The sequence below is a fragment of the Halichoerus grypus genome, chromosome X (assembly GCF_964656455.1).
Source record: "Halichoerus grypus chromosome X, mHalGry1.hap1.1, whole genome shotgun sequence".
Classification (NCBI taxonomy): domain Eukaryota; kingdom Metazoa; phylum Chordata; class Mammalia; order Carnivora; family Phocidae; genus Halichoerus; species Halichoerus grypus.
In genome coordinates, this window is record NC_135727.1 from 55,983,137 (window position 1) to 56,055,225 (window position 72,089).

Genomic DNA, 72,089 nt, shown 5'->3' on the forward strand with positions numbered 1-72,089 from the left:
GATCATATGGTTCTCGTTCTTTCTTTCATTAATGTATTGTATAATTGATTGATTTGTGAATGTTGAACCAACCTTGCAGCCCAGGGATAAATCCCAACCCTGGTCGTGGTGAATAATCCTTTTAAGGTACTGTTGGATCCTTTTGGCTAGTATTTTGGTGAGAATTTTTGCACCCATGTTCATCAAGGATATTCATCTGTAATTCTCCTTTTTGATGGAGTCTTTGTCTGGTTTTGGGATCAAGGTAATGGTGGCCTCATAAAACGAGTTTGGAAGTTTTCCTTCCATTTCTACTTTTTAGAACAGTTTCAGAAGAATAGGTATTAATTCTTCTTTAAATATTTGATAGAATTCCCCTGGGAAGACTTCTGGCCCTGGGCTTTTGTTTGTTGGGAGATTTTTGATGACTGCTTCAATTTCCTTAGTGGTTATAGGTCTGTTCAGGTTTTCTATTTCTTCCTGGTTCAGTTTTGGTAGTTTATACATCTCTAGGAATGCACCCATCTCTTCCAGATTATCTAATTTGCTGGGATATAGTTGCTCATAATATGTACTTATAATTGTTTGTATTTCTTTGTTGTTGGTTGTGATCTCTCCTCTTTCATTCGTGATTTTGTTGATTTGGGTCATTTCTCTTTTCTTTTTGATAAGTCTGGCCAGGGGTTTATCAATCTTATTAATTCTTTCAGAGAACCAGCTCCTAGCATCATTGATCTGTTCTACTGTTCTTTTGGCTTCTATTTCATTGATTTCTGCTCTGATCTTTATTATTTCTCTTCTCTCTGTGCCTCCTGTATTTTGATGCCTGCTTCCTTAGGCTTTAGGCTTTATTTGCTGTTCTTTCTCCAGCTTCTTTAGGTGTGGGGTTAGGTTCTGTATTTGAGAACTTTCTTGTTTCTTGAGAAAGGCGTGTATTGCTATATACTTTCCTCTTAGGACTGCCTTTGCTGCATCAAAGATTTTGAACAGTTGTGTTTTCATTTTCATTTATTTCCATGAATTTTTTTAATTCTTCTTTAATTTTCTGGTTGACCCATTCATTCTTTAGTAGGATGCTCTTTAGCCTCCATGTATTTGAGTTTTTTCTGACTTGCCTCTTGTGATTGAGTTCTAGTTTCAAAGCATTGTGGTCTGAAAATATGCAGGGAATGATCCCAATCTTTTGGTACCAGTTGAGACCTGATTTGTGACCTAGGATGTGATCTATTCTGGAGAATGTTCCATGGGCACTAGAGAAGAATGTGTATTCTGTTGCCTTGGGGTGGAATGTTCTGAATATATCTGCGAAGTCCATTTGGTTTCTGTCTATGCTGTTATAAACTGCAGCATCCTGGGTTGTGCGCCCCTCTACAGCGCCCCTAGTCCTGCCTCCAGGTCAGGGAAGTCTCTGCACTTTGTGCTTCTAAAACCGCCAGCCGCTCCCAGTTCACTCGGGCAATCTGCCGCTCCGGGTTTCCATCCCGGGGACTGCCCTAAAGTCCTTTCCCAGCCACTACCGTTCTGAGTCTGTGCCCCGTCCCCAGCATGTGAGGCTGTCGCTCACCGGCAGTGTAGGATCCCCACGGCCAGGCTCCCTCCCGCTGTCGTTTATCCTCCGATATCTGCCCACGGAATCACGGTTCCCCCTTTGTACCTCAAAACCAACCACCTGCAATATTCTGTTTGTAGAGATCCAGATCTTCTTACATGTCAGGCTGATTTCATGGGTGCTCAGAATGGTCTGGTAGATATCCAGCTCAATTCTGGGGACCAGTTGGAATAGGGTCCCCTACTCCTCCACCATCTTTTTCCTCCCACCCCGATGTTTATCTGGATTATTAATTTTTAAATTGATGTATAATTGACATAATGTTATGTTAGTTTAAGGGGTACAACATAATGATTTTATATTTGTATAAATTACCAAATTATCGCCACAATAAATTTAGTTAACATCTATCACCATAGGTCATTACCAAAAAAGTTTTCTTGTGATGGAGACTTTTATGATTTACTTTCTTAGTAAAACTCAAATATGCAATAAAGTACAGTCAATATCCTACACATTATGTCCTTATCACTTATTTATATTATAACTGGAAGTTTATACTTTTTGCTTCATTTGCCCATTTCACCTAGCCCCCAGCCCCCACCTCTGGCAACTATTATTTTTTTCTCTGTAAATTATGAGCTTGTTTTTTTAATGTTTTGAAGTTTTGAACTATAAAAATTTTAATTTAATTAAATATTAATTTTACTTATATTAAATTATACTTATAGCTCATATATAAGTAAGATATAATGGTATTTGGTTTTTTTTTCTAACTTATTTTCTTAGCATAATGCTGTCACAATCCATTCAGGTTGTCAAAAAAATGGGAAGATTTCACCATTTTTATGACTGAATAGGATTCAATTTTATAATACATATATGCACACCTTTTTATCCATTTACCCAATCAGTCCAATCAGTGGACACCTAGATTGTTTTCATATTTTGGCTATTGTAAATAATACTGCAGTAAACATGAGGATGCATTTATCTTTTTGAATTAAAGATTTTGTTTTTCTTTTGGAAAATACCTAGGAGTAGTGTTGCTGGATCATATGCTTGTTCTATTTTTCATATTTTTAAGGAACCCCCATGCTGTTTTCCATACTGTCTGCACCAACATACATTCCCCGCTACAGTACAAAAGGATTCTTTTCTCTCCTGCCTTGTTAATACTTCTTTTTTTCACTATTCATTCTAACAGGAGTGAAGTGTTATCTCATTATGATTTTGTTTTGCATTTCCTTGATGATTAGCAATGTTGGGCATCATTTCCTGTACCTATTCACCATCTCTATGTCGACTATGGAAAAATGTCTATTCAGATCCTCTGCTTATTTTTTAAACTTCTATTTAAATTCTACTTAGTTACCACAGAGTAATATTAGTTTCAGGTGTACATTATAGTGATTCAGCAATTTCATACAATACCCAAAGCTCATCACAAGTACAGTCCGTAATCCCCCTCAGCTATTTCACCCATCACCCTACCCCCACCCCTCTTATAAACATCAATTTGTTCTGTTAGTTCAGAGTCTGTTTTGTGGTTTGCATCTCTTCTTTGTCCATTTGCTCATTTATTTTGATTCTTATGAGTGAAATCATATGAAATTTGCCTTTTCTGACTGACTTATTCACTTAGCATAACACTTTCTGGCTCCATCCACGTCATTGCAAATGCCAAGAATTCATTTTTTTAAGGCTGAGTAATATTTACAACTTTTTATCCATTCATCAGTTGGTGGACACTTGGGTTGTTTCCATAACTTAGCTATTATAGACAACACTGCTATGAAATCAGGGAACATTCAGTTGATATTGAATTAGTATTTTTGTATTGCTTGGGTAAATACCTAGTAGTGCAATTGCTGGATCATAGGGTAGTTCTACATTTTGAGGAAACCCCGTACTATTTTCAAGAGTGGCTGCACCAGTTTGCAATCCCACCAACAGTGTAAGATGGTTCCCATTTCTCTGTATCCTCACCTACATCTGCTGTTTCCTGCGTTGTTAATTTTAGCCATTCTGACAGGTGTGAAGTGATATCTCATTGTTTTGTTTTGTTTTGTTTTGTTTTGTTTTTGCATTTCCCTGAAGATGAATGATGTTGACCATCTTTTCATGTGTCTGTTGGCCATCTGGATGTCTTCTTGGGAAAAAATGTCTGTTCATATCTTCTACCCATTTTTAATTGCATTATTTGCTTTTTAGGTGTGTTTTATAAGTTCTTTATATATTTTGGATACTAACCCTTTATCAGATATGTCATTTGCAAATATCTTCTCCCATTCAATAGGTTGCCTTTTAGTTTTGCTCATTGTTTCCTTCACTGTACAAGAGTTTTTATTTTTATGTATTCTCAATAGTATATTTGTGTTTTTGTTTCCCTTGTCTCAGGAGACATATCTAGAAAGAAGTTGCTACAGGCAATGTCAAAGAAGTTAGTGCTTGTGTTCTCTTCTAGGATTTTTATGGTCTCATTCTCACATTTAGATCTTTAATACATTTTTAGTTTATTTGTGTGTATGGTGTAAGAAAGTGGTCTAGTTCATTCTTTTGCATGTTGCTGTCCAGTTTCCCCACACTATTTGTTGAAGACTGTCTATTATCCACTGGATATTCTTTACTGCTTTGTCAAAGATTAATTGACCATAGAGTTGTGGGTTCATTTCTGGGTTCTCTATTCTGTTCCACTGATCTGTGTGTCTGTTTTTGTGCCAGTACCATACTGTGTTGATCACTACAACTTTGTAATATAACTTGAAGTCTGCAACTGTGATGCATCCAGCTTTTGCTTTTACTTTCAAAAATGCTTTAGCTATTGGTGTCTGGGTGGCTCAGTTGGTTAAGCAACTGCCTTCGGCTCAGGTCATGATCCTGGAGTCCCGGGATCAAGTCCCACATTGGGCTCCCCGCTCAGCAAGGAGCCTGCTTCTCCCTCTAACCCTCCCCACTCTCATGTATTCTCTCTCTCTCTCTCTCATTCTCGCTCTCTCAAATAAATAAATCTTTAAAAAAATGCTTTAGCTATTCAGGGTCTTTTGTGGTTCTATACAAATTCTAAGATTGTTCCTTCTAGCTCTGTGAAAAATGCAGTTCTTATTTTAATAGGGATTGAATTAAATGTGCACAATGGGTGGCATAGTATACACATTTTAACAATATTTGCTCTTCCAATCCACAAGCATGGAATGTGTTTCCATTTCTTTGTGTCATCTTCAATTTCTCTAGTCAATGTTCTATAGTTTCCAGAGTATAGGTCTTTCACCTCTTTGGTTAGATTTGTTCCTAGGTATTTTATTTTTGGTGCAATTTTGTATTCATTAATCCCTTGATTTCTCTTTCTGCTGCTTCATTATTGGTGTATAGAAATGCAACAGATTTCTGTATGTTTACATTGTATCTTGTGACTTCACTGAATTCCTCCATCAGTTCTAGCAGTTTTTTGGTGGTCTTTCTTGTTTTCTATATAGAGTATCATGTCATCTGAAAACAGTATAAGATTACTTCTTCCTTTCTGATTTGGATGCCTTTTATTTCTTGTTGTTGTCTGATTGCTGTGGCTAGGACTTCCAGTATTATGTTGAATAAAAGTGGTGTGGGTATTTCATATATGGTCTTTATTATGTTGTGGGATGTTCCTTCTATCCCTACTTTGTTGATGGTTTTATCAAGAATGGATATTGTACTTTGTCAAATGCTTTTCATGCATCTATTAAAGTGATCATATCATTCTTATGCTTTCTTTTATTAATGAGATATATCATGTAGATTGATTTGTGAATGTTAATTCACCCTTGAAACCCAGGAATAAGTCCCACTTGATCATGGTTAGTGTTTTTTTTTTTTTTTTTTTATGTATTGTTGGTTATTGGTTGCTAGTATTTTATTGAGAATTTTTGCATCCATGTTCATCATAGATGTTGGCCAATAGTTCTCTTTGTTAGCGATGTCTTTATCTGGTTTTGGTTTCAGGGTAATGTTGGCCTCATAGAATGAATTTGGAAGTTTTCATTCCTTTTCTATTATTTGGAAGAGTTTGAGAATAGGTATTAACTCTTCTTTAAATATTTGGTAGAATTCTCCTGTGAAGCTGTCTGGTCCTGGACTTTTGTTTGTTGGGAGTTTTTAAACTTCTGATTCAATTTCCTTACAGGTTATTGATCTATTCAAGTTTTCTATTTCTTCCTGTTTCAGTTTTGTAGTTTATATTTTTTTTTGAGATTTATATATTTCTTCTATGTTGTCCAATTTTTTGGCTTATATTTTGTCATATTATTCTCTTCTTAATTATTATTATTTCTTTTTTTAAGATTTTTTATTTATTTGAGAGACAGAGAGAGCACAATTAGGGGAGGGGCAGATGGAGAGGAAGAGGCCAACTCCCCACTGAGCAGGGAGCCCAAAGCAGGGCTTGATTCCAGGACCCTTGCATCATGACCTGACCTGAAGGCAGACGCTTAACCAACTGAGCCATCCAGGTGCCCCTAATTATTATTATTTCTGCAGTGTTGGTGGTTATTTCTCTTCTCTCATTTGCGATTTTATTTGAGTCCTTTCTCATTTCTTTTTGATAAGTCTGGCTAGGGATTTATCAATTCTCTTAATATTTTTCAAATAACCAGGTCCTGGTTTCATTGATCTTTTTTGTTTCTTTATCATTTATTTCTTCTCTCTTCTTTATTATTTCCTTCCTTCTGCTGGCTTTAGGGTTAATTTGTATATATTTTTTTCTAGCTCCATTATCTGTAAGGTCAGGTTGTTTGAGATTTTACCTGCTTCTTGAAGTAGACCTGTATTGCTATGTACTTCCCTCCTAAGACCACTTTTGCCATATGTCAAAGGTTTTGGGCTATTGTGTTTTCTCTCTTTAAAAAAAAAAAAGAAAAAAAACATTTTCTTTACTCTTTCTAATATCATGTAGGTGAAGGATAGCAGAATATTCCTCCCCAAAATATGTCTTTTGGGCTTAAGGATTATTTTGAGTTGATTCTTTTGCAAATCAGCTGATACTGAAGCAGTTCTGGAAAAAGTGGAAGTTACTCTTTTGTAAGGAAAATTTACATCTGTAAAGGAAAGCCCCATTTGTAAGGGTGTCTCCTTCTCAATTCCTTGAAGAGAAGGATGACCAAATCACAAGAGAATCTTTTTTTTTTTTTTTTCTGAGTAACATTCTATATTCACAACCAGTTTAGAAAATTTTTGTTTGTTTGTTTCAGGAGTAGAATTTAGTGATTCCTCATATACATATACCACCCAGGGCTCATCACAAGTGCCCTCCTTAATACCCATTACCCATTTAGCCTATCCCACACAGACCTCCCCTCAACCAACCCTCAGATTGTTCTCTATAGTTTAGTGTCTCTTACGGTTTACCTCCCTCTCTTATATTTCCTCCTTCACTACGTTCATCTGTTCATGTTTTTCTGACTGACTTATTTCGCTTAGAATAATATATATATATATATATATATCTTTTATCCATTCATACTATATATATATATATATATATATATATATATATATATATATATAATCTCACATATATCCTTTCAGTTCTGTATAGATTTAGATACTAACCCTTCATCAGATATGTCATTTGCAAATATCTTCTCTCATTCCATAGGTTGCATTTTAGTGTTGCTGATTATTTTCTTCACTGTGCAGAAGCTTTTTATCTTGATGAAATCCCAATAGTTCATTTTGGCTCTTCTTTCCCTTGACTCCAGAAATGTGTCTAGTAAAAAGTTGCTACAACTGATGCTAAAGAGGTTGTTGCCTATATTCTCCTCCACAATTTTACTGGTTTCTTGTTTTACATTTAAATCTTCAATTCTGAATTTAATTTTTGTATGGTTCATGAAAGTGGTCCAGTTTCATTCTTCTGCAGCCTGCAGTCCATTTTTTCCCAACACCATGTGTTACAGAGACTATCTATTTTCCATTGAATTTTCCCTTATCGATGATTACTTAACCATACCATCATGGGTCCAATTCTAGGTTTTCTATTCTGTTCCGTTGATCTATTTGTCTGTTTTTGTGCCAGTACATTACTGTCTTCATAATAATAAAGCTTGAACTCTATAATTGTGATGCACCCAGCTTTGCTTTTCTTTTTCAAGATTGCTTTGACTACTCTGGGTCTTTAGTGATTTCATAAAAATTTTAGGATTGTTTGTTCTAGCTCAATTCAAAATTCTGGTGGTATTTTGAAAGGGAATACATTAAATGTGCAGATTGCTTTGGGCTCTATATATTTTTATTTATTTATTTATTTATTTATTTATTTATTTATTTATCTTTTTAAAAACTATATATTTTATTTTATTTTTTATTATGTTCAATTAGCCAACATATAATACATCATTAGTTATTGATGTAATGTTCAATGATTCATTAGTTGCATAAAACACCCGGCACTCATCACAATACATGCCCTCCTTAATACCCATCATGGGGTTACCCCATCTCCCCACCCCCTTCCCCTCTGTAACCCTCAGTTTGTTTCCCAGAGTCCAGAGTCTCTCATGGTTTGTCTCCCTCTCTGATGTCTTCCCATTCAGTTTTTCCTCCCTTCCCCTGTGGTCCTTGGCACTATTCCTTATGTTGCAAATATGAGTGATACATATGATAATTGTCTTTCTCTCATTGACTTATTTCACTTAGCATAATCCCCTCCAGTTCCCTCCATGTCAATGCAAATGGTAGGTATTCATTCTTTCTGATGGCTGAGTAATATTCCATTGTATATATGAACACATCTACTTTATCCATTCATCTATTGAAGGACATCTTGGCTCCTTCCACAGTTTGGTTATTGTGGCCATTGCTGCTATGAACATTGGGGTGCATGTGCCCCTTCTTTTCACTACATCTGTACATTTGGGGTAAATGCCTAGTAGTGCATTTGCTGGGTCATAGTGTAGCTCTATTTTTAATGTCTTGAGGAACCTCCATACTGTTTACCAGAGTGGCTGTACCAACTTGCATTCCCACCAACACTGTAAGAAGGTTCCCCCTTCTCCACATCCTCACCAACATTTGTTGTTTCCTGTCTTGTTAATTTTTGCCATTCTAACTGGTGTAAGGTGGTATCACATTGTGTTTTCGATTTATATTTCCCTGATGGCTAGTGATATTGAACATTTTTTTATGTGTCTGTTAGACATTTGTATATCTTCTTTGGAGAAGTGTCTGTTCATGTCTTCTGCCCATTTCTTGACTGGATTATTTGTTTTGGGGGGGTTTAGTTTGAGAAGTTCTTTATAGATCTTGGATACCAGCCCTTTATCTGTAATGTCATTTGCAAATATCATCTCCCATTCCGTGGGTTGCCTCTTAGATTAGTTGACTGTTCCCTTTGCTGTGCAGAAGCTTTTTATCTTGATGAAGTACCAAAGTTCATTTTTGCTTTTGTTTCCCTTCCCTTTAGAGACGTATCTTGAAAGAAGTCGCTGTGGCAGAAGTCAAAGAGGTTACTACCTCTGCTCTCTTCTATGATTTTGATGGATTCTTGTTTCACACTGAGGTCTTTCATCCATTTTGAGTTTATCTTTGTTTATGGTGTAAAAGAATATTCCAGGTTCATTCTTCTGGATGTGGCTGTGCAGTTTTTACCAGCACCATTTATAGAAGAGACTGTCTTTTTTTCCATTGGATGTTCTTTCCTGTTTTTTCGAAGATTAGTTGACCATAGAGTTGAGTGTGCATTTCTGGGTTCTCTATTCTGTTCCAATGGTCTATGTGTCTGTTTTTTGTGCCAATACCATGCTGTCTTGATGATCACAGCTTTGTAATATAGCTTGAAGTCAGGCATTGTGAAGCCACCAGCTTTGGTTTTCTTTTTCAACATTCCCTTAGTGATTCAGGGTCTTTTCTGATTCCATACAAATTTTAGGATTGCTTGTTCCAGCTCTTTGAAAAATGCCAATGGTATTTTAAGAGGGATGGCATTGAAAGTGTAAATTGCTCTGGGCAGCATAGACATTTTCACAATGTTTATTCTTCCAATCCCTAAGCATGGAATGTTTTTGCAACTTTTTGTATCTTCCTCAATTTCTTTCATAAGTGTTCTTTAGTTTCTAGAGTATAGATCCTTTACTTCTTTGGTTAGGTTTATTCCTAGGTATCATATGGGTTTTGGTGCTATTGTAAATGGAATCCGTTACTTAATTTCTCTTTCTTCAGTTACATTGTTAGTATATAGAAATGCCACTGATGTCTGTGCATTGATTCTGTGTCCTGCCACGTTGCTGAATTGCTGTATGAGTTCTAGTAACTTGGGGGTGGAGTCTTATGGGTTTTCCACATAATGTATCATGTCATCTGTGAAGAGAGAGAGTTTGACTTCTTTGCTGATTTGAATACTTTAATTTCTTTTTGTTGTCTGATTGCTGAGGCTAGGACTTCTAGTACTATGTTGGCAATAATGGTGAGAGTGGGCATACCTGTCATGTTCCTGTCCTTAGGGAAAAGTTCTCAGCATTTCCCCATTGAAAATAAAATTCACTGTGGGCTTTTCATAGATGGCTTTGATGATATTGTGGTATGTTCCCTCTTTCCCTATACTTGGAAGAGTTTTAATTAGGAAAGGATGCTGTATTTTGTTGAAAGCATTTTCTGCGTCAGTTGAAAGGATTACATGGTTCTTGTTTTGTCTTTTCTTTTTTTTAAATTTATTTATTCATGAGAGACACAGAGAGAGAGAGGGAGGCAGAGGCAGAGGGAGAAGCAGGCTCCCCATGGCGCAAGGAGCCTGATGCGGGACTTGATCCCAGGACCCTGGGATCATGACCTGAGCCAAAGGCAGACACTTAACCAATTCAGCAACTCAGATGCCCCTGTCTTTTCTTTTTTTAATGTGCTCTATCATGTTGATTGATTTGTGAATTTTGAACTACCCTTGAATTCCAGGAATAAGTCCCACCTGGTCGTGGTAAATAATCCTTTTAATGTATTGTTAGATCATATTGACTAGGATCTTGTTGAGTATTTTGGCATCCATGTTCATCAGGGATATTGCTCTGTAATTCTTCTTTTTGATGGGATCTTTGCCTGATTTTGAGATCAGGGTAATGCTGGCCTCATATAACGAGTTTGGTAATTTTCCTTCTATTTCTATTTTTTGAATCAGTTTCAGTAGAATAGGGATTATTTCTTTAAATGTTTGTTAGAAATCCCCTGGGAAGCCGTCTGGCCCTGGACTCCTTTGTTTTGTGAGATTTTTGATTACCGCTTCAATTTCCTTGCTGGTTATTGGTCTGTTGAGATTGTCTCTTTCTTCCTGTTTCAGTATTGGTAGTTTATAAGTTTCCAGGAAGGCGTCCATTTCTTCCAGGTTGCTTAATTTGTTGGCAAATAGTTGCTGGTAATAATTTCTAATAATTGTTTCTATTTCCTTGGTGTTAGTCATGATCTCTCCCCTTTCATTCATGATTTTATTAATTTGGGTCCTTTCCCTTTACTTTTGGATATATGTGGCCAGAGATTTATCGATTGTATTACTTCTTTCAAAGAAACAGCTTCTAATTTCATTGATCTGATCTACTGTGTTTCTGGTTTCTATTTCATTGATCTATGTTTTAATCTTTACTATTTCTCTTCTCCTGCTTGGTTTAAGTTTTACTTGCTGTTCTTTCTCCAGGTCTTATATGTGTAAGGTTAGCTTGTGCATTTGGGATTTTTCTAATTTTTTGAGAAAAGTTTGTATGGCTATGTATTTTCCTCTTAGGATCGCCTTTGCAGTAACCCGTACGTTTTAGACTGATGTGTTTTAGTCTCATTAGTTTCAATGAATTGTTTAAGTTCTTTAATTTCCTGGTTGACCCAGTCATTCTTTAGCAGGATGTTCTTTAATTTCCGAGAGTTTGAGTTCCTTCCAAATTTCTTCCATTGTTGAGTTCCAGTTTCACAACACTGTGGTCTGAAAATATGCAGGGGATAATCTCAATCTTTTGGATTGGTTGAGACCTGATTTGTGACCCAGTATGTAGCCTATTCTGGAGAAAGTTCCATGTGCATTCGAGAGAATGAGTATTCTGTTGTCTTAGGATGCAATGTTCTTTATATATCTATGAAGTCCATCTGGTCCAAAGCATCATTCAAAGCTCTTGTTTCTTTGTTGATCTTCTGCTTAGATAATCTGTCCATTGCTGTGAGTGGAGTGTTGAGGTTTCCTACTATTAATGTATTATTATCAATATGTTTCTTTATTTTGGTTATTAATTGGTTTATATAATTGGCCGTTCCCATGTTGGAGGCATAGATACTTACAATTGTTAGATTTCCTTGCTGGATGGACACATGTATGATATAATGTCCCTCCACATCTCTTACTATGGTCTTTGGCTTAAAATCTCATTTGTCTGATATGACGATTGCTACCCCAGCTTTCTTTTGAGGTCCATTAGAATGGTAAATTGTTCTCCATCCCCTCACTTTCAATATGGAGGTGTCTTTAGGTTCCAAATGAGTCTCTTGTAGGCAGCATATGGATGGGTCCTGCTTTTTTATCTGATCTGAAACCTTGTGTCTTTTCATGGAAGCATTCAGCCCCTTTACATTTATAGTAACTATTGAAAGATATGAATTAATGCAAAGTGTATTGCCTTTAAAGCCCCTGTTTCTGTAGTTTTTCTCTTTCTTTCTGATCTATGTGACTCTTGGGTTTTCTTTTATCTTACAGAATCCCCCTAATATTTCTTGCAGGGCTGGCTTGGTGGTCACATATTCTTTCAGTTTCTGCCTGTCCTGAAAGCTCTTTATCTCTCCATCCTTTCTGAATGATAGCCTTGCTGGTTAAAGTATTCTTGGCTGCATATTCTTTTCATTTAGTACCCTGAGTATGTCTTGCCAACTCTTTCTGGCTTGTCAGGTTTCAGTGGACAGATCTGATATCATTCTCTCTGAATATAAGAAATCTCTTCCCCCCATCTGCTCTCAGGATAGCTTCTTGGCTGTAAGATTTCAAGCTTCACTATTATATGTTGGGTTGTTGATCCATTTTTATTGATTTTGGGAGGGGTCTTCACTGCCTCTTAGACATGGATGCTTGTTTCCTTTCCCAGATTAGGGAAGTTCTCAGCTATGATTTGCTCACATACACCTTCTAGTCTTCTCTCTCTTTCCACCCCCTTGGGGATCCCAATAATTCTGACATTGGAACATTTCATGGCATCATTGATCTCTCTATTTTCATGGGCTACTAGCTGCCTATCCCTATTTTCCTCAGCTTCCTTCCTTTCTATCAGCTTATCTTGTGGATCACTGACCTGCTCTTCTGCCTCATTTACCTTGGCTGTTAGAGTATCCACTTTTTTTTTTTTTTTAAAGATTTTATTTATTTATTTGAGAGAGAGAGAATGAGAGAGAACACATGAGAGGGGATAGGGTCAGAGGGCAAAGCAGACTCCCCGCCGAGCAGGGAGCCCGATGCAGGACTCGATCCAGGGACTCCAGGATCATGACCTGAGCCGAAGGCAGTCGCTTAACCAACTGAGCCACCCAGGCGCCCTAGAGTATCCACTTTAGACTGCATCTCATTCATAGCATTTTTAAGTTTGACCTGATTCGATCTCATTTCTACCCTTACATGTTCTATATTGTCACTAATGCCTTTTCAAGCCCAGCTATTGACTTCTTGATTGCTATCTTGAATTTTATCTGTGACATCTTGCTTATATCCATATCCATTAGTTCTGTGGCAGAAGATATTGTCTCTGGTTCTTTTCTTTGTTGAGAGTTCCTCCTCCTAGTCATTCTGTCGAGGGATGGTTGAGGGAATGTACAGAGTCCAAAATATCAACCAAGACCCAAGCTGGATGCACGGTATCAAAATCCAGAATGGTCAGACACCACCACCGAAAAAACAAAGCCAAAATGAAACACAAGTATAAAAATAGAAATAAAAAAAATTTAAAAAGGGGACAAGGGGAAGGAGGGGCTATAATCTCTCAGTGTAGACAAAGCAGGGTGTTTCATTTGTTCTTGGGTGTATTTTGGTCTGTGTGTTAGAGGACACTATGTCCCAAAATTACAAGGAAAGTAAAACTTGTATATATAAAAAGGTAAAACTGAATAGAGTGAAAAAGGGGCTAAAATAAAGCATATATCTATAAAATATATAAGTGTATAAAAATACAAGTTAAATAGTGCCTATGAAAAATAAGCTGATATAATAGACATCTAGTTGAAATGAGTAGGTCAAAAGAAAAGTACAACAGACAAAAAGCATGAGAAAAAGGAAGAAAAGAAAAGAAAAGAAAAGGAGAAATATATCTGAAAAATAAATAAGTCGTGAGGACATACCTAGAGCTCAATATACAATTTTCCCCTTCTGTTGGGATTTTACAGTCTTATAGGATCTATTAGATTGTCATCCACCTGTTCTTCTGGCCTGTCTTCGGGGGGGGCGGGGGGTGGCTACCGTGATTTTTCTCAGGTAACCCTGCCTGTGCGGAGTTTCCCTGCTCCCTGTCAGGGGGATGGGCTCAGTGGAAACTGTTCTTCTGTGTGTCTTTTGTTCCCTGGGGGCTTTCTGTGCCTCTTCAGAGGATCAGAGCAAAACTGGCTGCAGCCAAACTTCTGGCCCAGAACAGAAAAATCTCAGTCTGCCCTCTTTAATAAACCCTCCAGAACAAACAGTCTCCACTGCTGCATGTGCTGGTGAAAACCACAGCCTCCCGAGGTGTGCACCCACAGCAACTCTCTCAGAGGTAGTCTCAGGGGCCCAGGAGTGCCTCTGCCATTTGTGATTCTAAAACTGCTAGTGGCTGCAGGCTCACGTGCGCACCTGAAGCTCCGGAATCAGGTCTGGGTTCTGCTCTAACGTCCTTTCCCAGCCACTACAGCTCTGTGAGTTTTTGCCCAGTCGTGGGTGCAGGTTCCAGAATTTTCAGGCTGTTCAAGGAAAGAGCGGTTATCGACTGGCCCTGCTCATGGTTTATGGTGATCCGAGCTGAGAGTCCCTTCCTGGACTTGCTGACCATAACCTGCTTCCTGGCTCCAATGCTCAGGCCCTCTAACATTTCAGGAATGTCCTTTTGCTCTTGGTCCCCTGTAGACTGAGACCACAATGCCCTACCTAGAATTCTGCCTTTTCATTTCCAGAACCCCCTTCAGAGAGGGATGTCTCTTACTAGAGCAGATTTCTAAGGGTTCTGATTTTGTGCTCCGGTGTTAAATCACTTTCCAAGAGCCAGCTTATGGAAGCTCCCTCCCCCTTCTGTTTATCTTCTAATATCTTCCCTCAGATTCACAACTCCACATGTCCTACCTTGTAAAAAGCAGTCACCTTTCTGCTTGTAGAGGTCCAGATATATATTCTTATATCTCAGGCTGATTTCATGGGTGTTCAAAATGTTTTGATAGATATCCAACTAAATTCAGGGGACCAGTTGAAACAGGGTACCCTACTCTTTTGCCATCTTGCCTCAATCAATATACACATTTTAATGATGTTTGTTCTTCTAATCCATGGGCATGGAATATTTTTCCATTCCTTTATTTCCTCTTCAATTTCTTTCATAAGTGTTCTATAGTTTTCAGAGTACAGATCTTTTACCTCTGGTTATGTTTATTCTAGGTATCTTATGGTTTTTGGTGCAATTGTAAATGGGATCTATTCTTTAATATCACTTTCTGTTCTTCATTCTTGCTGTATATAAATGCAACAGATTTCTGATATATTGATATTGTATTTTGTGACATTGCTGAATTCGTTTATCAGTTCTAGCAATTTCTTGCAGGATTCTTTCAGGTTTTCTGTATAGAATATCATGTCATCTGCAAACAGTTAAAGTTTGAATTATCCTTGCTGATTTGTATGCCTTTTTTCTTTTTGTTGTCTGATTGCTGTGGCTAGGACTTCCAGTACTATGTTAAGTAACAATGGTGGGAGTGGACATCTCTGTCTTGGTCCTGACATTAGGGGAAAAGCTCCTGGTTTTTCACCATTGAGGATAATATTTGCTGTAGATTTTTTCCATATATGGCTTTTATGATGTTATGGCCCATCTATACCTACTGTTGATTTTTTTTATCAATAATGGATGCTGTATTTTGCAAATGATTTTTCTGCATTTATTGAGAGGATCATATGTTCTTATCCTTTCTTTTATTAATGTAATCTATCACATTGATTGATTTGTGAATGTTGAATCACCCCTGCAGCCCAGGAATAAATCCCACTTGATCATGGTGAATAATTATTTTAATGTACTGTTGGATTTGATTTGCTGGTATTTTGAGAACTTTTGCATCCATGTTCATCAGGGATATTGGCCTGTAGTTCTCCTTTTTAGTGGATCTTTGCCTGGTTTTGGAATCAAGGTAATGCTGACCTTGTAGAATGATTTTGGAAATTTCCATTCCATTTCTATTTTTTGAAACTGCTTCAGAAGAATAGGTATTAATTCTTCTTTAAATGTTTGTAGAATTCCCCTGGGAAGCCATCTGGTCCTGGAGTTTTGTTTTTTGGGAAATTTTTGATTACTGATTCAATTTCTTTGTTGTTCATGGGTCTGTTCAAATTGTCTATATCTTCCTGTTTCAGTTTCAGTAGTTTGTATTTTTCTAGGTATTAATCCATTTGTTCTAGATTGCCCAATTTGTGGCATATAATTTTTCTTAATATGCTTTTATAATTGTTTGTATTTCTGTGATGTTGGTTGTGATCTCTCTTTTTTCATTCATGATTTTAGTTACTTGGGTCCTTTCTCTTTTCTTTTTGATAAGTCTGGCCAGGGTTTATCAATTTTATTAATTCTTTTAAAGAACCAGCCCCTAGTTTCATTGATCTGTTCTAGTGCTTTTATTTTTCTTTCTATATCATTTCTTTTTGCTCTAATCCTTATTATTTTCCTTCTTCTGCTGGCTTTAGGCTTTATTTGCTGTTAATTTTACAGCTCCTTTATGTGTAAGTGTAGGATGTGTATTTGAGAGTTTTCTTGCTTCTTGAGGAAGACCTGTATTGCTATACTTTCCTCTTATGACCACTTTGCTGCATCCCAAAGATTTTGGACAATTGTGTTTCTGTTTTCATTTACTACCATGTATTTCTTTATTTCTTCTTTAATTTCCTGGTTGACCCACTTATTCTTCAGTAGGATGTTTTTTAACCTCCATGTATTTGTGGCCTTTCCAATTTTTTTTTCTTCTGTTGGACTAAAAGTTTCATAGAATTGTGGTCTGAAAATATGCATGGTATGGTCTCAATCTTTTTGTACTTGTTGAGGCCTGATTTGTGAGCCAGTATGTGATCTATTCTGGAGAATGTTCCATGTGCACTTGAAAATAATGTATATTCTGCTGCTTTAGGATGAAATGTTCTGAATGTCTCTGTTAAGGTCTTCTGGTCCAGTGTGTCATTCAAAGCCATTGGTTTCTTGTTGATTTTCTGCTTGGGTATCAGTCCAAGTGGGGTGTTAAAGTCCTGTACTATTATTATATTTTTATCAATGAGTTTCTTTATGTTTGTGATCGTTTTATATAGTTGCACGCTCCCAAGTTTGAGGCATAAATATTTACAATTGTTATATCTTCTTGTTGGGTATACCTCTTTATTTTGATATAGTGCCCTTCTTCATCTCTGGTTAGTCTTTGGTTTAAAATCTAATCAGATATAAGTATGGCTATTCTGGCTTTCTTCTGACATCCATTTGCATGGTAAATATTTCTCCATCCCCTTGCTTCCAATCTACAGGTGTCTTTAGTTCTAAAATGAGTCTCTTGTAGGCTGAATATCAATGAGTCTTGTGTTATATCCATTCTGATACACTGTGTCTTTTGATTGTTGCATTTATTCCATTTGCATTCAGAGTGATTATTGATAGATATGGATATAGTGCCATTGTATTACCTTTAAAGTCAGTGTTTTTGGAGACTTTCTTTATTTTTAGTCTTTGTTTCTTTTGGTCTTTCCTTCCTACTCAAAGAGTCCCCTTTAATGTTTCCTGCAGGGTGGATTTAGTGGCCATGAAGTCCTTCAGTTTTTGTTTTGTTTTGTTTTACCTGGGAAACTCTTTACTTTCCTTCTACTCTGAATGACATCCTTGCTTGATAAGGTATTCTTAGCTGCATATTTTTCCCATTTAGCACTTTGAATATAACATGCCACTTTCTTCTGGCCTGCCGATGTTCTGTGGAGAGATTTCTCACTAATCAGATTTGTGTTCCCTTGTAGGTTAGGGATTTCTTTTCCCTGGCTGCTTTCAGGATTCCTTCCTTATTTCTGTATTTTGCAAATTTTACTATGACGTGTCTTGATGTTGGCCTGCTTTTGTTTATTTTGATGGAAGCTCTCTGTGCCTCATGGATTTGGATATCTGTTTCCTTCCCCAGAGTATAGAAGTTTTCAGCTAAAATTTGTTTAAGTAAACCTTCTGCCCCTTTTTCTTTTCTTCTTCTGGGACTCCTGGGTACAAATGATATTATACTTTATGGAGTTGCTGAGTTCCTAAAGTCTGTATTCTTGATCCAATATTTTTCTTTCCCTCTTCTATTCAGCTACATTATTTTCCATAATTCTATCTTCTATATCAGTTATTTGTTCCTCTGCTTCTATCTTTGTAGTTATTATATCCAGTCAGTTTTGCATCTTGGTTATAGCATTTTACCTTTCGAACTGACTTGTTTATAGGTTTTTTTATCTCTGTGTTAAGGGACTCCTTTTTGTCTTCTATGCTTTTCATAAGCCCAACTAGTATCTTTATGATTGTTGTTTTCAATTCTGGATCAGACATATTACTTGTATCTGTTTCAGTTAGATTTTTGGCTGTTAACTTTTCTTGTTCTTTCTTTTGGGACAAATTCCTCCATCTTGGCATTTTGTGTAGGTCTCTGTCTTTTTCTGTGTTAGGATACCCTGTCATGTTTTCTGCTCCTAAGAGTAATGTCTATATTAAGAAGAGGTCATATACTTCCAGGGCCAGATGCTTCAGGAAGTATTTCTACTGTATGCTGTGTCCACTCTGCTGTTGTGTTTTGGCTACTCTTTCTCTCAGATCAGTCCTCTGTAAAGTTTCTCCTTACTTGCAGTGTGGAGTGTTTGGACCATATCCACAGTGTGGCAAGTTTTAACTTGGTGTGTTTGGTCTATTTGTTAAAGAGGCTAGATATCATTTCACCTAGAGCTGAAGCTTTGCAACACTCTATCATCAGTAGAATTTGTAGGTGCATGGATTGTGCTGGTTCTGGGGGAGGTTCCCCCTGCTACTCTGACTCTCAGGTAACCTTGCCCTGGTAAAAAAGCACCTACAGAGCACAGGAGATGGGGCTTGGTGTAAGTGGCTCAAGCCTCCACTGTGGATGCTCTGCTCCTCGCTAAAATCTGTATTTGTTAATGGGCAGGAGTAAAAATGGCATCAGCCAACTCTCTTGTCCCTGGAAAGAGGAGTTCACACTTGCCTCTGTTTAGGAAGCCCTCACAGAAGAGTAAACAATCTCCCCTTGTTTGTTCCAGGCTTCCTTAGATTCCTGCCTTTACACTGTCTGTGTTTGAGCTGTCTGTCCACCTGGCACACAGTGCTCTTGTGTTTTATCTCAGGCACTCTGGCTGGGTTTCAAAACTCCCAGTTTTAGAGACCTGGCACAGCATGGACCCATGGTGATACTCTGGGGGAGGGTCGCCACATGCTGTGCCTGGTGCTGGTTTGTCCCAGAAGGGCAGTTGTAAGAATGTGCAGGGGGTTAGAGTTTATGGTAAAGCACAGCAAAAAGCCAGCATCCAGGTTAGCTGCTCTAAGCAGCTGCTTCTACTCCTATGCTAATGAATGCAATAGCTCAATGGTGTCTGCGGGCTCACTTGCCCCTGGAGAGGTAGTGCAGCCTCTCCCAAATGCACTCTAAGAAGGGGAACTGTCTCTCCCAGTATAACTCAGGGAATCCTCAGACCATCCCTGTCTGCTCTGGGGCCTCTCCCCTCCTTCTCCACAGGAGCACCTCTATGCCCACCAGGCTTCACCCCCATGATGGCACAGATTTCTAAAACTTCAGACTTGTGCTCTGCTGCTTGTAAAAATCTTGCAATTATCTGTCCCTCTTATTTTCCCAATCACTTGTTTTGGGGAAGTGTTTTTCTTGTGCAATGCCCTGTGCCCTGCTCTCTCTTTCTCTCTTCTCTCTCTCTGATATAGGCTTCCTCCCCTCCACAGCATCTGCAATTCTTTTCTCCCCCAAATCACATCTCTGCATTTCCTACCATCCACAATGTGGCCTCTTTTCTCCTTCTAGGTGTGTAGTTTGTTCTCTCAGTCCTCAGAATACCCCAGATTCCTGGGTGTTCAGAATGATTTGATATTTATCTAGCTGTAGTCAAGTGATGAGAAGGATAAGATTCTCCTACTTCTCTGCCATCTTAATTCCTCTCTCATGTTTTCATTTTCATTTGTCTCCATGTATTTTTTATTTCTTCTGTGATTTTCTGGTTGGATCCCATTGTTTAGTAAAATGTTGTTTACCCTCCATGTATTTGTGGTCTTTCAAGATTTTTTCTTGTGGTTGATTTCTAGTTTCATAGTGTTATGGTCAGAAAAGACGCATGATATGATATCAATCTTTTAGTATTTGTTGAACCCTTATTTATGACTTAATAGTGATCTATTCTGGAAGCTATCCCATGTGCACTTGAAAAGAATGTATATTTGCTCTTTTAGGGTGGATTGTTATGAATATGTCTGTTAAGTCCTTCTGGTCCAGTATATCATTCAAAGCCATTGTTTCCTTTTTTATATTCTGTGTAGATGATCTGTCCATTGATGTAAATGGTGTTTTAAAGTCCCCTATTATTGTATTATTATTAATTAGGTCCTTTATGTTTTTTTTATTAATTGTTTTATATATTTGGGTGTTCCCATGCTGGGTGCATAAATATTTACAATTGTTAGATATTCTTGTTCGATTTTCCCTTTTATTATATAGTGCCTTTTTTTGTTTTTTACAATCTTTGTGTAAAGTCTAGTTTGTCCAATATAATTGTTGCTACCCTGGCTTTCTTTTGGCATCCATTTCTGTGATAAATGGTTCTCTATCCCTTCTTTTTCAATCTGCATGTGTCTTTATTATTTTTTTATTTTATTTATTTATTTATTTTTAAAGATTTTATTTATTTATGTATTAGAGAGCGAGAGAGAGAGAAACAGCATGAGAGGGGAGAAGGTCAGAGGGAGAAGCAGGCTCGCCGCTGAGCTGGGAGCCCGATGTGGGACTCGATCCCAGGACTCCAGGATCATGACCTGAGCCGAAGGCAGTCGCTTAACCAACTGAGCCACCCAGGCGCCCTGCATGTGTCTTAAGATAAAAAATTCGTCTCTTGTCAGCAGCATATAGGTGGGTCTTTTTTTTTTTTTTTCCATTTTGTCACCCTATGTGTTTTGATTGGACTATTTAGTCCATTTACATTCAAAGCCATTATTGATAGATATATATTGATTGCCATTTTACTACTTGTGTTGTTGTTTCTGGAGATTTTCTCTGATCTTTTCTTGTTTTTTCACTTTTGGTCTCTCCCTTTCACTCCAAGTGTACCCTTTAATATTTCTTGCAGAGCTTGTTTAGTAGTCATGGACTCCTTTAGTTTTTGTTTGTCTGGGAAACACTATCTCTCCTTTTATTCTAAATGATAGCCTTGCTGGATAGAGTAATCATGACTGCAGATTTTTTCCATTCAGCATTTTGAGTATATCACTCCATTCCCTTCTGGCTTTCATCTCTCCATTTTTTATTTAGATTTTTTTTTTTTGTTTGTTTGCTTGTTTTTGCTATTGAATTGTATGAGCTCTCTCTCTCTCTCTCTCTATATATATATACACACACACACACACACACACGATTTCTCTAACCCCTTATCAGATATGTGATTTGCAAATATTTTCTTTCATTCAGTAGTTTGCCTTTTCATTTTGTTGATTATTTCTTTTGCTGTGCAGAGCTTTTTAGCTTGATGTATTCCCTCTTATTGATTATTTATTTTGTTGCTTGTGTTTTTGGTGTCATATCTTAAAAAAAATTACCAAGACCAATGCCAAGGAATTTTCCCCTGTTTTCTTCTAAGAGTTTTGTGATTTTAGATCTTGTCTTTAAGTCTTTAATTCATGTTAGGTTAATATTTATAAGTGTTGTAAAATAGATGTCCAATTTGAGTCTTCTGTATATGGTTATGCTGTTTCCCAGTACCATTCACTGAAGAGTTTTCCCTTTCCCTATTGAGTATTCTTAGCTCCTTTGCCAAATATTAGTTGGCTGTATATATGGGGATTTATTTTTGGCCTCTTCATTCTGTCCCATTGGTTTGTGTGTCTATTTTTATGCCACTATCATGTTTTTTAGATTATTATATCTTTGTAGTATAGTTTCAAATTAGAAAGTGTAATGCTTCCAGCTTTTATCCTCCCTCAGGATTGCTTTGGTCAACCAGGGTGTTTTGTGGATCCATACAAAATTTAGAATATTTTTCCTATTATTGTGAAAAAAATGCTATTGGAATTTTTTTTTTTAAAGATTTTATTTATTTGACAGAGAGAGACACAGTGAGAGAAGGAACACAAGCAGGGGGAGTGAGAGAGGGAGAAGCAGGCTTCCCGCTGAGTAGGGAGCCCAATGCGGGGCTCAATTCCAGGACCCCGGGATCAGGACCTAAGCCAAAGGCAGACGCTTAACGACTGACTGAGCCACCCAGGTGCCCCTGCCATTGAAAATTTCATAGTAATTATTTTGAATCTATAGATGCCTTTAGCTTCTATGGACATTTTTTTTTTCAGTATTAATTCTCCCAAACCAAGGACACAAGATATCTTCCCATTTGTTTGTGCCTTCTTCAATTCCTTTCATAAATGTCTTCTGGTTTTCAGAGAACAGATTTTTCATCTCCTAATAAATTTATATAATTTATAATTATTATATTTTCTTGCAGGATTAGCCTCCTTATCAGTATGTAATACCTTCTTATATTATGGCCTTTGTTTTAAAGTCTATTTTGTCTGATACAAGTATAGCTACACCAGTTTTCATTTCCATTTGCATGAAATATCTTTTTCCATCCCTTCACTGTAAGTCTGTGTGTGTCCTTAATTCTGAAGTGAGTTTCTTGTAGGTAGCATAAAAATGTTTTTTTTTTTTTTTAATTCATTTAGCCACTCTATGTTTTTCAATTGTTGAATTTAGTCCATTTACATTTAATTATTGATAGGTATGTTCTTACTGTCATTCTGTTAATTGCTTTCTGGATGTTTTTGTAGTTCCTCTTCATTCTTTTCTTTCTTTCCTTGTGGTTTGATGGTTTTCTTTAGTGTAATGTTTATTTTCATTTCTTTTTTTTTTCCCCTTTGGTTTATTTACTATAAATTTTTGCTTTGTAAGTTACCATGACCTTTGCATATAACATTCTATGTCTATAATGGTCCCTTTTAAGCTGATAGGAACTTAAATTTGTACACATTTTAAAACTATAATTTTTCTCCTCCCTTATGTTTTAGATTTTTAATATCACATTTTACATACTTTTATTTTAGTATTCCTTAACTAGTTATTGTAGTTTTAATTAATTTTACTACTAGTATTGACTTCTAATCTTCATACTGGCTTTGTAAGTGAGTGATCCACTATCTTTACTATGTAGTTACATTTTCTAGTTGGATTTCTAATTTTGTATGTTTTATTGATATTAATTAGTACCAACATTTTTCAGCTTAAAGAAGCCCCTTCAACATTTCTTGTAAGGCCAGTCTAGTAGTGATGAATTCCTTTAGGTTATGCTTCTCTGTAAAAATCTTAATCTCCCCTCCATTTCTGAATGATAACCTTGCTTGGTAAAATTCCTTAGTTGAAAGTTTTTTTGTTTTTTTTCCCCCTTTTTATCATTTTGCGTATATCATGCCATTCTTTTGTGGTCTTCAAAGTTTCTGCTGAAAAATCTGCTTATAGTATTATGGGGTTTTCATTGTATATAATAACTTGTTTTACTCTTGCTTTTAAGATTCTCTTTTTGTCTTTAATTTTTATCATTTTAATTATAATGTGTCTTGGTGTGAATTTCTTTGGGTTCACCTTATTTGGAAATCTCTGTATTTCTTGGACCTAGATGTGTGTTTTTCTCCTCAGATTAAGAATGTTTTTGGTTATTATTTTTTTGAATAATTTTTTTTCTGGCCCATTCTCTCCCTTTTTTCTCCTTCTTGGACCCCTATAACACATAATTATTTTGCTTGATGTTACTCCAAAGGTCCCTTAAGATATCTTCACATTTTCAATTCTTTATTTTTCCTGCTCTATCTGTATGAGTTTTATTGCTTTGTATTCCACCTCACTGATCCATTCTGCTTCATCCAGTCTGCTATTGATTACATCTAGTGTATTTTTCAGTTTAGTTTTTGTATTCTTCAGCTCTATAACTTCTGTTTGATACTTTCTTATATGTCTATCTCTTTCTTGAAATTCTTACTGTACTCATCTATGCTTCCCCTGACTTTGGTGAACATCTTTATGACCATTAATTTGTACTTTTTATCGGGTTGAAAGCTTATCTCTGTTTCATTAGGGTATTTTTCTGAGTTTTTTTCCTTATTCTTTTGTTTGGAACATATCCCTCAGTCCCATTATTTTGCTCGACTCTGTGTTTGTTTGTCTGTACTAGGCAAATCAGCTATCTCTCCCAGCCTTGAAGAAATTACCTTGTGTAGGGGATGTCCTGTGGGGCTCAGAATAGCTATCCCCTCAGGCTACCTGTGCCAGGTCCCAAGGGGTGTCCTCTTCCTGGACATAATCCCTGTGTGGTTTTCAAAGCCAGATATTTTGGGATCTCATATCTCCTGTGCAAGATCTGTGGATTTGGGTGACTGGTGAGTATACTCCCTTCACTTGTTTGGTTTCATTTTCTTGAGCTGCCTCCCAGTTTTAGACAGCTGCACCAAGGGTGCCTTTTTGTTATTGTTGTTGCAAAACTATTTCTCTGCCTCTACTACCCATTTCAGTCTTGCCCTTTCATTCTATTGTGGAAGCTCTATTCATTCTATTTTCAGGACTTCTTCAAAGGTTATTATTCCATATATAGTTGTAAATGTGTTCTGTCCATGGGAGAAACTAAGTTTAAGATCTTCTTCCACCATCACCTTGAATGCTTCCTCAAAAATTCTTTCCTCTCAATGCAGGTATTTTTTTTTTATTATTATGTTCAGTTAGCCACTGTATAGTACAACATTAGTTTTTGAAGTAGTTGTCAATGATTCATTAGTTAAGTATAACACCCAGTGCTCATCACAGCACATGCCCTCTTCAATACCCATCGCCCTGTTACCCCATCTTCCCACCCTCCTCCCCTCTGAATCCCTCATATTCTTTCCTGGGGTCCATAGTCTCTCATGGTTCATCTCCCTCTCTGATTTCTCCCAATTTGGATTTCCGTCCCTTCCCCTATGGTCCTCCATGCTATTGCTTATGTTCCACATATGAGTGAAACCATATGATAATTGTCTTTGCTTCACTTACTTCACTTAACATAATCCACTCCAGTTCCATCCAAGTCAATGCAAATGGTGGGCATTCATCGTTTCTCATGGCTGAATAATATTCCATTGTATATATTTACCATATTTTTATCCATTCATCTGTTGAAGGTCATATCGACTCCTTCTTCAGTTTGACTATTGTGGATATTGCTGCTATGAACATGGGGGGTGCATGTTCCCCTTCTTAGCACTATATCTGTATCTTTGGAGTAAATACCTAGTAGAGCAATTGTTGGGTCACAGGATAGCTCTATTTTTACCTTTTTGAGGAATCTCCATACTGTTTTCCAATGTGGGTTTACCAGCTTGCATTCTCACCAAAAGTGTTAGAGGGTTCCCCTTTCTCCACAAGCTCATCAGCATGTGTTGTTCCATGTTTTGTTAATTTTTGCCATTCTAACTGGTGTAAGGTGGTATCTATTGTGGTTTTGATTTGTATTTCCCTGATTTCTAATGATGTTGAACATTTTTTCATGTGCCTGTTAGCCATTCATATGTCTTCTTTGGAGAAGTGTCTATTCATGTCTTCTGCCCATTTCTTGACTGGATTGTTTGATTTTTGGGTGTTGATGTTGAGAAGTTCTTTATAGATCTTGGAATGCAGCCCTTTTTTTTTTTTTAAGATTTTATTTATTTGCAAGAGAGAGAATGAGAGACAGAGAGCATGAGAGGGAGGAGGGTCAGAGGGAGAAGCAGACTCCCTGCTGAGCAGGGAGCCCGATGTGGGACTCGATCCCGGGACTCCAGGATCATGACCTGAGCCGAAGGCAGTCGCTTAACCAACTGAGCCACCCAGGCGCCCAAGAATGCAGCCCTTTATCTGTAGTGTCATTTGCAAATATCTTCTCCCATTCTGTGGGTTGCCTCTTTGTTTTGTTGACTGTTTCCTTTGCTGTTCAGAATCTTTTTATCTTGATGAAGTCCCAAAAGTTCATTTTTGCTTTTGTTTCACTTGCCTTTGGAGACGTGTCTTGAAAGAAGTTACTGTGGCTAATGTCAAAGAGGTTACTGCCTATGTTCTTCTCTAGGATTTTGATGGATTCTTGTCTCACATTGAATTCTTTCATCCATTTTGAGTATATCTTTGTGTATGGTGTAAAGTAATAGTCCAGTTTCATTCTTTTATATGTAGCTGGCCAATTTTCCCAGCACGATTTACTGAAGAGACTATCATTTTTCATTGGATATTTATTCCTGATTTGTGAAAGATTAGTTAACCATAGAGTTCAGTGCGCATTTCTGGGTTCTCTATTCTGTTCCATTGGTCTATGTGTCTGTTTTGGTGCCAATATCATGCTGTCTTGATGATCACAGCTTTGTAATATAGCTTGAAGTCTGGCAACACGATGCCCCCAGCTTTGTTTTTCTTTTTAATCATTCCCTTGGCGATTCAGGGTCTTTTCTTGTTCTATAAAATTTTAGGACTGCTTGTTCCAGCTCTTGGAAAAATGCCAATGATATTTTAAAAGGAATGGATGAAAGTGTAAATTGCTCTGGCAGGATAGACATTTTCACAATGTTTATTTTTCCAATCCATGAGCATGGAATGTTTTTCCATCTTTTTATGTCTTCCTCAATTTCTTTCAAAGTGTTCTGTAGTTTCTAGAGTATAGATCCTTTACCTCTTTAGTTAGGTTTATTCCGAGGTATCTTATGGTTTTTGTTGCTATTGTGAATGGAATTGATTCCTTAATTTCTCTTTCTACAGTTACATTGTTAGCATGTAGAAAAGCAACTAATTTCTGTGCATTGATTTTGTATCTTGCCACTTTGCTGAATTGCTTTATGAGTTCTAGTAATTTGGGGGTGGAGTCTTTTGGGTTTTCCATGTAAAGTGTGATGTCATCTGGGAAGAGGGAGAGTTTGACTTCTTTGCCAATTTGGATGCTTTTTATTTCTTTTTGTTGTCTGATTGCTGAGGCTAAGACTTCTAACACTATGTTGAACACTAGTGGTGAGAGTGGTCATCCCTGTCATGTTCCTGATCTAAAGGGAAAAGCTCTCAGCTTTTCCCCATTGTTAATAATATTTGCTGTGGGCTTTTCATAGATGGATTTTATGATATTGAGGTATGTACCCTCTATCCTTACACTGTGAAGAGTTTTAATCAAGAAAGGTTGCTGTACTTTGTCAAATGCTTTTTGTGTATCTATTGAATCATATGGTTCTTGTTCTTTCTTTTATTAATGTATTGAATCATATTGATTGATTTGCGAGTGTTGAACCAAAGACACCTCCAGATTTAAAGTGAGGGGGTGGAAAATCATTTACCATGTTAATGGACATCAAAAGAAAGCTGAGGTGACAATCCTTATATCAGACAAATTAGATTTTATTTTATTTATTTATTTTTAAAGATTTTATTTATTTATTTGAGAGAGAGAGAATGAGAGAGAGCGAGTACATGGGGGGGGAGGGTCAGAGGGAGAAGCAGACTCCCTGCTGAGTAGGGAGCCTGATGCAGGACTCGATCCAGGGACTCCAGGATCATGACCTGAGCCGAAGGCAGTCGCTTAACCAACTGAGCCACCCAGGCGCCCAGACAAATTAGATTTTAAACCAAACACTATAATAAGAGATGAGGAAGGACATTACATCATACTTAAAGAGTCTATCCAACAAGAAGATCTAACAATTGTAAATATCTATGCCCCTAACATGGGAGCAGCCAATTAATAACAAAATCAAAGAAACAGATCGACAAGAATACAATAATAGTAGGGGACGTTAACAACCCCCTCACTGAAATGGACAGATCATCTAAGCAAAAGATCAACAAGGACATAAAGACTTTAAATGACACACTGGACCACATGGACTTCACAGATATATTCAGAACATTCCATTCCAAAGCAATAAAATACACATTCTTCTCTAGTGCCCATGGAACATTCTCCAGAATAGATCACACCCTAGGTCACAAATCAGGTCTCAACTGGTACCAAAAGATTGGGATCATTCCCTGCATTCTTTAGGACCACAATGCTTTGAAACTAGAATTCAATCACAAGAGGGAAGTCAGAAAGAACTCAAATACATGGAGGCTAAAGAGCATCCTACTAAAGAATGAATGGGTCAACCAGGAAATTAAAGAAGAATTTAAAAAAATCATGGAAACAAATGAAAATGAAAACACAAGTGTTCAAAATCTTTGGGATGCAGCAAAGGCAGTCCTAAGAGGAAAGTATATAGCAATACACACCTTTCTCAAGAAACAAGAAAGGTCTCAAATACACAATCTAACCCTACACCTAAAGGAGCTGGAGAAAGAACAGCCAATAAAGCCTAAACCCAGCAGGAGAAGAGAAACAGTAAAGATCAGAGCAGAAATCAATGAAATAAAAACCAAAAGAACAATAGAACAGATCAACAAAACTAGGAGCTGGTTCTTTGAAAGAATTAACAAGATTGATAAAGCCCTGGCCAGACTTATCAAAAGAAAAAGAGAAACAACACAAATAAATAAAATCATGAATGAAAGAGGAGAGATCACAACCAACACCAAAGAAATACAAACAACCATAAGAACATATTATGAGCAACTTATGCCAGCAAATTAGACAATCTGGAAGAAATGGATGCATTCCTAGAGATGTATCAACTACCAAAACTGAACCAGGAAGAAATAGAAAACCTGAACAGACCCAGCAGTAATCAAAAATCTCCCAACAAACAAGAACCCAGGGTGAGATGGTTTCCCAGGGGAATTCTACCAAATATTTAAAGAAGAATTAATACGTATTCTTCTGAAACTGTTCCAAAAAGTAGAAATGGAAGGAAAACTTCCAAACTCATTTTATGAGGCCAGCATTACCTTGATTCCCAAACCAGACAAAGACCCCATCAAAAAGGAGAACTACAGACCAATATTCCTGATGAACATGGATGCAAAAATACTCACCAAAATACTAGCCAATAGGATCCAACAGTACATTAAAAGGATTATTCACCATGACCAAGTGGGATTTATTCCTGGAGTGCAAGGTTGGTTAAACCCTAGTTATTTTATTTCTATAGTAAGGGATTCCCTAGTGTCTTCTATGCTTTTTTCAATCCCAGCTAGTAGCTTTATAATTGTTGTTTTGAATTCTCTTTCCAACATCTTATATCCATATTGATTAACTTCATGGCTGAGAGTACTACCTCTTGTCTTTCTTTGTGGTGAATTTTTCCTTCTAGTCATTGTATCCAAAAAAGAAAAGAGGAAAGAAAAAGAAAAAAAAAATGAAGCAGCAGCCAAGAACAGCAATCATAACAACTTCAGGAAGTGTTTCTGGTCTATGCTGTGTACACTCTGTTGTTGTGTTTTGGCTGCTGTTTACGACTTGTTCATCCTCTACAGAGTTCCTCTTTTCTTGTAGTGGGGAGTGTTTGGATCTTTAAGTAGGTGTGCTTTTATTTATTTGTGAAGTTAAGCCTCACATCTGCCACGTTCTCTCGCTCCAACTGTGCAAATTGTTTCCTTAATCCTCTGAACCTCTTCCTAGTTGTTCAAAATAGTTGAATGTTTATCAGGCTGTATTCAAAGGATGAGGCAAGTTCAGGGTCCCCCTACTACTCTGCCATCTTAACTCCTCCCCACCTCCTCTTTTTCCATTCATCTATCTATGGACATTGAGCTGCTTCCATAATTAAGCTATTGTAAATAATGCTACACTAAACATATTGGTGCATATATCTTTTCAAATTAGTATTTTTTTTGTATTTTTTTCAGTAAATATCCAGCAGTTTAAATACTAGATCATAGGGTAGTTCTGTTTTTCAATTTTTTGAAGAAACTTCATACTGTAATTCACAGAGCCTGCACCAGTTTGCATTCCCACCAACAGGGCAAGAGGGTTCATATTTCTCCACATCCTCACTAAAATTTGTTGTTTCTTGTGTTTTTCATTTATCCATTCTGACAGGTATGAGGTGATATCTCATTATGGTTTTGATTTGTGTTTCCCTGATGATGAGTTATGTTAAGCATCTTTTCATGTGTCTGTTGCCCACCTGTATGTCTTCTTTGGGGAATTGTCTGTTCATGTGTTCTGTCCATTTTTATTTAGATTGTTTGTTATTGGGTGCTTGGGTAGCTCAGTTGGTTAAGCGACTGCCTTTGGCTCAGGTCATGATCCTGAAGTCCAGGATCGAGTCCCACATCAGGCTCCCTGCTGAGCAGGGAGTCTGCTTCTCCCTCTGACCCTCCCCTCTCTCATGCTCTCTCTCTCTCTTTCATTCTCTCTCTCTAAATAAATAAAATCTTTTTAAAAAAACATTATTTGTTATTTTTGGTGTTGAATTGTATAAGTTCTTTATATATTTTGGATACTAATCCTTTATCAGAGATGTCATTTGCAATTATCTACTCCTATTCAGTTACTTTTCTTTTAGTTTTGTTGATAGTTTCCTTTTCTGTGCAGAAACTTTTTATTTTGATGTAGTTCCAATAGTTTATTTTTGCTTTTGTTTCCCTTGCATCAGAAGACATAGCTAGAAAAATGTTGGTATGGCTGATGTGAGAGAAATTACTGCCTGTGCTCTCTTCTAGATTTTTATTGTTTCAGATTTCACATTTAGGTCCTTCATCCATTTTGAGTTTATTTTTGTGTATGATGAAAGTGGTCAACTTTCATTTTTTTATATGTAGCTGTCCAGTTTTCCCACACTATTTGTTGAAAAGACTTTTTTCCATTGCATATTCTTGCCTACTTTGTTGCCAGTTAATTGACCAAACAATTGTGGGTTTATTTATGGACTTTCTATTCTGTTCCATTGATCTGCATGTCTATATTTGTGACAGAACCATACTGTTTTTTGTTTTGTTTTGTTTTTGTTTTTTTTGTTTTGTTTTGTTTTTGTTTGTTTTTTAAGATTTTATTTATTTATTTGACAGAGAGAGACACAGCGAGAGAGGGAACACAAGCAGGGGGAGTGGAGGAGGGAGAAGCAGTCTCCCCGCCGAGCAGGGAGCCCGATGCGGGGCTCGATCCCAGGACCCTGGGACCATGACCTGAGCCAAAGGCAGACGCTTAACAGACTGAGCCACCCAGGCACCCCAGAACCATACTGTTTTTAATAATACAGCTTTGTAGTGCATCTTAAAACCTGGAATTGTGATACCTTCATCTTTTTTTTTTTTTTTTTTTTTTTCTTTTTCAAGATTGTTTTAGCTGTTCAAGTTCTTTTCTGGTTCCATACAAATTTTAGGATTTTTTGTTCTACTTCTTTGAAAAATGTTCATTTTTTGATAGGGATCACATTAAATCTGTTGATTGCTTTGGGTACTATGAAATTTTTGACAGGGGCACCTGGGTGGCTCAGTCGTTCAGTGTCTGCCTTTAGATCAGGTCATGATCCCAAGGTCCTGGGATCGAGCCCTGCATCGGGGCTCCCTGCTCCATGGGAAGCCTGCTTCTCCCTCTCTCACTCCCCCTGCTTGTGTTCCCTCTCTCGCTGTGTCTCTCTCTGTCAAATAAATAAATAAAATCTTAAAAAAAGGAATTTTTGACAATATTTAATCTTCAAATCCATGAGTATCAAATATCCTTCCATTTGCTTGTTTCATATTCAATTTCTTTCATCACAGTTTTTTTTTTTTTTTCAGAGTACAGATCTTTCACTTCCTTGGTTAAGTTGATTTGTAGCTATATTATTATTTCTAGCTGTATTACAATTTTGAAATTGTAAATAGGATTGTTTTCTTAATTTTTCTCCTGCTTCATTATTACCTTACAGAAATGTGACAGATTTCTGTACATAGATTTTGTATCCTGTGACTTTACTGAATTGATTTATCAGTTCTAGTAGAATTTTAGTGGAGTCTTAGGATATATATATATATATATATAATGTCATCTGCAAATAATGAAAATTGTACTTCTTTAACAATTTGGATGCCTTTTATTGCTTTCTCATCTCATTGCATGGTTAGGACTTCCAGTACTGTGTTGAATAAAAATGTTGAGAATGGACATCCTTCTCTTGTTACAGAATTTAGGGGGGGGCCTGTTAGTTTTTCCCCACTGAGGATGATGTTAGCTGTGTGTTTTTCATATATGAACCTTATTATGTTGAGGTATGTTCCATCTAAACCTACCTTGTTGATAGTTTTTATTGTGAATGCATGATGTACTTTGTCTAGTGCTTTTTCTGCATCTACTGAAATGAAGCTATGTTTTTTATCTTTATTGATGTGATATATCACACTGATTGATTTGCAAATATTAAACCACATTGCATCCTTGGAATAAATCTCACTTGACCATGATGGATGATTCTGGGGCACCTGGCTGGCTTAGTTAGTAAAGTGTGTGACTCTTGATCATGATGAATGATGTTATTAATATATTGTTGGGTTTGCTTTGATAATTTTTAAAGGATTTTTACATCTATGTTCATCAGAGATATTGCCCTATAGTTCTTTTTTTTTTTTTTTTGGTGGTGTCTTTGGTTTTGGTATCAGGGTGATACCGGGCCTCTCAGAGTGAATTTGGAATTTTTCCTTCCTATTTCAATTTTTTTTGAATAGTTTGAGAATTATAGGTATTAACTGTTCTTTAAATGTTTGGTAGAATTCACTTGCAAAGCCTTATAGTCCTGGACTTTGGTTTGTTGAGAGTTTTTTGATTACTGATTTAATTTTATTTCTGGTAATTGGTCTTCAGAATTTCTATTTCCTCCTGATTTGTTTTTGGTATATGTTTCTAGGAATTTATCCATTACTTCCAGGTTGTCCAATATATATATTTTTACAATGTTCTCTCAGAATCCTTTTTATTTCTCTGATGTCAGTTGTTATTTCTCCCCTTTCATTTGATTTTGTTTATTTGAGTATGCCTTTTTTTTATTTTTCTAGGTAAAAGTTTATCTATTTTGTTGATCTTTTGAAAGAATCAGCTTTTAGTTTCATTGATTTTTTTTCTATTGTTTTTTCAGCTTCTATTTTATTTATTTATGCTCTAATGTTATTTATTTCCTTCCTTCTGCTGGTTTGGGGTTTTGTTTATTCTTCCTTTTCTAGCTCCATTAGTTATAAGGTTAGGTCGTTTATTTGAGATATTTCTTGCTTTTTAAGACAGGTTTGTATGTCAATAAACTTTTCTCCTAGAGCAGCTCTTCCAGCATCCTGAATTTTTCTGACAATTGTATCTTCATTTTCATTTGTCTCCATGTATTTTTTTTCATTTTCTTTTTGATTTTTTGATTGACTCATTTATTGTTTGGTAGCATGTTATTTAACCTCCAAGTATTTGTGCTCTTTCCAAATTTTTCTTGTGGTTGATTTCTAGTTTCATAACTTTGTGGTCAGAAAAGATGCATAGTATGACTTCAATCATTTTGAATTTGTTGAAATTTCTTTGGTGGCTCAATATGTGATCTATTCTTGACAACATTCCATATACACCTGAAAGGAATGTGTATTCTGTTCTGTTAGAATGGAATGTTCTGAATATATCTGTTAAATCTGCCTGGACTAGTGTGTCCTTCTAAGCCATTGTTTTCTTCTTTATTTTCTGATTGGATGGTCAATTCATCTATGTAAGTGGGGAGATAAAGTCCCATACTATTATTGCATTACTAGTGATTAGTTCCTCTTTGTGTGTTATTAACTATTTTATGTATTTGGGTGCTCCCATATTGGGTGCATATATATTTACAATTGTTATATCTTCTTGTTGGATTGTCCTCTTTATTATCATATAGTGCCCTTTTTTGTCCCTTATTACCATCTTTGTTTTAAAGTCTAGTTTTTCTGATATAAGTATTGCTACTCAGGCTTTCTTATGACATCCATTTGTATGATAAATGTTTCTCCATCCCTTCACTTTCAATCTGCAGGTGTCTTTCTATTGAAAATGAGTCTCCTATAGGCAGCATATAAATGGGTCTTATTTTGTTATCTATGCTGTCCCAATATGTTTTTTGATTGGGGCATTTAGTCCATTTACATTCAAAGTAATTATTGGTAGACACATATTTTTTTTGCCATGCCATTTCTTATTTTGTGGTTATTTCTGAAGTTTTTCTCTGATCCTTTTTTTTTTCTTTCTTTCATGGTTTGCTTTACTGATATATTTGAATTATTTTCTCTTTATTTTTGCATATCTATTAGTGGGTTTTGATTTGTGATTATAATTAGCATTGTATATAACAATTTTTGCATATAGCACTTTATATTACATTGATGATTGTTGAAGTTTGAACCCATTTTTTTCTCCTCTCCTCCCCCAATTTTAGGTATATGGTGTCATATTTTACATACTTTTATTTTGAGAATTCCTTCACTGATTGTTTACAAAAATATTCATTTGTACTGCTTTTATGTTTCCTACTTTCATATTGTCACTTTTGGTCTCTCTTTGCACTCAAAAATCCCCTTTAATATTTATTGAAGGGCTGGTTTAGTGGTCATGAACACCTATAGTTTTTGTTTGTCTGGGAAACTCTTTATCTCTCTTTCTATGCTGAGAGATAGCCTTGCTGGATAGAGTATTCTTGGATGAAGATTTTTCCCATTCAGCACTTTGAATATATCATTCCACTCTCTTCTAGCTTGGAATGTTTCTGCTGAAAAATCCCCTGATAGCCTTATGGTATTTTTCTTGTATTCAACTGTCTTCTTTTGTCTTGTTGCTTTAATATTTTTTTTCTTTATTACTATAATGTGTCATTTTATTTATAATGTGTCCTGGAGTGGATCTGCTTTTCTTGACTTTTTTGGGGGGGGTTCTCTGTGTCTTCTGGCTCTGTATATTTGTTTCTTCCCCAGATTAAGGACTCTTTTAGCTATTTTTTTTTCAAATAATTTCCCACCCTTTTCTCTCTCTTCTTTTCTTAGACTCTTATAATGCAAATATTATTACGTTTGATGGAACCACTGAGTTCCTTGTCTATTCTTGTTTTGCAAAATTCTTTTTCTCTCCTTCATTCATCTTAATTACTTTCCATTACTCTGTCTTCTAGGTCATTAATTTGTTTCTTTGTTTCTTCCATCCTGCTGTCCATTGAATTAATTTTTTTCTAATCTCATTTATTGCACTCTTCATCTCTGATTTGTTCTCTTTCTGTGTTAAGGTTTTCACTGATATCTTCCACTCTTTTCTCAAAGTCAGTGAGTATCTTCATTATTGCTTTAAATACTCCATCATGCATGTTACTTATATATTTTTCAGTTAAAATTCTGGCTTTGGCCTTGCATTATTCTTTCACTTGGGATGAATTTCTCTGTCTTCTCATTCTGTCTGTGTCTGTGTCTATGTGTGGCAGAATAGTTAGCTACATCTCCTGTTTTTGAGGGTAATGACCTTATGAAGTAGAGGTTCTGTAGTGCCCTGTGATGTAGTTTCCCCTATACCCTGGGTCCTGGCACTTCTGGGAGTGTCTCCAGTGTGTGTTGCATGTTCTTTGCTGATTTATCCTCTCTGCTTTATCCTCAGACCAGTAGTCTGGAGTCTTTTATTTATTTATTTATTTATTTTTGCCTAATTTGGGCAGTGCTGGTCCCTGGCCTGAATTTGGCAAATTTTAACTAGGTGTGGTTTGGTGTCCTTGTGAAATGAGACCTGTCACCACTGCCACCAGAACTGAGGGCCCCCAAAATCCCAGTGTTGGAAGACAGGCTGTGGGCAAGGGGTTTCAGCTGGTCATCTGGGGGAATGGGCCTATAGAGCTGGGACTGATGCGGGTGTGACTGGGAAGGACAGTTCCACTGAAGTGGGGGGAGCAGTGATGGTGTAAGCAACTTAGGAAGTTAGGTAGTGAGTGTTAGCACTGTGCTGGTTCCTGCAGTTGACCCTGTGCTTATGCTGAGGGGCAGAGGAGGGAAATGGCACCTGCCAGTTCCTTTGTTCCCACAGGGGTCTCTCCATGACTGCTGCTTCTCTGGGACATGCTGTGAAATGAGCAAATAACCTCCCCACTGTGTGCCCCAGGCACTCTTCAGATTGTTGTTTTCATGCTATATGTCTGTCTGTGGGATGTTTGTCCTCCTTTCTTTCCAAGAGCAGCTCCAGTGCCCTCCCTAAGCCATACCTGCTGACCTTTAATACTCTAGTCCTTAGGCCCTGCTTGTTACAATAACTCATGAAATTTGACCCCTCTCTCTTTCTAAGCCAATTGCTTTGGGTATCTGTCTTCTCTGTGTGGGCTTCCTTATGTGTTTGTCTTCCAGACTAGCCATGACTTCCTTCCCTCTATAGTGACCACAATCTATTTCTCTCCCAAACTGCAACTCTGCACTTCCTATCTTTTCCAATATGGCCTGTTCTCTACCTTTAGGTGTGGAGTTTGTTCTGTCAGTTATCAGGTCAATTTCTGGCATATGTAGGAGGATTTAATAGTTATTTAGTTGTATGTAGGATGAGGCAAGTCTATGGTCCTTCTATTCCACCTCCATCTTCCTGTCTCAATTATACTTTTGTTTCTTTTTTTCTTTAATTTTTAAACTAGAATTTTAATTGATTTACTCACCACCACTATCATATTATACTATTCTAAATTTAACTATATTTAATTTTACCAATGAGTTTTATAATGTCATAGGTTTTCCTGTTAGTAATTATTGTCATTTCATTTCAGCTTGAAGGACTCCCATTAACATTTGTTTTAATCCAGTTTACTGGTGATGAACTCTTTCATCTTCAATTTGTATGGAAAACTCTTTATCTCTCCTTCAATTCTGAAAGACAACTCTGCCAAGTAGAGTATTATTGGTTATCAGGTTTGTTTTTTGTTTGTTTGTTTTGTTTTGTTTTGTTTAATGTTCATTGAATACATTACCCCAGTCCCTCTGGTCTGAAAGGTTTCTGGTTAAAAATCCACTGGTAGTTACTTTTCTCTTGTTGCTTTTAACATCTCTCCTTGTCTTTATTTTTTTACTTTAATTATAATGTGTCTCAGTGTGGGTCTTTTGGCTTCACCTCTTTTGGTAGTCTTTGAGCTTCCTGGACCAAGATGTCTGTTTCTTTCTCCAGGTTAGGGAATTTTTCATCCAGTATTACTTTGCATAAGCTTTCTGCTCCTTTCTGTCTCTTTTCTCCTTCTTGGACCCCTATAATTCATATATTGGTCTCCTTATGGTGTTCCATAAATCTCCCAAACTATCTTTTTTTTTTCATTATTTATTTTTTCTTAGTGCTTCTGTGATTGGATGAATTCCACTACCCTATCTTAAAGTTTGTTGGTCTATTTTTTTTCACCTGATCTAGTCTGCTACTGAAACCCTCCCATTGGATTTCTATGTGAAGTTAATGTATTTTTTAGGTCTATAATTTCTGTTTGGTATTTTTTAAGAGTTTTCTATTTATTAGTGGAAATTCTCACTTTGTTCATGCCTTGATACTGACCTTGTGAGCATCTTTATAATGGTTATTTTGAAGTGCCTAGAAGATAAATCAGTTATTTCTGTTTCATTAAGATTGATTTCTAGATATTTTATTTTTATTTTGTTTAGAACATATTCTCCTGTGTCCTCATATTTCTTGTCTCTTTGTGTTAGTTTCTTTGCTTTAGATAAAACAACCAACACTTGCAGTCTATATTTAGTGGTTTTGTGCAAGAGTTGAACCTTTTTAATCAGCCTGACCCAAGCTCCTGGTTGTCCTTCAAACTTTTGTGATTTTTCTAAGCCACCATCTTTATTCTTAGTGTCTCTCAGTAGTTGAGGGTGTGCCAAGACTAATCAGTGTCCCAAAGGAGAAGATTACAGTCAGCACCTGGGTTCAGGCTTATTAGTACTTGCTCCTAAGTCAGCAACTGGGAAAGTATGTAATTTAGGCCCTTCCAATGAAAAAGTGTGAGATAGGCATTCTTTCGTGTTGCCTCTGCACTGAGCTCAGGTGTATAGTCATGGGAAGGTCCTCTTGTGCACATTTAGATACTGTTTTTTGTTTGTTTGTTTGTTTCCTGTGGTTCTATGGGATTTGAGAGTGCCAGTGCCACCTATTAGAGCTAGGTGATTTGGGGGCCCATTTCTTGTGTGAAAGCCATAACAGTTGGGAAACTAAATGTGTGGATGAGATCTTCTGGTGACTTGGTTTTCTTGTTGGAGCAAGCTGGAGGAAGAAGATGTGGTAAGTGTCCAGGCCTCCCTGGGCTCCAGGAAGAATTGCAACCAGCCCTTAAATGCATGCTAAAGTAGTCAGACCCTCAGGCAGCAGCTTATAAAGTATGCAGTCAAAATCCTTTCAGCAAATACTGAGCAGTGGGCATTTTTCCCTACTTTTTTGTGTTTAGTTTTAGGAGAATAACCATAATGAATGCTTTATGCCCTGTTTATATATATATATATATATATACCATATATATATATACCATATATATATATATATATATATATATATATATATATAATTTTTTTTTTTTTTTTTTTTTGCTATAATTCTGTGGGTCTCTTGAGTGCAAGACTCCTGCCTTTTCAGAGCTAGGTATTTCAGGGGCCCATCTCTTGGGTGGGAGTCTTCAAATTTGGGACAATAGATGTGTGGTCTAAATGCTTCAGTCCTCTGAGAAAAGTTGGAAGTTGGGAGTTCCCTCCCAATTGTATTGCATTCTGCTGGTAATGTGGTTTATGGTGAGAGTGTGTCTCAACCTTTCCTACCTGTTTTGATGAAGGTATTTTCTCATTCATATGGTGTGTAGGAGTCACCCAGCTATTTTCTGGATTTCTTTCAGAAGAAATTGTTCCATGTGTACTTGTAAATTCAGCACCTAATGGGAGATGAAAGTTTACGAGCCTGCATGCCACCATATTGGTCCCTAAAAAAATTATTATTCTTTCTTCATATAGAAATTATTCTAATCCCTCCATGAGCTGATTTTAAGATTTTTTTAATTTATATTTGATTTTCAGAAGTTTGACTGGCATGTTTCCAGATTAATCTTGAATTCTGCAGGGAGTTTTGCAGTTTTGAATATAATTTGGAAAAAATTTGCCATGATTTCCTCAACTTTTTCCTGCCCTATTTTTCTTTCCTCTCTTTTTGGGATTTTAATTACAGGCATTTTAGACCACTTGATATTGTTCCACAGATTATTTTGTTTTATTTGAACTTTCCACATCTATTTTTAATTATCCTTCAGTTTGGCTAATTTATGATCTGTCTTCATGTACACAGAATATTTCTTGTGTGGCATCCAAACAGTCTTAAGCCTACCAAATGATTTTTTTTTTAATTTCACATATTATATTTTTCAATTCTGAGGTTTCCATTGCAATGTGTATTTATCTCTTCTAAAAGTTCCCATCTCTTTTGTTTTATAGTTACCTTTTCCTGTAATCATTAAACTTAGTTATAATAGCTATTTTAAAGTCTTCACCAATCCCAACATCTATCTTATCTTGATTACTTCTATTGTTAATTTCTCTTGATTATAAGTCACATTTTATGAAGACTAACATGTTTCTCAATTTATATTATATAATGGACATCGTGGATGAACAAATGTGGAGATTCTGATGTCTGTCATCTTACTCTGAAGAGTATTGAATTTTTCTCCTTCCATATTTTGTTGTTAGTTTTGTTACTTCCTTTTTCTTTCATTTTATATTTTCAGGGCTTAAACAATTTCCTATTCATTCCTTCCCCTTGGAATTTGTAGTATTTTTTATACCATTAATATTATTGCATCTTTCCATGAACTCATAATCAGACAAATATTTCTCAACGATTTAACTACTGTTTCCTCCACTAATATGTATTTTTCTGTGTCAACTTGATATATTTTTTTTATCTACTTCTTGCACTCTTAGGGGAAGCAACTTCTGGGCCACTCCTTCCATTTCATAAGAAAAGCTTAACCTTTATTGATTTCATACATTGTGCTGGTGTATAGGATATTCATTGGAAGATTTAATGAGTGAAAAAATAAAAAAAGTTGGAAAGCCAATCATTCACTCTATCATCTTCCTTTTGGAAATGCAAAAATAGGCTCAGGGTAATTAAATCATTTTATATTTTCATATAGAAGCTAAAGTCTAGAACCTAGGTCTTGTGACTTTCTAATTCTATACCATATTTCTTTATATAGAGCACATTGACTTCCATTAAAGTAAAACAAATTCAGGTGAAATATAACAAAGAGCTTCCTCATGCATTATATAGTGAACACAGGTCAGCAACAATCCAAAAACTACCAATGCAGCACAAGTGATCATCTGTGACTGGCAAACACTGTTAACAGTTAACTGCCACTTCCTCTACATATTTTGGATCATTGGATTTTCAAATAAGTCAAAAATGTGGTTACATTACATTTGACGTTTAACAGCTTTTGAAGTACCCATACTACCTCCTTTTAAATATGTGAATGTCAGTACTAAGCAAGTATTGCAAACCTTGTTTTATAAAATATTAACATTTCTTTTACTCTTCAGGCACAGATGGATAAAGAAAATCTCTTTAGTAAAATCAAGAGTACTTTTTATGTAAAAATTTTTAAAAAATCAGTTGTTGCAGTTGAGCAGTTGCAGATCAAAACTGCTCATGTAGCCATCAAACACTGTCATGGTTTTAAACTTTTTTTTTTTTTTTTTTTTACTTTAGATGCCAGCACTGTAAAACTCAATTTCCTGCTTATTTGCCTTTCTTTCTTCTCCTGTAAACATATTCCCAGTTTCCCAGCAGATTCAAACACAGATGGCTGCTTTATTGTGGCAGAAGCAAAAATGCTACATTAGTGTTTAACAGGATTAAAAATCCTCTTGGCAGCAGTGGCATATGTTACCAGTTAATTGTTGCACTGGAAGCTACCCCACTATTTTAAAGCATGGACTCATTTTACATGCTTACATCCCAACAGTATGAAATGTCAAATTTGTTGGGATACATTTTAAATTTAGTTTAACCAAAATTAGTCATAAAGAAGGCTATTCTTCCATATTATCTGTGTGTCTAAATAAGAGTGGACTGCAATATCTTTTATGGTTAAAAGGAGCCTGTACTTGCTCTGTATTCAAGCAGATTTATGTGAACAGTACAGAGTGCCCCCAGGAAATGAATATTTTAGCATCTTATGTACTTTATTTTACACGAATGATACCTTGAGTTCAGAAACCTGCTGTATAAAGGAAGTATTTTCAAAGTGGAATATAGGGTGATGTAAACCTTCTAAACATGGTGAGGAAAGTGTCTTTAATAACTTCCCAACAATAACTACTTAACAATATTGACTGAGGACATTCCACAACCCATATGGTCAGGTAATTAACGTTATGTAAATAACATCAACCTTTGAAAGTCTGTACTTTCCTATTAACTTATGATAATATTTTGTGCATGACAAGTGAAATATTGCTAACACAATGAGATGTTCCATATAGACAAAATATAAGAAATACTATGGAAAGTTGAAATTCTGGTTTGATCAATTTTGCCAGTAACGTAAGTATTTATCTCACTGTTTTATCACCTTTATGTGGAATATTTCCATTTCCCACAATCCTTATCTTGGGTACCACCTACCATTTCAGTCATTCATTATCTTGAGGAAGCAGAAAACAGTTTATTAAACTGTATAGGACTCCTGCTTCTGGCCAAGATGGAATAACAGGGCAATCCTTTTACCTATAAGCACTCTAAAAGCCAAAAAAAAATAACACCATGAATGCACCAGACTACCATCTGGAGATAATTTTAAGTCCACTGTACAAGGAGAAAACACCAGACCAACACTGACAGTCTCTGTGAGAAGAAGGTAAAAAATGGGAGTCTGTGTAAGCCAAAGTAGCTATATTTGACAGAGCAGAATATTGAGATGTTTACACAGAGAGAAATATAGGTATCTGTAGAGACTCCCCATTAAATATTAGTTGAATGCTAATTCAAGCCAAGGAAAGAATCACTTGAAAGGATTAGAGGAAGAGTTACATGGAGCTCACAATTGTCTTAAAATATTGCTCATTTCCAATAGTCAGAGTGGAAAACGTCATAATTCAGGAGACATCAGGAAAAGTACTATGAAGAGTCTTTCAGTAGTTTTGAAGAATTAACCCTACATTAAATGCAATTCTGATTCTGCCTAACAAAGTTTAAAAGAAAGATCTGAAAGGATAAAATTGTTTCCAGATTATTTCATCATGTCCCACAAAATTAGCTCAAGCTAATAAATAGGGATGTAATATATGCAGAATCCAAAAGTTAAAATTTACAGTGTCTGACACCCAATGAAAAAATATCAGGCCTTCAGAGAAGCAGGAAAATACAACTCACATTAAGGGGGGAAAACAATCAACAGAAACTGATACAGAAATTACAGACAAATATAATAGACAAGGATACAAAAAACAACTATGTTCTATATATTTGAGAAGGTAGAGGAAATATTTAACATGTTAAGTGGAGATTTTTTAAAAGTATGCTTGTGTGTGTGTGCATGTAAAATACCAAATTGAACTTCTAGAGATGAAAAATAAAATATGTTAATATTAAAAATACACTTTTGTTCATAACAGATTAGGCATTGTGAAAAAAAAATCTTACTGAAATTGAAACAAACAAAAGACACATCCAAAATGAAACAAACAGAAAAAAAAATGGCTGAAAAAAATGAACAGAACATCATTAAACTCTGGAAAAATTTCAGGTGACCAAATTAAATGTAAATATAAATATAGCATAAATGTATATGTATTTAGAGCTTTGGAAAGAGAGAAGAAAAAGGTATCATAAAAAGAAAACTGATGATAAAAAGGCTGGATATTTTCCAAATTTGACTAAAACTTTAAATCCACAAATCCAAAGTGCTCCATAAACTCAAGCACAAGAATCATAAATAAAACTTTACCAAGGTGTTATACGCAACTAATGAATGTTGAACACTACATCAAAAACTAATATGTTGGCTAATGGAACATAAAAAAAAAAAAAAAAAAAAAAAAAAAAAAAAAAAAAACTTTGCCAAGACATATTATTACCAAGTAGCTAAGAGCCAGTAAGAAAGAAAAAATCTTAAAAGCATAAGAAAACTTATGTTATGTGCAGAGGAATAAAGATAAGATGACAGAAGTTTGTTCATCAAAAAAAAAAAAGTGCAAGCTTTAAAAAGGTGGAGCAAAATATTTTGAATACTGAAAAAATATGTCAGCCTAGACTTCTTTACCCAGTGAAAGTATATTTCAAAAATGAAGATGATTGCAGATTTGTTACTGGAACTTAAACCATTGATTCTCTTGGGGGTCAGTCCTTCAGACTCAGACTGGAATTATACCATCAGTACAACTTGATCTCCAGGTTTTGACTAGAGATCTCATGACCCATCATAATTAAACGTGGCTTGGATAGAGCACAGAGGGCACTGTGATGCTCCTGGAGAGAAGGCAGGTAAACAACTCAGCGGCAGACAACTTGGAAACAGTAAACTGAAAAACATTTGGGGCACATAGGAGGAAGATTATCGGCTCTTCTTGAGGTGTTTCCCCTGACAGGTAACATTCATGGAGATGCTTCTCCAGGAAAAAAGGAGCTGGCTGGTGCCATTCCCCATCCTTGCCCCTCAGCATAAACACAGAGTCGCCTATGGGAAGCCGTGCAGTGCCAAAGGAAGGCTGCCTAACTTGCTTACACCAAGTACCACCTCCCTGTGCTCTGGAGGGACTGCCTCTGTCTGTCAAACTTGCCTCAGTTCCAGAATGGTGTGTCATAAAGGGAACAATCCAACAGGAAGATATAACAATTATAAATATTTATACACCAAACATGGGAGCACACAAATATGCAAAACAATGACAAAAATAAGAAACTCACTGATAATAACACAATAATCGTAGGACATTTTAACACCCCAATTACATCAATGGACAGATCATCTTTGCAGAAAATCAGAAAGAAGAAGCAATGGATTTGAATAACACACTGGACCAGATGGACTAAACATATATATTCAGAATATTTCATCCTACAACAGCAGAACACAGTATTTTTTTATTTAAATCCAATTAGTCAACATATGGTACATCATTAGCTTCAGATGTAGTGTTCAATAATTCATCAGTTCTCTGTAACACCCAGTACTCATCACATCATGTGCCCTCCTTAATGCCCATGAGCCAGTTGCCCCATCCCCCCACCCACCTCCCCTTCAGCAACCCTCGGTTTGTTTTCCAGAGATTAGAGGCTCTCGTGGTTTGTCTCCTTTTCTGATTTCTTCCCATTCAGTTTTCCCTCCCTTCCCTTATAATACTCTCCACTATTTCTTATATTCCACATATGAGTGAAACCATATGATAACTGTTTTTCTCTGATTGACTTATTTCACTTAGTAAAATCCCCTCTGGTTCCTTCCACATTGATGTAAATGGTAGGTATTCATCCTTTCTGATGGCTGAGTAATATCCCATTGTATATATAAACCACATTTTCTTTATCCATTAATCTGTCAAAGGACATCTCGGCTCCTTCCACACTTTGCCTATTGTGGCCATTGCTGCTAAGAACATTGGGGTGCAGGTGACCCTTCGTTTCACAACATCTGTGACTTTGGAATAAATACCCAGTAGTGCAACTGCTGGGTCATAGGGTAGTTCTATTTTTAACTTCTTGAGGACCCTCCATACTGTTTTCCACAGTGGCTGTACCAGCTTGCCTTCCCACCAATAGTGTAACAGCTTTCCCCTTTCTCCACATCTTCCCCAACATTTGTTGTTTCTTGTCTTGTTAATTTTTTCCATTTTAACTGGTGTAATGTTGTATCTCATTGTGGTTTTGATTTGTATTTCCCTGATGACAAGTGAGGTAGAGCATTTTTTCCTGTGTCTGTTGCCATTTATATGTCTTCTTTGGAGAAATGTCTGTTCATGTCTTCCACCTATTTCTTGATTGGATTATTTGATTTTTTGATGTTGAGTTTGATAAGTTCTTTATAGATCTTGGATACCAACCCTTTATCTGATATATCATTTGTAAATATCTTCTCCCATTCTGTAGGTTGCCTTTCAGTTTTGTTGACCATTTTCTTTGCTGTGCAAAAGCTTTTTATCTTGATAAAGTCCCAATACTTCATTTTTGCTCTTGTTTACCTTGCCTTTGGAAATGTGTCTTGCAAGAAGTTGCTGTGTCCAAGGTCGAAGAGGTTGCTACCTGTGTTCTTCTCTTGACTGTGATGGATTTCTGGTATTTCATCCATTTTGAGTTTATCTTTGTGTATGGTGTAAGAGAATGGTCCAGTTTCATTCTTCTGCATGTGGCTGTCCAATCTTTCCAGCACCATTTATTGAAGAGACTGTCTTTTTTTCCATTGGATATTCTTTCCTGTGTTGTCGAGAATAATTGACCATAGAGTTGAATGTCCATTTCTGGGTTCTGTATTCTGTTCCATTGATCTTTGTGTCTGTTTTTGTGCCCGTATCATACTGCCTTAATGATTACAGCTTTGTAATATGGCTTGAAGACTGACATTGTGATGCCACCTGCTTTGGTTTTCTTTTTTCAACATGCCTCTGGGAATTCAGGGTCTTTTCAGGTCCCATCCACATTTTAGGATTGTTTGTTCCAGCTCTGTGGAAAATGTCAATGGTATTTTGATAAGGATTGCATTGAATGCATAGATTGCTCTGGGTGGCATAGACATTTTAACAATATTTGTTTTCCCAATCTGTGGGCATGGAATGTTTTTCCATGTCTTTCTCCATTTCTTTCATAAGTGTTCTGCAGTTTTTAGAATACAGATTCTTTATCTCTTTGGTTAAGTTTATTCCTAGGTATCATATGGTTTTTGATGCAATTGTAAATGGGATCAATTCCTTAATTTTTCTGTCTTCAGTCTCTTTGTTAGTGTATAGAAATGCAACTGATTCTTGTGCATTGATTTTGTGTCCTGCCACTTTGCTGAACTGCTCTATGAGTTCCGGCAATTTTTGGGTGGAGCCCTTTGGGTTTTCCACATAAAGTATCATGTCATCTGGGAAGAGTGAGCGTTTGACTTTTTCTTTGCCAATTTGGATGCCTTTTATTTCTTTTTGTTGTCTGATTACTGAGACTAGGACATCTAGTACTATGTTGAACAACCGTGGTGAGAGTTGGTATCCCTGTTTTGTTCTTGCCATTAGGGGAAAAGTTCTCAGTTTTTCCCCATTGAGAACAATAATCTCTGTGGGCTTTTTGTAGATGGCTTTTATGATATTGAAGTATGGTTTGATGCTGTCTAACCCTATGCTTTGAAGAATTTTAATCAAGAAAGGATGCTGTGTTTTGTCAAGTGCTTTTTCTGCTTCAATTGAGAGGATCATATGGTTCTTGTCTTTTATTAATGTGATCTATAACACTGATTGATTTGTCAATGTTGAACCGCACTTTTACCCCAAGAATAAATCCCACCTGCCTATGGTGAATAATCCTTTTAATGTAGTGTGGGATCCTATTGGCTAGGATTTTGGTGAGAATTTTTGCATCCCTATTCATCAAGGATATTGGTCTGTAATTCTCCTTTTTGATGGGGTCTTTTTCTGGTTTTGGGGTCAAGGTAATGCTGGCCTCATAGAATGAGTTCGAAAGTTGTCCTTCCATTTCTATTTTTTGAAACAACTTCAGAAGAAAAAGTACTATCTCTTCTTTAAATGTTTGGTAGAATTCCCCTGGGAAGCCATCTGGCCCTGGACTCTTGTTTGTTGGGAGATTTTTTATTACTGCTTCAATTCCCTTGCTGGTTATTTGTCTGTTCAGATTGTCTATCTCTTCCTGTTTCAGTTTTGGTAGTTTATAAGTTTCCAGGAATGCAACCATTTCTTTCAGATGGACTAATTTGTTGGCATAGAGTTGCTCATAATATGTTCTTAAAATTGTTTGTATTTCTTTGGTGTTGTTTGTGATCTCTCCTCTTTCATTCATGATTTTATTATTTTGGTTCTTTCTCTTTTCTTTTTGATAAGTCTGGCCAGGGGTTTATCAATCTTATTAATTCTTTCAAAGAACCAGCTCCTACTGTCGTTGATCTGTTCTACTGTTCTTTTGGATTCTATTTCATTGATTTCTGCTCTGATCTTTATTATTTCTCTTCTCCTGCTTGGTTTAGACTTTATTTGTTGTTTTTTCTCCAGCTCCTTTATGAGATTAAGTTTAGCTTTTATATTTGGGATTTTTTTTTTTTTTTTGAGATAGTCTTTTATTACAATGTACGTCCCTCTTAGGACCACCTTTGCTGTATCCCAAAGGTTTTGAACAGTTGTGTTTTCATTCTCATTAGTTTCCATGAATTTTTAAAATTATTCTTTAATTTCCTGGTTCACCCATTCATTCTTTTGTAAGATGCTCTTTAACCTCCTAATGTTTGAACCCTTCCAAATTTCCTTTTTTGATTGAGTTCAGGTTTTAAAGCATGATGGTCTGAAAATATGCAGCAAATAATCCCAATCTTTTGGTATTGGCTGAGACCTGATTTGTGACCCAGTATGTGATCTATTCTGGAGAATGTTCCATGTGCACATGAGAAGAATGAGTATTCTTTTGGTTTGGGATGGAATGCTCTGTATATATCTGTGAAGTCCATCTGGTCCAGCGTGTAATTCAATGCTCTTGTTTCTCTGTTGATCTTCTGCTTAGAAGATTTGTCCATTGCAATGAGTAGGGTGTGGAAGTCCCCTACTGTTAATGTAGTATTGTCAATGTGTTTCTTTACTTTGGTTAATAATTGGTTGATATAATTGCTGCTTCCAAATTAGGAGAATAAATATTTATAATTGTTAGATATTCTTGTTGGGTAGACCCTTTAAGTATGATATATTGCCCCTCTTCATTTCTCTTACGGTCTTTAATTAAATTAAATCAAAATAAAATCTTATTTGTCTGATATGAGGATTTCTACCCCAACTTTCTTTTGAGGTCCATTAGCATGATACATGGTTCTCCACAACCTCACTTTCAGTCTGGATATGTCTTACATCTAAAATGAGTTTCTTGTAGATAGCATATGGATGGGTCATTCTTTTTTTTATCCAATCTGATACTCTGTGTCTTTTGATTGGAGCATTTAGCCCATTTACATTCAGAGTAACTAGTGAAAGATATGAATTTAGTGCGATTTTATTGCCTGTAAAGCCCCTGTGTCTGTAGATTGTCTCTATTTCTTTCTGGTCTATGTTACTCTTGGGCTCTCTCTTTGTTTATAGGATCGCCCTTAATATTTCCTGCAGGACTAGTTTGGTAGTCACATATTCTTTCAGTTTCTGTTTCTCCTGGAAGCTCTTTATTTTGCTTTCCATTCTGAATGAAAGCCTTGCTGGATAAAGTATTCTTGGCTGCATATTATTCTCCTTTAGTACCCTGAATTTATCATGCCAATACTTTCTGGCCTTCCAGGACTCTGTGGCTAGGTCTGATGTTAGTCTGATATTCCTCCCTCTATAGGTAAGGAGCCTCTTGTCTCGAGCTGCTTTCATGATATTCTCTTTGTCTTTGAAATTTGCGAGCTTCACTATAATATGTTGGGGTGTTGATCTATTATTATTGATTTTGGGAGGTGTCCTCTCTACCTCTTGGACATGAATGCCTGTTTCCTTCCCCAGATTAGGTACATTCTCAGCTATTATATACTCAAAAATACTTTCTGGCACTCTGTCTCTCTCTTCTTCCTCAGGCACCCCAATAATTCTGATGTTGGTTCATTTTATGGCATCAGTTATTTCTCAAATCTTTTCCTCATGAGCTATTGGTTGTTTTTCTCAACTTTCTTCCTTTCGATCAACCTGTCTTTTAGATCATTTACTCTCTCTTCTGCCTCATTTACACTAGCTGTTAGAGCATCCAATTTAGACTGCATCTCAGTTAGAGCTTTTTTTTAATTTCAGCCTGATTAGGTCTCCTTTCTGCACTAAGAGATTCTCTACTGTCTTTTATTCTTTTTTTCAAACCCAGCTATTAACTTTATAATTATTATCCTGAATTCCATCTATGACATCTTACTTATATCTATATCGATTAGATCTGGTGCAGCGAGCATTACCTCTCGTTCTTTCTTTTGTTGTGAGTTCCTCCTTCTAGTCATTTTGCCCAGAGAAGAATGGATGAGTGACTGAGTGAGCAGAATGAAAAGTATCAGCCATAACCCATCATTTCAAATGTACATGGGACTGTCTCCAGAATAGATAACATACTAGGTCACAAATCAGAGCTGAAAAACTATAAAAAGATTGAGATCATGTGATGCATATTTTCTGAACACAACGTTATGACACTTGAAGTCAAACACAAGAAAAAAATTGAAAAGACCACCAATACATGTAGGTTAAGGAACATTCTACTAAAGAATGAATAGGCCAACCAAGACATTAAAGATGAAATAAAAAATACATGGAAACAATGAAAATGAAAACATGATTGTCCAAAACAATCATTGTTAAAATGTCTATACTACCCAACAATCTACACATTTATTGCAACCCCTATCAAAACACCAAATAGCATTTTTCACAGAGTTAGAACAAATAATCCTAAAATTTGAATGGAATCATAAAACACCCTGAAAAGGCAAAGCAATTTTGAAAAAAAAAAAAAAAAAGCAAAGCTGGAGGCACCACAATTCTATTTCAAGCTATATTACAAAGCTGTAGTGATCAAAGTAGTATGGTACTGGCATAAAAACAGATATACAGATCAATAGAACAGGATAGAAAACCCAGAAATGAACCCACAACTATATGGTCAATTAATCTTTGACAAAGCTAGAAAGAATATCCAATTGAAAAGTCTCCTCAACAAATAGTGTTGTGGAAATTTGACAGTAACACAAAAACAAATGAAACTGGACCTCTTAAAACATAAACAAAAATAAATTCAAAATTGCTGAAAGACCTAAATGTGAGAAAGGAAATTATCAAAATCCTGGAGGAGAACACAGGCAACAATCTCTTTGACATCAGCTGTAGCAACTTGTTATTCAATATGTCCCCAGGGGCAAGGGAAACAAAAGCAAAAATGAACCATTGGGACTTCATCAAGATAGAAAGCTTCTGCACAGTGAAGAAACCAATCAAGAAAGCTAAAAGGCAACTTATGGAATGGGAGAAGATATTTGCAAATGATGTATCTGATAAAGGATTAGTAGCTAAAATGTATAAAGAATTTATCAACCTCAACACTTCAGAAACAAATAATCTATTTAAGAAATGGGCAGAAGAAATGAATAGATATTTTTTCCAAAGAAGACATCCAGAAGACAAACAGACACATGAAAAGGTGCTCAATATCACTCATAATTAGGGAATTACAAATCAAAACTACAGTGAGATACCACCTCACACCTGTTGGAATGTCTAAAATTAACCTCACAGGAAACAACAGATGTTGGTGAGGATTCCAAGAAAGGGGAACACTCTTACATTATTAGTAGGAATGCATACTGGTGCAGCCACTCTGGAAAACAGTATGGATGTTTCTCAAAAAGTTAAAATTAGAACTACCTTATGATCCAGCAGTTGCACTACTAGGTATTTACCCAAAGGATACAAAAATACTGATTCAAGGAGACACATATCCCCCAATGTTTATAGCAACATTATCAACAATAGCCAAATTATGGTAAAAACCCAAATGTCCATTGACTAATGAACGGATAAAGAAGTTTTGGTATATATAGGTGTATGTATATATATACACATATACATATATATATACATATACATATATATATATAGCTCAGCCATAAGACAGAATGAAATCTTGTCATTTGCAATGATGTGGATGGATCTAGAGTGCATTACACTAAGCAAAATAAGTCAGTCAGAGAAAGACAAATACTGTATGATTTCACTCATATGTGGAATTTAAGAAACAAAACAGATGAACATAGAGAAAAAGGAACAGAGAGAGACAAACCATAAAACAGGGTTTTAACTATAGAAAACAAACTGTGAGTTGCTGGAGGGGAGGTGGGGGGATGGGTTAAATGGGTGATGGGTATTAAATAGGAGGGCACTTGTGATGAGCACTGGGTATTATATATATGTGATGAATCACTAAATTCTCCTCCTGAAACTAATATTACACACTATGTTAACTAACTGTATTTTAAATAAAAACTAAAAGTACAAAAAATATTTTAAATTAAACTAAATGCATAGTATGTTAGAATTTCTGGGATGCTGTTAAAAAGTTTTTATAGATGGGGTTCTTGGGTGGGTTGATCAGTTGAGCATTAGACTCTTGTTCTCAGCTCAGGTCTGAGCCTACTTTAAAAAAAAAAAGGTTTTATAGGAAAATATAGTGCACTAGATCCTTATATTAGAAAAGAAAAAAAATGGCTGAGATTATTTACCTCTGTCTCAACTGCAAAAAACTAAGCAAAGAGAAATAAACTAAACCCAAAGTGCAAAATTAGGTAGTAATAAATATGAGGGCAACAATCAATAAATTAGAAAACAAATGTAAATAATGAAAATCAATGTAATGTAACTTCTGGCTTTTTGACATAAATTTCTATCCAGATCTATCACAATAAAAGAAATAAAATGGAAAAAAAAAGAAGTAAGATGCAAATTCCCACATCAAGAAGATGTCATCACCACATTACCTTTAGCTATTACGTGTGATAAGAGTTGCCAATTTTGACAATCTAAATGAAAAATAATTCTTGAAAGACACAAACTACAAAACTGATTAAAGAAGAAATGGATTATATAAATTTATATCTGTTAAAGACATTGATATTTTAGTTACAAAGCTTCCTACAAAGAAAACCTAGGCACAGATGGCTTTACACACAAATTCCATAAACATTTAAGGAAGAAATAATGCAAATGTATACTCAAAATCTTCTCTATAGTTAAGAAAGTGGGGATATATTCCAACTCATTTTAAGAGGCCAGAATTCTTACAGGCCATTTTTATTAAAACTAGACAATGGTATTACAAGTAAAGAATGCTATAGATAGTAAGAGAAAATAATACCCCTAATAAACTTTTATGCAAAAATTCTTTTTTTAAAGATTTATTTATTTATTTGAGAGAGAGAGAGAGGGAGAAGCAGACTCCCCACTAAGCAGAGAGCCCAACATGGGGCTCGATCCCAGGACCCTGAGACCACGACCCAGGCCGAAGGCAGACGCTTAACAGGCTGAGCCACCCAGGTGCTCCCAAAATTTCTTAATAATATGTAGAAAATCCCATCACACCATATTAAACAATAATAGAATATGAAAAGCAGACTTTATTGCCAGGATTTCAAGGATCAGTTAACATTACCATTTATTTTTTTTAAAAAAGATTTGAGAAAGAGAGAGAGAGTTCATGAATGGGGGAAGAGGTAGAGGGAGAGTGAGAGAAAGAATTCTTAAGCAGACTCCCTGCTGAGTATGGAGCCCACCCAGGGAAGGATCCCAAGACCCTGAGATCATGACCTGAGCTGAAATCAAGGGCTGGCCACTTAACAGACTGAGCCACCCAGGCAATCCTTAATGTTACCATTTCTAACATTCCTGGTACATGATAAATGCTCAATAGATAAAAGCTATTTTTAGTGACAACATAGTACTTATTACAGTTAATATTTAGCAGGCAGCTTAGATATATCCAATATTACTTGTGGTTCTATAACAAATTCTTATCCAACTCAAAGCGTATATCATTGGAGGAAAAGCCTACTGAGGTTTCATCTCATATGCAACCTTGGAACTGCCCATTTGGATTGACTTGGTAAGTTGATTTTAAACAGCACAGAAAAAAAAATGCTTTTCTTCTGTTACAATCTATGCTGAATGCTAGTTTTAATGAACACTGTGCATTATATGTAATGAATCGCTAAATAAAAAAAATAAAAAAAACAAACAAAAACAAACAAAAAAGAAGCTTACTGAAAAACACCCTTCTAAACATGATAAGCCATTGAGACCTGTTGCACTGAACTATAATTAGCACCGTTAATAATAGCTTTTCCAGGAAAAGAATTTAATGAATGTGCAGAACCAAAAAATATAATCATTATGCTGAATGATGGTGTTTTTTTATTATACTTTGCATGAATCATCAATATTTAAAATAAACAATTCTCAAACATTTACTTTTTTATGGTGGCTAGCTGGACAGTTATTTAAATAGAATTACATTAATGAAACTATCTCCTTAGACAAAACCACAGTATTTATATTTTTTCTCAAAGTATTTTAAATTTTAGAATCAGTTACCACATTTCACCCTGTTTATTATTTTTAATTGTTGTTTTAGTACCTAAATTATATGAAGAAAACTTTTAGGCTCAACTTCTTTAGCCATGCTTAGAATTCTAAACCAAACTATTAAAATAAAACAACCTTCACAAAAATAAATACCTTACATTAGCTTCTAATCCATACCAAGTGCATTTATTTTTGCTATGACATGTAAGTCTCTTTGAAGAATATGACCCATAAAAAATCAATCAATGAGTTCATACTACTCATACCCTGTTCTAGGATGCAGAATTCACTGCCTCTGGAAGTGGTTCATTGCAACAACAGATCTTAGTATAAGATGGACTCTAAATTTGACAAAGGTTATTTCTAGGTGACAACAATAAGTCTGATATGTTGATGTCCATTTAGATGGACTGCACTCATCTAAACCCATGTTGCAGAAGCTGCCCTCCTATTTATAATCCATATCTACAACTAAGCTCTTGCCATGCCATGGAATTCTACAGAGAAAATTCAGATGCATTAGTGTTCAGAGTTTAGTCTCATTTTGGTGATAAAACCTTACCTCTAGCACAATGTACTGAGTTTAGACATTGGGAAGAATTCTATTTTATGAAGGTTTTTACACATTTGGAACAGTTATTATGGAAAGGAGTAGAGTACAGAGAAAGTACTTTTCTAAATATTTAAATATCTTTTGACATTTTATCAACTGTAATCCCTGCAAGAATGCCATACATGGTCACATTTAAGACAAAAGAATACACTCTCCACCATTTTGTCAGGTATTACCCAAACAGTGGCAAGAGGGTCCTAGAGAGTAGTCCATATCAGCAGACTATGACTCATGGACCAAATATGTTTCATTGCCTGTTTTTATAAGTCTCTGTGAGGTAATGGTTTTACATTTGTTAGTCGTTGAAAAAAATCAAAAGAATATTTTTGTGGCACCTGAAAATTATATAAAATTCAAATTTTGATGTTCATAAAGTATTCTTAGAAAATGATCATGTTTATCGTTTATGTGTTGCCATGTCTGATTTTACATTATAAGAGAAGAGTAGTTGTGACAGAGATCTTATGTGCTACAAAGGCTAAAATATTTTAGACCTATCACTTAATGAAAAAAATGTGTTGACCCTTGATGTATGTCCTTCCCAAGTCTTCTTAATTGTATTGTCTTAAATTCAATAGTCTATTTGCCTGGATCTGTATCTTCATTGTTTACGAAGCTTTCTACACAGTGCCTGGCACATACCAGGTTCTGCATAAACGCTTAATGAATGAATATAACCAATAATTTCATTATAAAATAAATAAAATAGGATAATAGAAACTCCAAAGATGAAAAGCCAATGGTACTTTTTATTACAAATAGCACATCACAGAGTCACAGAGAAGTTTTTTTCTTGGTGAATTTGCATGGTTTACCTTAATACATCTGCCATCCTGTCTTTATTAGCAAAATCTTCTAATGCCAATAAGACCAGCTTCTGTACTTCTTAAGTGCAATCTTCTTGATTATGAGCAGCCACTGACTAAAGACATCAATTAGTGAAGGAGATTTCTTAAACCCAGGGACAAACTCTCAGTTAAAAACAACTTTGAAAGTGGTTTAACTCCTTAATAATCACCTGTACCCAGTACACAGCATTTGAAACAAACACATTATTTCCCACAATGTTGAAGAAAAGAATCATCCTGTGTTTCTTGTCATGTGGCTTCTCTCTCCTAAACATCATCACCCTGTTTAAGTTAATATAGAGGAAATATAGGCAGGGGAGATAGAATTCAGATTGTTTGTTCCTGTCTCATTATCTTATTTCAAAATACATGGACCTGATTTTAAAGCATTTGGGGGCTTCAAACACTTTGGAAAATTGTAGACATAAATTGAAGCAATGCCTGCACAACAGAGATTCCAAGGAACCACTATCATACACCATATCTCAGGAAATGTCAAGGATTCCTGCACAGAAGCCAGCCAGGAATGACAAAGAGAAACCTAACAAATTCTAGAAAGACAACTAAGAAATGTTTCATCTCCCAAATAGAAATATGCACCCTAGAGTTTATGTGGATTTTCAAACATTCAGAATGAGAAAATTTGTGCAATCAAGTATAAACTAGAGCAATGCATCACTCCTGTGCTCATTATTTCAATTACTCTGTCACCTTTCCTACAATATTTTTTTTAATTTATTGTTTTAGACTGAATCACTGCCTCTTCATTATTCTCATAGATTTTCACGTGTGGCTTTCTTGCAACCCGTATGTCATTATATATTGTAATGACTTGTTATTAGTGGCACACTTCAGCCTTTAGAGGGAGTTCAAAACTTTAAACACTGAAGACTGAAGAGTTCTGTTGTGATGTGTGAATTAAGAACATAGATTGAACCAAGGTGTCTGGGGTGAAGTATTTGGTAGGAGGAGCAATGAAACTCAGAGATCTTGCTCCTGCTGGGAGTAACTATTGGGACTCTCTTTTCTTCCAGAATCTAACTTGCTCTCTTAGCTTTCTTAGGAAAACATTTTAAAAAATCCTTCACTTTTATTCTTTTTGTTCTGTTCAGGTAGCTGTTATGATAGTCTCTGCAAAAGGATCCTTCTAGCCCCAGTACAGTCTGAACTAGATAATGAGGAAAGACGACTGGATAGGCATCATGTGGAAAAAAAAAAAAAAAATCCCATTAGTAATAGGTGACAAGATAAAAGTTGAGATAGCTGTGTTCAGAGACTGAAGCTCCAACCTCACCACCAGAGAAAATCTTAAAAAAAATCAATCAGTGAAATTCCACATATTAACAAAACAATGCAGAAAAAATATATGATCATCAACATTAATGCAGACAGATCCAACATCCATCCCTGATTAAAACTCTCAACAAACCTACAGATAACACATATTTAGTGGTGAAAGACTGAATGCTTTTAACTAAAATCAGAAACAAAACATGTTCACTTTCACCACTTCTATTGAACATTGTGCTGGAAGTTCCAGTCAGTACAATAATCCCAGAGCAAAGGCGGAGGTGGGGGGTTGGCTTCCAGATTGGAAAACTAAAGTAAAACTCTCTTCACTCACAGACGACATGATCATCTACTTAGAAAATCCTATAGAATCTACAAAAATTATGCCAGATCTTGTGAGTGAGACTAGCACATTTGCAGGATTTAAGATCGACATACAAAAAATAAGTTGTGCTTCCATATGCTATCAATGAGCTTTTGGAAAATAGATTTAAAATATCATTTACAATAGAATCGAAATATGAAATAGAAGTAAATCTCACAAAATATGTATAAAAGTTGCATGTTGAAATATACAAAATATTACTGAAAATTCAAGATTTAAATAAATGAAGAAATATAAAATATTCATAAAACTGAGAATTTAGTATTCCTAAGATATTAGTTTTCCCCAGATTGTACTACAGATTTAATGCATCTCCTATCAAAACCTAACAAGATTTTTGTAGAAATTGACAAGCTTAATAATATATATATATATATATATATATATATATATATTATGTATATATATATGAACCACATCTTATCTATTAATCTATTGAAGGACATCTTGGCTCCTTCCACAGTTTGATTATTGTGGATATTGCTGCTATGAACATTGGGGTGTATGTACCCCTTCTTTTCATTACATCTGTATCTTTGGGGTAAATACCTAGTAGTGCAATTGCTGGGTCATAGGGTATCTCTATTTTTAACATCTTGAGGAACTTCCATACTGTTTTCCAGAGTGGCTGTACCAGCTTTCATTCCTACCAACAGTGTAAGAGGGTTCCCATTAAGGAGGGCACATGTTGTGATGAGCACTGGGTATTATACACAGCTAATGAATTGTTGAATACTACATTAAAAACCAATGATGTACTATATGTTTTTTAACTGAACATAATAAAAAAAAAGATCTTTCTCAAAAAAAGAAAGAAATTGACAAGCTTGTTTTAAAGCTTACATGAAAATTCAAAATACTTAGAATAGTTAAAACAACATTTAAAATAACAAAGTAGTAAAACTAATACTATCAGACTTTCATGCTTAGTACAAATTTACAATAATTACGACACTAAAGTATTGGTGTAAAGATCTATAAATAGATGAGTAGAACATAACAGAGTTCATAAATAAACCTATGTATCTATGATTAATTGATTTTTGACAAGGTGCCAAAACTAGGCAATGGAGAAAGGTTAGTGTTTTCAACAAATAGTACTGAATTAGTTGAGTATCCATATAGTAATAATAATAAATAATAATAATAATAAAATTTAATTCATACTCTATAACATATACAAAAATCGCTTAAAATGGACCATAAAACTAAGGGTAAATTTTAAAATTATAAAATTTAAAATTGTACTTCATTAAAATTGATAACTTCTGATCTTGGAAATGTGTTGTTAATAAAATAAAAATGCAAGTCATAAATTGAGAAACCATTTTTGCAAATCACTCATTTTGTAAAGAATTTAAAAAGCTTTTAAAATTCAAAATTCAACTTCCATTTTCTACTTTTGCATGTAAGGAGCTTGGAATTCACCACTCCATCCTAATAACAAGTAAAAATTGGAAGAGATAAACAAATCAATGACTTTTCATGCATTCATAAGAGAGGTGAAGACACAGGGCAGATCACTGGCCCCAACATTAGAGGGACTGATAGGTGACGATAGAGATTCACAGTTTATGGGATCTGAGACTCATGAGCAGAAACCTCCTGAGAACTAGTGCCAGAATAGGAAAACCCGAACTGTAATTGAAAAATTACTAGAAGCTCAGTGCAGATAATTCTGAGAGTTAAAGCTCCAGGGGGACCCAGTCATGGAGGGACTCACAATGTTATAAGATTTACCTTTAAGAGCTTGACCAGATTCCCACAGCAAATACCAGAGAAAAATTCCCTCAGGCTCTGACAGGAAAAGGAATCATTTTGGATTACACCACAGCACTGTTCTTAACAGGAAAATCCAGCTAACCAGAGCCTAAACTGTGGGGTTATTATCAACGCCTAAAGGACCTGGGAAAGGGAAACAGACACTCAAGTCCAGACCACTGTAGCCATCCTATCTCACCTAAGGGATAAGAAATACAATAAGAAAAACTTGTGAAGTTCACTGTCCAGAGACATAGATGCACTAAAAGACTAAGATCTAGTCATAAGACTATAGAATGTTCCCCCTCACACTACGCCTCACCATTTCATTAATAAAGGTCTATTTACAGCTGTTCTTTTTACCCAATACATGTCTGTCTATCAGTAAAATATTACTAGTCATACCAAAAGCCAGAAAGGAAAAAAAGAGAGAGAGAGAGAGAGAAAACAATTTGAAAAGACAAAGCAAGCATCAGACACAGACATGGCAGGGATATTGGAATTTTCACCGTGGGAATTTAAAACAACTATTACTAATATGCTAAGGATTCAAAAGATAAACAACGTGTGAGAACAAAAGAGCAATGTAAGCAGAGAAATAGAAATCCTAAGGAAGAACCAAAAAGAAATACTAAAGATAAGTACACTGTAACAGAAATGAAGAATGCCTTTTATTGGGCTTATTAGTAGACTGAACATGGTAGAGGGAAGAAATTCTTGGCTAGAGGATATGCCAATAAAATCCTCAAAAACCAAAAAGTGGAGAGAACAAATACAAAAAAGAACAAGACAGAATATCCAAGGACTATAGGACAATTACAAAAGGTGTAACATATGCATAATGGGAACTCCAGGAAGAAAGAAACAGAAAAATATTTGAATCAAAAATAACTGAGTATTTTCCCCAATTTAATGTCAGACACCAAACTACAGATCCAAGAAGCTTAGAGAACACCAAGCAGGATCAATTCTAATAAATAAATAAATAAATAAATAAATAAATAAATAAATAAATAAAATCTGTAAGTACATAATTTCCAAGTTACAAAAATCAAAAATAAATAAAATTCCTGAAAGGAGCCAATGAGAAAAAACACCTTACATGTAGAGAAACAAAGATAAAAATTACACCAACTTTTCAAAAACCAAACAAGCAAGAAGAAAGAAGAATTAAATACATTCTGGTGAGAAAGAGATGGGGAGAAAACACCAATCTAAAATTCTGTATCCCGTTAAATTGTCCTTCAAAGGTCAAGGAGAAATACTAATTGATATATATATATCAGCTGCTTATAATTGCCAGAACTTGGAAACAACCAAGATTTCCTTTGTTAGGTAAATGGATAAACTATGGTATATCCAGATAATGGAGTATTATTCTGTGCTTTAAAAAAATGAGCTATCAAGACATAAAAATACATGGATGAAACTTAAATGCATACTACTAAGTGGAAAAAGCCAATCTGAGAAGGCTACATACTGTATGAGTCCAACTATATGATGTTCTGGAAAAGGCAAAATTATGGAGACAATAAAAAGTTCAGTGGTCGACAGCAATGAGGTGTGAAATGAGAGGAGTTGAATAGGCAGAGCACAGAGGGTTTTAACACAGTGAAAATATTCTGTGTGATATTATAATGATGGATATATACCATTATATATTTATCCAAACCCATAGAATGTACAAAACTAAGAGTAAACTATGGACTTTAAGTGATTATGATGTGTTAATGCAAATTTATCCTTGCTAAGAAAAAAAAAAAAGTACCATTATGGGGAGTAGTGTTGGTAATGGAGAAGAATATAGTTGTGTGGAGACAGAGGTTATATGGGGAATATCTCTACCTTTCTTTCAATTTTATTGTAAACCTAAAATTGTTCTAAAAATAATATTAAAAATTCAATACTAAATAAAAAATAGCCCAATGAAAATGGGCAAAAGTTTGAACAGGTGCTGCACCCACAAACATATATGAATGCCCAATTAAATACATGAAAATATGCTCAGCATCATTGTTAGGGAAATGCAAGTTAAAACACAGTGAGATACCACTACATACTTATTAGAATGTCTGAAATTAAAAGGATTAATCTCATCAACTGTTGGAAAAGATGTGGAAGCAACTGAATTCTTTTTTTTTTTTTTTTTTTTAAAGATTTTATTTATTTATTTGACAGAGAGAGACACAGCGAGAGAGGGAACACAAGCACGGGGAGGGGGAGAGGGAGAAGCAGGCTTCCTGCGGAGCAGGGAGCCTGATATGGGGCTCGATCCCAGGACCCCGGGATCATGACCCGAACTGAAGGCAGACGCTTAATGACTGAGCCACCCAGGTGCCCAGAAAGCAACTGAATTCTTATACACTGTAGGTGGGAATGGGAAATGGTACAACCATTTCATGAGACAGTTTGGAAATTTCTCAAAAAGTTAAGCATACAACTGCTATGTGATCCAGTCACTTCACTTCTTGACACTTATTCAAGAAAAAAAAAAATACTCATTCTAATATGTGTGCATGGATATTGATAGCACCTTTATTTATAACAGCCAAAGACTGAAAACAACCCAAATATTTATCAACACGTGAATGGATAAAAAATTATAGTATGTAATATGATAATGTTTAGCAGAATTGAGTTATTGGTACACAAAACCAATTGGATAAATTTCAAAGTAATCATGCTGAGTAAATGAAGATAGACAAAAAAAGTACACATTATGATTATATTTATATAAAATTCTATAAGATGTAAAGTAACCTACAGTGACAGAAAGCAGATTAGTAGGTGCTTGGGCATGGGAAGCGGGAAGAGTCAGAAGCAAGGGTGTACAAATAGGTCTGAAGAAGCTTTTGTGTGATGGATGTGTTCATTATCATAATTGTAGTGATAGTTTTGCAGATGTATACATATGTTAAAACTTATCAAATTATGAAATTTAAAATGTACTGCTAATTGTATGCCAACTATAGTTCAATAATTCTTCTAAGAAAATGCACATGTAGAAAAAATAGTATTTAATTATTGGCACTAAAAAGTAGAATTTCATGAAAGTCATTACCCAATCAATATTAGAGGATTTATCATGAATTAGTTTCAGCTAGTGGTTACTGAGCCAAAGAATGTTCAGATATCTCTGAGGTGCTATGCCATTTATTATTTATGATAACATGATAAGGTAGATTCAGTCATTACTCCTATTTTATATATTAGAAAATAAAGTTTAGAAAGCTTTAATAATTTGTCCAAAAATCACACACCCATGAATTGGTGATTCTAAAATTCAAACACAGTTATGTTTTGTTTCACTTTGCTTTGTTTCTGATTCCAAAGTCAAGCTCTTCAATACCTTATTACACTGATTCTCTACACAATAATCCATTAGTTTGGAAGAAATTCAGTACTAGTAATATGCACTTGTTCACTCATTCATATGCCCTATTATTTGTTATTGATGTCATTTTTATAGATGTTATTTACTTATTGCCACATTTTATTGAATTAACATGCTTTTCCCATGTTCCTGCCTAAATACATAACACTACCAATGCTTGTTCTTTTACTGTCATCCAATGCTATTTACTGGTATTCTCCCATATATGATAGTATCATTTATATAACATTTTACTTATATATTTCTTATTATAACAGATCAACTAAGAGACATCAATCTAAAATATCCTGATTTTCTCAATAAATGCAGTGGTATGTTACAAAGTCACTAGAATACTGCCACCACAGAATCCTGTAGATTAATTTACCATAGGGGCATTAACTAAGATCTGTTTACAAATTTACTTTCATATCTTTACTTGTTCTTTTACAAGAGCACTTACATATGATTTCCCTGTATTTGTAAAATATGTATATAATCTTTAAACATAATCCTTAAAAACTTATAAGAAGACTTTTATCCAATTTCTAAGTCTAAAACTGTTGGTAGGACCACATACTTCCAACTAGGATTCAGAAAATTATTATAACACTGACTTGACATTTATCACTCATGTAACTTTTGGTAAATAATGTAACCTCTGGGAACTTAATTTTCTTATCTATAGAATGACAATATTTATTTAATATTTAAAGATACTCTCAATTCTATATTATAAAAAAATCTTGCCTAAATGTAATGAACTTACTAAATATATTTTTCTCCATAATCTTTTTTTAATTTAAATTCAATTAGCCAATTTATAGAACATCATTAGTTTCAAATTCAGTGTTCAATAATTTATCAGTTGCATATAACACACAGTGCTCATCACATCATGTGCCCTCCTTAATGCCCATCATGATCTTTTTTTTTAATCAAGTATTTCATTGTTTTAATAACAAGTGGAGGAATAAAGTGGGAAGGAAATTATGTATATAATTTAAATTATTCTAAGATTAAAACTGGCTAAAAGAAAAAAAATGCTCTTCTCTAATATTTCTAAAATGTGGCCTATATAGTATAATACATGCAATATCTCTATTCTATATGGATAGAGAGACTGGTAGCTTTAAGCACATCATAGTGATGGCTGTATTCCCACTGCATAACACAATGCCTGGCATATAAAATAGAAGTACTTCATAAATATGTGATGAATGGATGCATGATCCTGTAACCATGCTGACCAAATTTGTACTGGCAACAAATGTAGCTAAGGAGAGAGGAAATTCAATGCAGTAAATAAATTGAACATAAATTTTCTTTTCAAAAGTTAGAAGAGGGATTGTTTTGATTTGAAGGAAAGAAAAGATATAAACACTAGGAAAAATGTGAACTGAGAAGATAACAGCCTCTGAATTATTTTAGCCCATGACTTTTTAGGGATTTTATGACCCTTTTTATCTTATTGCTGTCACTCCCCAGGAGCGCCCAGACAATTAGAATCTAAAGTATAATAGCTAGCTAATGTTGAAAAAGATAGATTCTTTGTCAAATTATTTTTAGGTTAGCCATCAATTAAATGTTCTAACTGGATCATGATGGCAAAGTTAATGTGCATGAAGAGTTAAAGTATAGACAATTAATAATAAATAACAGCAGACCTGACATTTTGAAGAACATTCAACAAATTTAAACTAGATGAGATCTATGGAGAAACAATTATATGGGAAACTACAGTCTAAATCCCAAACAGTATAATTAAGAACATATTTTAGGAAAGCTCCTTTTCAAAAATCAATGTACAAATTGAACAGAAAAAAAGCACTGGGTTAATCAGAAAAATTAAATAAGATACTACATTTGAGACAGCTGCATCAGTAACTCCTTTCATTGTTCCATGTTTATTCAGAGAAAAAAAAAATAGTGAAGTATGTGTGTGCCCTGGATTGAATTAAGTATCCATAAAATTAATCTTGTATTTGGAGACAGGAATTTTATAAGCTAATCAAAATTAAGTGGAGTCATGGGGTGGGGGTTTAATCCAATAAAATTTATGGCCGTATAAAAAGAAGAAAGAAAGAGATCTTTCTTCATGCATATGTTGAAAAAAGGCCAATACCAAAAAGGTGGCAGTTTGCAAGCCAGGAAGAGAGCCTTCACCAAGACCCAACAATACTGATACCCTGATCTCAGACTTGCAGCCTCCAGACATGTGTGAAAATATACATTTCTGTTGTTTAAACCACCCAACCTATGGTATTTTGTTATGGTAGTCTGAGCTAAGACTCTTTCTTTCTCTTTCTCTCTCTCCTCTCTCTCTCTCCTTTAACTCATTCTCACTATGTATACATCTGTGTTTGTATGACTAAAAGAGTGAGTATTGATACTTGGAGCAGAAATGCATGGCAGTACTCCACATGGCTACTGACTCACAAGTTCGGAATGCATATGCAACTAGTGAATTATTGAACACTACATCAAAAACTAATGATGTACTATATGTTGGCTATTGAATTTAAATTAAAAAAAAATACCAAAAAAAAAAAAAATAGAATGCATACACCCAGAAAATAAACTACTGGAATATTCCACCAAAGAGCAAGGTCTGGATTTGTGTAATTACCAAAAGTAAACTACCATTTTAAAATAATAATTATAATCACCACCAACATATACACAAAAAAGGGGAGACGAACCATGAGAGACTATGGACTCTGACAAACAAACTGAGGGTTCTAGAGGGGACGGGGGTGGGGGGATGGGTTAACCTGGTGTTGGGTATTAAAGAGGGCACATACTGAATGGAGCATTGGGTGTTATATGCAAACAATGTATCATGGAACACTACATCAAAAACTAATGATGTAATGTATGGTGATTAACATAACATAATAAAATAATTTTTTTTTAAAAAAAGGATTACCAAATACAAATATTTGCAGACAACCAATAATTTCCAAATATTTCAGTAAAACCAACATCATAAAGACTCCCACATTGAATTAGCCAAATACCAAAAATCTGAAACAAATGTAATAAGACCCATTTAAAAAATAATATATTGAATATACTCAGAGAAATTTGTATGTTGTATCCATAAAAATAATATATTGAAAATAAAGCAAATATTCAAACTTAAAACTTACTAGTTGGACTGAATGGAATATACACAGCTAAGAAGTGAATTGGTTTGATGGTAAATGAAATTCAAAAACTTCCACAGTACACTGAACAAGAGGACCATAAGCTGAAATATGTGAGAAAAGTTAACAGATATGTAAGATAAATAAAAAACTCCCAATTATCATTTGAACGGAATTTCAGAAAGGTGAGAGCAGCAGAGCAATAATAATAAATAACAATAAATATTAAAAGAAAATATTGAAGTGAAGCTTTCAGAAAGAAGGTGATGAACATAATAAATGGAAAAAAAATTGATCGGGATAAATATAAAAAGAAAGAACCATTCTAGGAAGTGAACTCAACAAAGATAAAAGAAAAAAAAATAAGACAGTATGTGGACAAGTCAGTAAACAAATAAACAAATAAAACAAACTCAAAATGAGAACAATTAATGATAATACAAAAACATTTTAAAAATGCAGACTTCATCAATGAAAACAAATATACTTCTTTGAAAAGGCCAATAAATAGATAAAACTATTGGCAAATTTGGGGGGGCTAATATGGTGGAGTAGCAGGAGGACCCTAGAGTTGCCTCATCCCTCAAACACATATAGATAAATAATAATTTATTCTGAACACCTAAGAAATTAATCTAAGGACCAACAGAACAAACTGCACAACTAGAGGAGAGAAAGGCCACATGGTAGAATGTAGGAGGTGCAGAGATGTGATTCAGGGGAGAAAAAGATCATGAGTTCTGCAGAGGGGAGGGAGACCTGATCACAGAAGGAGGAGAGGGGGTTGGGCACACAGGGGATCACATAAAGAAAACACTTCCTCAAAGCTATTGACTGGGAAAATGAGAGAGGCTGATTATCGTGACTTTACAGTTCACAGAGCTCAAAGACTGGAGTTTAGTGGTTCCAGCCATGGACAAGGTAGAGCCTGGGAGGCAGGTGCTGCAATGCTCCTGTGGAGTAGGAGGGCAGATAGTCCCATAGTGGATGGTGCAATCTGAGGATCCCCTTGGATGCACTGGGAGAGACAGTTCCCCTTTCTTGGAGCACATCTGGGAGAGGTGGCATTGCTTCTGCAGGGACAAAAGAGCCAGCACATGCCATTACATCATCACATGCCATTATGCTCCCCTGCCCCTCAACATAGGCACAGGGACACCTGCTGAGGGCTGCTAACATGGACACTAGCTTTTTGATGTAATTCATTCCAAACTCCAAGCTCCTGTGCTTTGCTATGACTGCCTTTCTGGGACACACCTGCACCAGTCCCAGCAGAGCAAAACCCTCCCCCAAAGGAGAAGTGTAGGCTGCTGTCATGCCAGGTCCTGAAAGATTAAAGTTTTAAAACTCAACCAACCTGCCTGGGATAAAATACAGGTGCACTGCACTGCTGGGCAGACAGATGAACTGGACACAGACAGGGTGAAGGTGGGAATATGAGGGACATCTGGGACACAAAGGGAGACAGTTTCCTCTTCTGTGAGAGCTTCCAAGACAGTGGTGGGTGTGAACTCCCCTCTCCAGGCATGAAGTAGAGGGCTGGTGTTATTTCCCTCCCTTGCTTCTTACCATAAACTAACTTCAGTAAGCATCACAGTGACAACAGTGGTAGTCTAAACATCTTACGCCAAATCCCACACCCCAGTTCTCTGTAGATGCTGCTTTACTAGGGCAGGTGTGCCTGAGAACCAGAGCAGCAGGCCCCTAACTAAAATACCAGCACAAACACCCCACACGCACCATGGCTACTGACCATAAAGTGCTGCAAAGTTTCAGATCCAGTGGAAATTGCATCAGGTCTCTTTTAACAAGCCAACCACAACACACTTAATTAAAACTTACCACACTCTGGATAAGGTCTAAACACTCTCCACTGCAGGCAAAGAGAAACTCTACAGAGGACTGACCTAAGGGAAAGAGCAGCCAAAACACAGCAGCAGAGTGCACACAGCATACACCAGAAACACTTGCTGAAGTTCCAGACCCTGGACAGTACATGGTCTCTTCTTGAAGCCATTACTCTCAGGAGCAGGAAACATAACAGGCTTTCCTAACACAAAAACCAAAGAGACATAGACAAAATGCCAAGACAGAGGAATTCATCCCAGAAGAAAGACCAAGAAAAGGGATCTAATTGAAACATACAAGTAATATACCTGATCCAGAATTTAAAACAACAATCATTAGGATACTAGCCTGGCTTGGGGAAAGCATAGGAGACATCAGGGAGTCAATTATCACAGAGATGAAAGACCTAAAAACTAGTCAGAATGAAATAAAAATTGTTATAACCAAGATGCAGAACTGTCTGGATGTAATGATCACAAGAATGGATGAAGGAGAGGAATGAGTAAGTGATTAGAAGATAAAATTAAGGAAAATAATGAAGCTGAAAAGAAGAGGAAAGAAAAATATTGGAGCACTAATGTAGACTAAGGGAAATCAGTGACTCCTTAAAGTGTAATAACATTCATATCATAGGAGTCCCAGAAGAAGTGAGGGAAAAAAGGGCAGAACATTTATTTCAGGAAAATATAGCTGAAATCTTCCCTAATCTGGGGAAGGAAACAGACATCCATATCCATGAGACACAGAGAACTCCAAACAAAATAAACAAAAGCAGGCCAACACCGAGACATATTGTAGTTAAATTATCAAAGTAGAGAGATAAAGAAAAAAAAATCCTAAAAGCGACAAGAAGAAAGAAGTCCTTAACTTATAAGGGAAGACAAATAAGGTTAGAGCAAGACCTCTCCACACATTTGGCAGGCCAGAATGGAGGAGTGTGATATAATCAGTGTGCTAAATGGGAAAAATAGGCAGCCAAAAATACTCTATCCAGCAAGGCTGTCATTCAGAATAGAAGGAGAGATAAAGAGTTTCCAGGACAAACAAAAACTAAAGGAGTTTGTGACTACTAAACCAGCCCTGCAAGAAATATTAAAGGGGACTCTTTGAGTGGGAAAGAAAGAACAAAAGCAACAAAGACTAGAAAGGAACAGAGAAAATCTCCAGAAACACTGGCTTTACATGTAATACAATGGCACTAAATTCATATCTATCAGTAATCACTCTGAATGTAAATGGACTAAATATTCCAATCAAAAGACATAGGATCTCAGAATGTATTAAAAAAACAAGATTCATCTATATGTTGCCTACAAGAGATTCATTTTAGATATAAAGACAATATAAAGATTGAAAGTGAGGGGATGGAGAGCCATTTATTATGCTAACGGATGTCACAAGAAACCCAATCTAGGCATACTTATATCAGACAAACTAGGTTTAAACCAAAGACTGTAACAAGAGATGAAGAAAGGCAGTGTATCACAACAAAGGGGTCTACCAAACAAGAAGACCTAGCAATTGTAAATATTTATGCCCCCAACTTGGGAACACCCAAATATATAAATCAATTAATAACAAACATAAATAAACTCATTGATAGGGGCACCTGGATGGCTCAGTCAGTTAAGTGCTGCCTTTGGCTCAGGTCATGATCCCAGGGTTCTGGGATCGAGTCCCACATCAGGCTCTCTGTTCAACAGAGAGCCTGCTTCTCCCTCTCCCTCTGCCTGCCTCTCTGCCTACTTGTGTTCTCTAACTCTCTGTAAAATAAATAAATAAAATCTTAAAAAAAAAGAAACTCATTGATAATAATACAATAATAGTAGGGGAATTTAACACCCCAGTGACAGCAATGGAGAGATCATCTATGCAGAAAATCAACAAGGAAAAAATGACTTTGACTGACACACTGGACAAGGTGAACTTAACAGATATATTCAGAACATTCCATCCTAACACAGCAGTAGACAAATTCTTTTTGTGTGCACATGGGACATTCCCCAGAAAACATCACATACTGGGTCACAAAACAGGCTGCAACAAGTACAAAAAGATTGACATCATGCCGTGCATATTTTCCAAATGAAACTTGAAGTCAAGCAGAAGAAAAAATTTGGAAGTACCTCAAATACACACAGATTAAAGAACATCCTACTAAAGAATGAATTGGTCAACCAGGGAATTAAAGAAGAAATTTAAAAAAAATACATGGAAACAAATGAAAATGAAAACTTGACAGTCCAAAACCTTTGGGTTGCAGCAAACAGGGTCATGAGAGGGAAGCATATAGAGACACAGGCGTACTTCAAGAAGCAAGAAAAATCTCTAATAAACAACTGAACCTTACATCTAAAGAATCTAGAAAAAGAAAAATAAACAAAGCCTAAAGCCAGAAAAATAAGGGATATAATAAAGATTCAAGGAGAAATAAATGTTATTGAAACAAATAAGAATAATAGAACAGACCAGAGAAACCAGGAGCTGGTCCTTGAAATAATTACCAAAATTGATAGACCCCTAGCCAGACTTATCAAGAAGAAAAAAGAAAGGACCAAATAAATAAAAATCACAAATGAGAGAGGAGAGATCACAACCAACACCACAGAACTACAAACAAATATAAAAGAATATTAAGAAAAATTGATGACAAAATGGGAAATCTGGAAGAAAGGGGTAAATTCCTAGAAACATATAAACTTCCAAAACTAAAACAGGAAGAAATAGAAAATTTAACAGACTGATAACCAGCAAAGATATTGAATCAGTAATCAAAAGTCTCCCAACAAAAAAAAACTCCAGGGCCACATGACTTTGCAGGGGAATTCTACCAAACATTTAAAGAAGAGTTAGTATGTATTCTTCTCAAAGTGTTCCAAACAATAGAAATGGAAGGAAAACTTCCAAACTCATTCTACAAAACCAGCATTACCTTGATAACAAAACCAGACAAAGACCCCACTAAAAAAAAAAGAAAATAACAGGCCAATATCCTTGATGAACATGGATGCAAAAAATTCCCAGCAAAATACTAGCAAATCTAATCCAACAGTACATTAAAAGAATCAGTCACCATAATCAAGTGGGACTTATTCCTGGGCTGCAAGACAGGTTCAATATTCACAAATTAATTATGACACACCACATTAATAAAAGGAAGGATAAGAGCCATATGATCCTCTCAACAGATGCGGAAAACACACTTGACAAAGTACGACATTGATTCTTGATAAAACCCTCAACAAAGTAAGCATAGAGGGAACATATGTCAACATCATAAAGACCATATACAAAAGACCCACAGCTAATATAATCCACAATGGAGAAAAAACTGAGGTCTTTTCCTCTATGGTTAGGAAGAAGACAGGGATATCCACCTTCACCATGTTATTTAACATAGAACTGGAAGTTCTAGCCTCAACAATAAGACAACTAAAACAAATAAAAGGCATCTGAATCAGCAAGGAAGAACCCAAATTTTCAGTATTCAAAGATGACATGATACTCTATTTAGAAAACCCGAGGACTCCACCAAAAATTCTAGAAGTGATACATTAATTCAGTAAAGTTGTAGGATACAAAATCAATGTACAGAATTCTGTTGCATTTCTATACACCAATGATGAAGCAGCAGAAAGAGATATCAAGGAACTGATCCCATTTACAATTGCACAAAAACCATAAGATACCTAGGAATAAACCTAACCAAAGAGGCAAAAGATCTGTAGACTGAAAACTATAGAACACTGATGAAGGAAATTTGAAGATGACAGAAAGCATTGGAAAAACATTCCATGCTTATGGATTGGAAGAACAAATATTGTTAAAATGTCTACACTGCCCAAAGGTATCTACACATTCAAAGCAATCCCTATCAAAATGCCATCGGCATTTTTCACAGAGCTGGAACAAACAATCCTAAAATTTGGATGGAACCACAAAAGTCTCCAAATAGCCAAAGCAATTTTGAAAAAGAAAAGCAAAGCTGGAGGCATGATAATTCCAGATGTCAACCTATATTACAAAGCTGAAGTCATGAAGACAGTATGGTACTGGCACAAAACCAAACACATAGATCAATGGAACAGAATGGAAAACCCAGAAATGGACCCACAACTATATGGTCAACTACATTTTGATGAAGAAGGAATGAATATCCAATGAAAAAGTCTCTTTAAAAAATGGTGTTGGGAAAACTGGACAGCAACATGCAAAAAAATGAAACTGGGCCATTTTCTTACACCACACACACACACACACACACACACACACACACACACACTCAACATAGATGGAAGACCTAGATGTGAGACAGGGAACCATCAAAATCCTAGAGGAGAACATAGGCAGCAACCTCTTTGACTTCGGCCATAGCATATACTTACTAAACACATCTCTGTAAACAAGAGAAAGAGAAGCAAAAATGAACTATTGGGAATCATCATAAAAAGCTTCCACACAGTGAATGAAACCATCAACAAAACTAAAGGTCAACCTTCAGAAAAGGAGAAGATATTTGCAAATGACATATCAGATAAAGGATTAGTAGCCAAAATCTATAAAGAACTTATCAAACTCAACATCCCAAGAACAAATAATCTAGTTAAGGCCAGAAGCCATGAATAGCTTTTTTTTTTTTTTTCAAATAAGACAAGCAGATTGCTAAGAGACACATGAAAAGATGCTCAACATCACTCATCATCAGGGAAATACAAATCAAAAGTACAGTGAGGTACCATCTCACACCTGTCAGAATGGTTAATATCAACTACACAGGAAAGAACAGATGTTGTGGAGGATGCCAATAAATGGGAACCCTCTTACACTGTCAGTGGGAAAGCAAACTGTTTCAGCCACTCTTGTAAACAGTATGGAGGTTCCTCAAAATTTAAAAATAGATCTACACTGTGATCCAGCAATTACACTATTAGGTATTTACCCAAAGGATACAAAAATACTGATTTCAAGGGACACATGTTCCCCAATGTTTATAGCAGCATTATCAACAATAGCCAAATTATGGAAAGAACCCAAATATCCACCAAGTGATGAATGGATAAGGAAGAAGTGGTATGTATCCCTACATAATGGACTATTACTCAACCATAAAAATGAATAAAATATTGCCAGTTGCAAGGATGTGGATGGAACTAGAATGTAATATGCTAAGTGAAATAAGTCAGTCAGAGAAAAACAATTACCATATGATTTCACATATGTGGGATTTAAGAAACAAATCAGATTGACACAGAGGGGGGAAAAAGAGAGAGGCAAACCATAACATACTCTTAACTATAGAGAGTATGGAGGGGAGATGGGTGGGGAATGGGCTAAATGGGTGATGGGTATATATTCAGCTTTAGTAGGTATAATTAATATTAATATTCCAAAGTATTTTGTACCAATTTACACTTCTACCAGCAGTTCATAAGAATTCTAGTTGCAACACAATTGTCTATACTTGGTATTTTACATCTTTTTAATTAAATAAGTCCTAATATTAATGTAGTCAATTTTATCATTTTCCACTTATATGTCTTTTGTGTCCTGCTTTCAACCTTTCACATCTTTCGTTTGATTCATTCCTAGACATTTTTAGATATTTGATGCTATCTCAAATGATATATTTTTAAAATTTTTATTTTGTCTTTGTTAGTTTATAGTATAAACAGATACAATTGGTTGTTTTTGTGTGTGTGTGTATGGTGTTAAAAAGTG